The sequence below is a fragment of the Mytilus galloprovincialis genome, chromosome 5 (genome assembly GCF_965363235.1).
Source record: "Mytilus galloprovincialis chromosome 5, xbMytGall1.hap1.1, whole genome shotgun sequence".
NCBI lineage: Eukaryota > Metazoa > Mollusca > Bivalvia > Mytilida > Mytilidae > Mytilus > Mytilus galloprovincialis.
In genome coordinates, this window is record NC_134842.1 from 80244785 (window position 1) to 80305732 (window position 60948).

At 32.0% G+C, this 60948-nt stretch overlaps 1 protein-coding gene across 1 annotated transcript; it reads right to left on the reverse strand.

Moving 5' to 3' along the window:
• Positions 1 to 43631: 43631 nt before the first annotated feature.
• LOC143074160 (uncharacterized) lies at positions 43632 to 49505 on the reverse strand. Its single transcript, XM_076249709.1, has 2 exons — positions 48290 to 49505; positions 43632 to 43636 (listed from the first exon to the last, which is right to left on the reverse strand). Exons 1-2 carry the CDS (start codon positions 49503 to 49505, stop codon positions 43632 to 43634), a joined length of 1221 nt encoding a protein of 406 aa, XP_076105824.1.
• Between the last annotated feature and the right edge of the window lie 11443 nt (positions 49506 to 60948).

The following is a 60948-nucleotide window of genomic DNA, read 5'->3' on the forward strand; positions in this document are numbered from 1 at the left end:
ACATACCGAGATGCCTTTTTATTTTTCTCTATTTGAAAACATTTAGACAATAGATATACATGTACCTCAAGATTAGCTCTTATATCATTATTAAGATAAAACATTCATATGCGGTGTTATAGAATATAATTAACTGTTGAAAGGAAAAATGGGAGAACCATCTTAATATGACTGGTATTAACTGGAAAAAAATACACACTTCGTGTACAAAATATAATTAAAGCACTAAGCTTTGCTGGTTCCAATATAGAATTATCCATAGAATTTTGGGAACTAATTCACTACTTTGCAAGATGAAAATAAATAGTAACAACATATGTACATTTTGTAAAGAAGGACCAGAGACCATAGAACATTTATTTTGGAGCTGTCCGAGTGTTGCCAGTTTCTAGCATGCACTAAACATTTGGATTTTTTGAAATGAACTGCCTTTGAATATTATGATTATTTTATTTGGTATCTACGAAAATGTTAAATTGATTTTTGTTAAAAATAAAATTATTCTACTTACAAAATATTATATTTACCGAACAAAACTACAAGACGTTTTGCCAAATTAAAATGCTTTAAAAAACGATTTAAAGGAACACTTGAACTTAGAAAAATATATTTCATTTAAAAACCTCTCTGTAGAGGAATATAAAAAATACTGGAGTCCCTGGGCTCCTATCATAGAATAAACAATGAATGTTGAAACTTGATTGAAACACAACTTATGTATACTGCAAGAACACATAAGATTTCAATGTTATAAGATATTTATTTATTTTTAACCTACTAATGCACCATCATATATATTCAAATGTTGTTTTAATATTTAATACTTCCTTTGTTTGAAAATGCCATTCTGTACACCTTTGTTAATACATGTTGTGCTAGTTTATTTGTTACAATAAAGAAAATTCATTATAAAACAAAAAATGTTTCAAGACATTTATACAGCATCTTAATGTTCAACTTGAACGTTCATAGTACGTGATAACTATTATTTAAGACGGCTGTGACATACCTGAATGAGCACAACGACCAAACATCCAAAGTATTCAAAACATATCGAAAGTCTATTAAAGTGTCAAACAAATTAAACGTTCTGAATAAAAAGATAAATAGCTGAAACCTGTACCACTTTGTCAAGTAACAGGTATATTATAAGTTGACATAAAACAATCAACACCTATTATAGCATGTATAAAACAACCAACGAATGACAAGGTTTTCTATCTTAATTTGGGTGTGTTTATTCACATCATAAGTTAATACAACGAAATACTTCGTTATAAAACTGGTACGTACATTTTGTACAGTTCAAAGGGATTTGTATAGATAAGAATTACTCTTCTTTAAGTACTTCATCTAATTTCTACAACAAAACATTTAATTGAAACATTGGTTTGTTTTATCAAATGTAGGGACTTAACGAACAACAATCTAACCAGTATACCTGCTGATGTTTTCAAGAACAATGTGGCATTGGAACATTTGTAAGTACAAATACTTGTTATCATTTTAGTATGTTAACTGACATGATAGAATTTTCCTTTTCAACATATTTGAAATTTAAAGAAATTAAAAGCCAGATTCTGATTGTTCAAAACGTCACGCTATTCCTGAATTCCTTTGAATTTTAATCAAATGCAATATTTTAGAAAAGTAGTGTGTATGATGTCAAATGATGTGAAGCGCGACAACCGACTGTATTTGTTTCCCTTTTGACTATTATTATGCAGGAATACTCCCTCTCTGTTATAATTGAATTCTTTTATTTTTTTATTCTTTGAATTTTGCATTATTCTTCCAGATATCATTAATTTTATTTTTTCAGATTGGAGGTCAGTGTGTATGTGTGTCCATTCGTTTTTCAATTGAGTCTTTATAACCAAAAAAAAAACAACATATATACATATAAAGTACGTCTAAGCGGGTTACAACTCTGCGACATAAACATCCATTGGACATTCTATGCATAATCTATACAAAATTTGACAATTTTGCACAACCCGTAGCACAAAGAAAGTCCGGGGACTCATAAGTTTTATTATATTTAAAAAAAGGAAGATTTTGACACATATTAAAAAATTCTATGGATTAAAATTTAGGTCCCCACCATCTACCTTAAAAACACTAAATGAAAAGAAAATTTGAACAGGAATGTAAAAATATTCACCATTTTGTTTTTGCACTTACCGCAGATATAGATATATAACAAATTTAATCCACGAGTTGATCTGAAATCGGAAAAAAAAAACATTGTAAGAACAAAAGACATACAATTGTCTAGAAAACACTACATTTGAAAACTGATGACTGAGAAATACAAACCCGAAACTTAGATTGATCATCGTCGCCCCCGACAGGTAGCCAGAGCATGTTCCATATGTGGAACCCGTTGTATTGCTAATCTTAGTGACAATTCAAATTCTTTGATATTCAATTATGTGACAATCGAGACAAGACGACAGGATTGTGACAACTGGAACAATTCGGTAGTCATCAGTGGCACAGAGATCACATAACGATAAACAAACTCATGATCACATCCGTAAAATATCCTAAGAGATAACTTCAACGTTACTTCACCATTTGCTACTTAAGGAAATGTCTGAACCAAGTCAGGAATATGACAGTTGTTTCCATGCATTTGTTGTGTTTGAGCTCTTTTTTTGCCATTTGATAAGGGACTTTCCGTGTTTTGTTATTCTTTTTTTATTATCTTTTTGATACTTAAGTGCCTGAAATAAAAGCTTCATTATTTTGTTGAAATTATTTGACATGAAATCAAAGCTCCATTTCCATTCTCAATTTTATTGTGATACCCTCGGGGAAATAAATCTCCACCAGCAGTAGCATCGACCCAGTGGTTGTAAATAAACTCATCATAGATACAAACACTAAATTTTATATCCAAAATAACTTGATGTTACATTTGGATAGGAATTATTCAAAATTTGAACACAATTTCTATTCTTTTTTATTTTAAATGACATACCGAGATGCCTTTTTATTTTTCTCTATTTGAAAACATTTAGACAATAGATATACATGTACCTCAAGATTAGCTCTTATATCATTATTAAGGATAAAATATTCATATGCGGTGTTATAGAATTTAATTAACTGTTGAAAGGAAAAATGGGAGAACCATCTTAATATGACAGGTATTAACTGGAAAAAAATACACACTTCGTGTACAAAATATAGTTAAAGCACTAAGCTTTGCTGGTTCCAATATAGAATTATCCATAGAATTTTGGGAACTAATTCACTACTTTACAAGATGAAAATAAATAGTAACAACATATGTACATTTAATAAAGAAGGACCAAGGACCATAGAACACTTATTTTGGAGCTGTCCGAGTGTTGCCAGTCTCTAGCATGCACTAAACATTTGGATTTTTGAAATGAACTGCCTTTGAATATTATGATTATTTTATTTGGTATCTACGAAAATGTTAAATTGAATTTTGTTAAAAATATAATTATTCTACTTACAAAATATTATATTTACCGAACAAAACTACAAGACGTTTTGCCAAATTAAAATGCTTTAAAAAACTTTTTAAAGGAACATTTGAACTTAGAAAAATATATTTCATTTAAAAAACTCTCTGTAAAGGAATATAAAAAATACTGGAGTCCCTGGGCTCCTATCATAGAATAGACAATAAATGTTGAAACTTGATTGAAACACCACTTATGTATACTGCAAGAACACATAAGATTTCAATGTTATAAGATATTTATTTATTTTCAACCTACTAATGCACCATCATATATATTCAAATGTTGTTTTAATATTTAATACTTCCTTTGTGTGAAAATGCCATTCTGTACACCTTTGTTAATACATGTTGTGCTAGTCTATTTGTTACAATAAAGAAAATTCATTATAAAAAAAATGTTTCAAGACATTTATACAGCATCTTAGTGTTCAACTTGAACGTTCATAGTACGTGATAACTATTATTTAAGACGGCTGTGACATACCTGAATGAGCACAACGACCAAACATCCAAAGTATTGAAAACATATCGAAAGTCTATTAAAGTGTCAAACAAATTAAACGTTCTGAATAAAAAGATAAATAGCTGAAACCTGTACCACTTTGTAAAGTAACAGGTATATTATAAGTGGACATAAAACAATCAACACCTATTATAGCATGTATAAAACAACCAACGAATGACAAGGTTTTCTATCTTAATTGGGGTGTGTTTATTCACATCATAAGTTAATACAACGAAATACTTCGTTATATAACTGGTACGTACATTTTGTACAGTTCAAAGTGATTTGTATAGATAAGAATTACTCTTCTTTAAGTACTTCATCTAATTTCTACAACAAAACATTTAATTGAAACATTGGTTTGTTTTATCAAATGTAGGGTGTTAACGAACAACAATCTAACAAGTATACCTGCTGATGTTTTTAAGAACAATGTGGCATTGAAACATTTGTAAGTACAAATACTTGTTATCATTTTAGTATGTTAACTGACATGATAGAATTTTCCTAATGAATAATTTGGTATCCTTTGATTTCACTATAGCAATTATGTCATTTTGGTATCCAATACAGTGAAATAAGCTCCTTTTCAACATATTTGAAATTTAAAGAAATTAAAAGCCAGATTCTGATTGTACAAAACGTCACGCTATTCCTGAATTCCTTTGAATTTTAATCAAATGCAATATTTTAGAGAAGTAGTGTGTATGAAGTCAAATGATGTGAAGCGCGACAACCGACTGTATTTGTTTCCCTTTTGGCTATTATTATGCAGAAATACTCTCTCTCTGCTATAATTGAATTCTTTTATTCTTTTATTCTTTGAATTTTGTATTATTCTTCCCGATATCATTAATTTTATCTTTTCAGATTGGAGGTCCGTGTGTATGTGTGTTCATTCGTTTTCATTTTTAGTCTTTATAACCAAAAACCAAAACAACATATATACATATAAAGTACGTCTAAGCGGGTTACAACTCTACGACATACCCATCCATTGGACACACAAGTGAAGGTGAAACACTGCTGAAAACACACATTAAATCCATAATTACTATTAATATCAGTACAAAAATTTTAAATCTGCAAATTTGCGGAAGCACATTTTTTGTTCTTCTGATGCTGAGATTCGAATTCATCCTATTGGGATATCGTGACAACAAGGCCTGCACTGTGTCCACCGATTTAGACCAATCGGCCACCTAGACTGAACTAAATATTGAGCTTTCAGTTATATATAATTACTCTTCTATAAGTTCTTCTTTTTTCTAGTAAGTATTTGAAATCTAAGACATTTATGAATAAACATTGACTTGTCATTTTTGTTCTTATTTAGGTATTTGGAGGATAACAATCTAACTAACGTACCGAATGGTGTTTTCAGGAACAATGTAGCATTATTTTTATTGTAAGTAGCTAGAACATACCACTTTTTACAGGATAGTATTTACCTAATACAAAATCTGCTATGCTCATCTTTAGATTCAACTATGGCAATGCAAACCTTTGTCCTGATCATTGTTTATTTTCAAACATATAGGCTTTTTGAAGACACACTGAGTATACAAATGAGACGTACGTTTTCCTTTTAATTAAACAAATGTTGTTTTTGCAAAAAAAGTATTAAACACAATTTAGGCCAACTTAGATTGTCTAATCCTAAGTTACAATATTGATCAATAGAATTCAAAGCATTTGAATATCCAATTCATGATAACATAGTTCTAATCAGACATCTGTAATTTAAAGGTGTACTTAAAAATATTAAAACAATATAGAAAAGGGAAGATTGAGAGAAAAAGAAGAGAAATGCGCGTGTGTGTGTTTTGATCACTATCATCATAATATGTACCCAATTAAAAAATGAACCTTTTTTATAAAATAGAAAAAAAAGTATATCTTTACTTTGTTGAAGAAAGTCACCTCTGATATAAACCGTTCAAATTGAATTGCCTTATTTATTGCTCAAATTGCTGATAAATTCAGAGTTAAGGTGGCTTGGGTGTCTTGGAATTTAATAAAGCAGACAACAGCCAGTCTACATCTTATGTGAAATGTGTAAATTTTGAGAGTAGTATGTAATTCATGTTAGACATTCGTGTTAATATAGAAAAGTAAGTGTTTTATGGTATTAACGACTGTACTTTACAACAACATATGCATTGATTTTTTTTTGTTTGATTTACTCTGTCTGACTTTGCCTCATAAGGGGAGGTAACTGATATATAAGAGGGGATAACTAAAGGCAACAGTAGTATACCGCTGTTCGAAACTCATAAATCGATAGAAAAAAAAAACCAAATCCAGGTTACAAACTAAAACTGAGGGAAACGCATTAAAAATAAGAGGAGAACAACGACACAACATTAAAATGTAACACACACAGAAACGAACTAAGCATTAGACAAAATCCGATGAAAATAACAGATATAACATCAAAACAAAATACGTGAAATTGGGATAGAAAAGTACCGTGACACTTCTTATAGTAATGTGAATTTACACTCAAATATAACAGGAAACGATCGACACAACAGAAACGCAACGTTAAAATGTAACACACACAGAAACACATTGTTAAAATGTAACACACACAGAAACGAACTATAATATAACAATGGCCATATCCCTGGCTTGGTACAGGACAATTTAAAAAAAAATGTGGTTGAACCTGATTTTGTAGCATGCCAAACCTCCCGCTTTAATGACTATGTTAAATAACTCAGATAAAGTAATTTGATAATAGAAAGTGTTGTACATTTATCTTTTTTTTATTGTGTAGCGAGAAAACGGTGACCGGTGACCCAATTTTCCTTTTTCTTATCTGAAAGCATGTTATTAGAGCTGCTCAGATTTTTTCTTTAAATTATATGGTGTAGATTACTTTTTATCACACAAAATTGGATTTTCCATGCATAATCTATACAAAATCTGACAATTTTGCACAACCCGTAGCACAAAGAAAGTCCGGGGACTCATATGTTTTATTATATTTAAAAAAAGTAAGATTTTGACACATATTAAAAAATTCTATGGCTTTAAATTTAGGTACCCACCATCTGCCTTAAAAACACTAAATGAAAAGAAAATTTGAACAGGAATGTAAAAATATTTACCATTTTGTTTTTGCACTTACGGCAGATATAGATATATAACAAATTTAATCCACGAGTTGATCTGAAATCGGAAAAAAAACATTGTAAGAACAAAAGACATACAATTGTCTAGAAAACACTACATTTGAAAACTGATGACTGAGAAATACAAACCCGAAACTTAGGTTGATCATAGTCGCCCCCGACAGGTAGCCAGAGCATGTTCCATATGTGGAACCCGTTGTATTGCTAATCTTAGTGACAATTCAAATTCTTTGATATTCAATTATGTGACAATCGAGACACGACGACAGGATTGTGGTTATGACAACTGGAACAATTCTGTAGTCATCAGTGGCACAGAGATTCCATAACGATAAACAAACTCATGATCACATCCGTAAAATATCCTAAGAGATAACTTCAACGTTACTTCACCATTTATTACTTAAGGACATGTCTGAACCAAGTCAGGAATATGACAGTTGTTTCCATGCATTTGTTGTGTTTGAGCTCTTTTTTTTTGCCATTTGATAAGGGACTTTCCGTGTTTTGTTATCCTTTTTGTATTATCTTTTTGATACTTAAGTCCCTGAAATAAAAGCTTCATTATTTTGTTGAAATTATTTGACATGAAATCAAAGCTCTTTAGTTGCGTTTCCTCATGGATATTTATGGTATAGATGAAACGGTGCTACAATTCTTCTACATGGAAAGGGTAACATCACAAGAAAATCTGAAATCATCTCACTTAATTTACACCTTTGTAATCAACAATCCTTGGCATACGACAAAACCAGGTTCAACCCTCCATTTTTATCTTAAAATGACCTGCACCAAGTCATGGAAATAGACATTGTTATATTATATTTCGTTTCTGTGTGTGTTACATTTTAATGCTGTGTTTCTGTTGTGTCCTGGTCCATAAGTTGTCCAGAACGTCTTCTAAATGGTTTATTACTGCAATAGGATAAAACCGTTTTTTTTTCATTTGGAAAGAGTATGTTCAAAACATTTGACAGAACAACCAATAAATTCTTTTAAAGTTGTTTGTCATAATAATTATGTCATAATATTATACAATACAAAAGAGGAAGACCCATGCCTTTATCTTTGAAATTCAAAGGAATTACAAACAGATATTGTTTTTATTTTTTGAGATAACATGAAAGGAATTGTTGTGTATTTCGGAGTGAATTTCAATGCACCTTGACCTTCATCAAACATTACATGCAATGTGTAATGAACACTCAACGAATATTTTTTTCTGATATCCTAAACAAACAAAAAAAACGAAGACAATTACGTTATGTCTAAAGACAAAACAATAAAACAAATAACAGTATTTTAAAAATCGCAAACGCCATGTCAACTAGTGCAATAGTAACTATAGTTGTCATTTAAGGTGGTACCCAACACTTCAGCTAAAATTAATTTGGGTCGTTTAATTTTCTTAAAATTTTGACAAAATATTTACTCTGACCCTTTTACAAAAATATAAAAATTTCAAAAAATTTGAACCAACCGTTTTATCAGAAAAATTACACTGGTTTATATAGCAGTTTGAGAAACACTTATTTTGATCATTGAGAAGCTTAATATTCCCTTAACAACACAACGTAATTAAAACGTTTAGCTGATTTTACAGAGTTATCTCCCTGTGGTGTTAGGTACCACCTTAATGTAGTTGCGTGATCTGTTTTCCTTCTCTCAAATTATACAACATGGACAAACCAGGAAAATAGAGATGAGTCATCCAAAATGCCTAATCCGTCTATCGTATACTCCTATAATATGTATGACAAATGGACAAAATATGAGCGGATCTATGATTTGAGGTGTGACTTATGTAATTTAACCGAGCAGAGCTTGATGAGTTGTTTTGACGTATTCTATGAAAACAAATTACATTGCATTGCGATGGTTGGAGTCGACCAAGATAAGTGCAGGTTGTGTCCACGCTAGCATTTTAATGTTGTTTTCGGCAAATATGTGTCTTTCTAAGTTGTGATGTAACTCAAGTATTTCAGTTTAGGTTGAAGGTTGGTGCCTGTTAAAACGTTTAAACCCACTGCATTTGTTTTCAACTGTCCTTAGTCAGGAACCTGTTGTTAAGTGGTTGTTGTTTGTTGATGTGGTTCACAAGTGTTTCTCGTTTTTCGTTTTTATGTAGATTAGACAGTTCGTATTCCTGTTTGAATGGTTTTATACTAGTCATTTCTAGGGCCCTTTATATCTGCTGTTTGGTGTGTGCCAAGGTTCCGTTTTAAAGGCTATACTTTTTCATATAATTGTCTACTTCTACAAATTGTGACTTGGATGGAGAGTTGCCTCAAGGGCACTCAGACCACATCTTCTTATATCTATACACCTGTTATTATTCATTAGTTTCATTTTTATTAAATGAAGCTGTTCAGTCATTATCAATACCCGATTATATTGGGAATTTTCAAGACGCATCTATTTACATTACTTGTTTATTTTAGGTCACTAGTGCCAATAATTTACAATGTTTAAGACTCATACTTTCTAGAAAAAAAACCTACACTTATTAGCAATCGTTAGGTATAAGACATGGGAATCGTTTCATATCACACTATGTCAGTTATAATTGAATCTTTCATATGTCAGTCCTAACACTTCTATCATCCTCTAGTGAAGTTAATACATGATAGATCAAAATTGTGGTAAAAGCTCACTTTTCGCTTTTCCCGATTCATTTTGATAATCTGTAATATTTTAGAAAAGAAGTGTGTTTAGAGTTGACTCTGACATCAATTGTAAAAAGTTGTAAAACAAAACAATCGATTGCATTTTTTTGTTTTTTGATTACTTATATACATAAATAATCCTTCTGTGTTAACGTTACTAACGCGTGGACTTTTTATCCCTTCATTTTTGTATTTACATTTGATTGTGTCTTTAACATTTTTTTCCCTTTTTAAAGATACATTGAAAGGAATAGTTTGACGAATTTGCCACGTGATCTGTTTTCCACTAATGTTGCTTTGAGATTCCTGTAAGTATTGATTATCAATAAAAGAGGGACGAAAGATACAAGAGGGACAGTCACCTGCTACCAAAACTATCAAATGCCAAGTTTGCTTAAAGCTTCAAATTTTTCGAGAAAAATATTTATTAATGATTCATGATATACTGTGTCAACCGACCTTATGATAATATATATGCGTTTACCATAATCACGACATTCTGATTATAAATACTACTGTTAGACAGTGTTGTGCAGATAAGGAAAAAAATGCGCAACGTTAATGAAACAAAATAATATCATACGCACATGATGCTACAACATCGTGTAGACAAATATTTCGGCTGAACAAATTATCGTTGTAGAAAACGATACCACATTTAATTTTACTTTTTAAGATATTGGTCTTAAATGCAACGTGTGTTATGTACAAAACAAGTTAATAGAGATTTCCAATAAAATGACTTTACTCGACATAACAGACATAACTCAACGTACTTCGTCGTATTGCATTCAAGCATGACGGAGGGGAGAATACACTGCATGTATTTTTTGTTCTTTGAACACGCATTTTTTCCTGGTGTATACTATATGTGAAAAATGAACCCCAACTTTTTTTTTAATCTTTGAATATTTTGTCATTAAACTTTGAATGGTTTTATTGGCACGAATATTATAATGGAATAAGTAAGTTAGCATACATTTTGACTGTCCCTCTGGTATCTTATGTCCCTCTTTTAGCAACTTGTAATCAAATACACCCATCATTTCTTGTCATTTCACTTAACCCATATTTTAGTTCTTCTCAAATTATGAATTTCAAAAACTACCAAGACAAAATGTAGCATGAAAATATTAAAATAATGAATTCCGAGAAGGTTGTCTTTTGTTTTTGTTTTTTTTTACAAGTATTAACGTTTAAAGTAGATTCCAACACACCCGAATGTAAAAGGTGTTACATTTTAATGCTGTGTTTCTGTTGTGTCCTGGTCCATGAGTTGTCCAGAATTTCTAAATGGTTTATTACTGCATTAGGATAAAACCTTTTTTTTCATTTGGAGAGAGTTTGTTCGAAACATTTGACAGAACAACCAACAAAATTCTTTTAAAGTTGTTTGTCATAATAATAATGTCATAATATTATACAATACAAAAGAAGAATCCCCATGCCTTTATCTTTGAAATTGAAAGGAATTTCAAACAGAATTTTTTTTTATTCTTTGAGATAACATGAGAGGAATTAATGTGTGTTTCGGAGTGAATTTCAATGTACCTTGACTTCATCAAACATAACATGCAATGTGTAATACACACTCAACGAAGATTTTTTTCTGATATCCTAAAAAAAAAAAAAAAAAAAAAACGAAGACAGCCGGCTATTACGTTATGTTTAAAGACAAAACAATAAAAGAAATAACAGTATTTTAAAAATCACAAACGGCATGTCAACTATTGCAATAGTAAATATAGTTGTCCTTTAATGTAGTTGCGTGATATGTTTTACTCCCCTCAAATTATACAACATTGACAAACCAGGAAAATTGAAATGGATCATCCGAAATGCCTAATCCGTCTATCGTATACCCCTATAATATGTATGTCAAATGGACAAATATGAGCGGATCTATGATTTGTGGTGTGACTTATGCAATTTTATCGAGCAGAGCTTGATGAGTTGTTTTGACGTATTCTATGAAAACAAATTACATTGCATTGCGATGGTTGTAGGCGACCAAGATAAGTGCAGGTTGTGTCCACGCTAGCATTCTAGTGTTGTTTTCGGCAAATATGTGTCTTTCTAAGTTTTGATGTAACTCTAGTATTTCAGTTTAGGTTGAAGGTTGGTGCCTGTTAAAACGTTTAAACCCACTGCATTTGTTTTCAACTGTCCTTAATCAGGAACCTGTTGTTAAGTGGTTGTTGTTTGTTGATGTGGTTCACAAGCGTTTCTCGTTTTTCGTTTTTATATAGATTAGACAGTTCGTATTCCTGTTTGAATGGTTTTATACTAGTCATTTCTAGGGCCCTTTATATCTGCTGTTTGGTGTGAGCCAAGGTTCCGTGTTAAAGGCTATACTTTTACATATAATTGTCTACTTCTACAAATTGTGACTTGGATGGAGAGTTGACTCAAGGGCACTCAGACCACATCTTCTTATATCTATACACCTGTTATTATTCATTAGTTTCATTTTTATTTAATGAACCTGTTCAGACGTCACGGTCACATGACAAAATTATGTCTATGACCTGATAAACAAAACGACATCAGCCAATCAGAAGACACGTTACATCCAAAATTAAATTATCTAGAAATAGATAACTATTTTTCTTTGATGTTTATATGATTAGTAAAATTTGCTTGATAAAGACTACTTTTCGCTGTTGCTGAATCCGTTTTAGTCCACTAGTAGTTAAGGGATGTAGTGACTATGATGTCAAATAAAACTAGAATATAACACCTTGTAAAATAGTTCTTCCTTTGCTATCGACATATTATATGTTCTTGTGAATTGGTCTTATGAATCATTCTCGGTTTTCGTAATGTTAAACATTAAATTGAAAAAAAAAACTGGTTTGTTTTATTTAATGTAGGGATTTATCGAGGAACAATATAACTACCATACTTGATTGAAGTTTTTTAGAACAATGTGAAAGATTAAAAACTAGTCGAGTTCACCATTAAGCAATTGAGTTATATTCCTATTAAAAAAAATTACAGAGAGCTTTTTTATTTCTGTGCATTTTTGGAAAAATATAATAAACCATTCGTAGACTTTCATTCTATTATTTAACATTCTTTTGATTGTTTCAAATATATGTGATTTCCAATTGTATAATCCTCGTCAGCTGCATTTACTATTTTTAATTTGCCATTTGATTTCTGTTTGTTTCAGTAGAAGTTTAAGTCATTTAAATGGAATACAATTTTTTTTTTTAAATTTAATGTAGGGGTTTATCGTACAACAGTCTTACTAGCATACCTGGTGATGTTTTCAGGAACAACGTGGCTTTGACCGATGTGTAAGTAAATGATAACTGTAACTTTTCAATTGTGATATCAGATATTTTTTATGACGACGTCAAAATTTTCGGGTACTTTAATTTTGTGGGAATAGTTTAGTACTTTCTAACAAATGCCATTGATAATTACGAATCATTTTATAGTTCAAGAAACATGGAGTAGTAATGATCATAACACTCTTCCAAATGTTCAATGTTTCAAAATGCCTCTATAGGAAATAGTAACATAAATAAATATGGATTTTTGATTTTAAACAATCGTATTTTATTCATTAAGATATGAAAAGGGTTGAGCAACAGGCACAGCCTATAAAAGCTCTCTCAATATAACATGTTCAAGGTATAATTCAATTATAACAACTGTATTTAAAATAATGCAATATAGTGGAACATGCATTCTACTTATGAGCACACACGATCAAATATATGTTTACAGTGTTACTTACTATATGCAAAGTTTATTTTAGTATATAGGCAATTACTCATCATGTATGCAAGAACCTTGAAACATGCAAATATCCTTTATAAGTCATTAGAAATATATATATATACTAGAACACACCGGCGAAATCGCGGGCATTCAGAGCGTAGTTTAAAGTATGTAAAGTGTTGTTGGAAGAATTTTGTAAAATATTGAACGACTGGAGAATTTCAGCAAATGTATTATAAGTCATAGGTTATTGGGGACAGGAAAATGTTTTTTGTTATCCCTGCTCCTTCATTTCCAAAATTCCCAATTTTTGGCTTTCTATCAATTTCAATATGAACATACATTGAGTATGTTATGAACATTTAAATAAGGAACCTGTAATTCAGTGGTTGTCGTTTGTTTATGTGTTACATATTTGTTTTTCGTTCATTTTTTGTACATAAATATGGCCGCTAGTTTTCTCGTTTGAATTGTTTTACATCGTCATTTCGGGGTCTTTTAAAGCTGAGTATGCGGTATTGGCTTTGCTCGTTGTTGAAGGCCGTACGGTGACCTATAGTTGTTAATTTCTATGTCATTTTGGAGAGTTGTCTCAACATGGCAATCATACCACATCTTTTTTTGTTGTTGTAATAAATGAATTTTGTAAAAGATTTAATGACTGGAGAATTTCAGAAAAGGTATCAAAAGTTCACATGAATAATTTTAGCGCTTATCTGTATATTATGAACATTCATTACTATATAAATAAAGTGTATTTACTTTCAATTCCAAGTTTACTAATCGATCCATGGTGGTCAATTGATATAGTATACAGACCCTCTCCATTTAATAAACTCTGTGACCGCCGTGGATAGTAAACTTGAAAATGATAGCAGATAGAATTAAAATACACTTTATTCGTAGTATATGTATGTTCAAAGTATACAGAAAAACGCAAACCGGAAGTCTAATCTGACTTAAAATTTCGTCCAATGACGGGACAATATCCGGATGCCTTTTTTCTCGTTTTTCTCCCAACATAACTCTATCTGAATGATCATATAAACGGATGACAAATGCGACCATGCACTGTACCTATAGGACACAGTGGCTGATTTATTTATTGTGGAAAGAAGAGAAGCGACACACAAAATGAGGTCTTCTCGTTTAATAGTATAGATATATATGGCTTGAAAGAGACACTAAGCTTGCTTAGTGGATAAAATGAGTTAATGTTTAAGTAGAGGAGAAAAAAATAAAAAATAAAACAAAATGAAACAAAAAATAAGTAAGTTTTAAAGAACAGATTTAAAAATAGCAATACAATATCAAATGAAAATAATCTGTTTCCAAAAAGTAATAATTCAATATTTATATCAACATTATCAGCAATGGAGTGAATGGAATCAAAAAAGGATCTGTCTTACATCATTGTACTTATGGCAAATGAAAAAGAAATGTTTGTTATCCTAAACAGGATGATAACAGTTTGCACAAACAGTGTTCTCGGATAAGAACTGATTAAACAGATGAGAATTTAGGTTGCTAGCATTATTTTTGAGTTGACAATGACTTATATTAAGTTTCATTATCCCATAGTTGAAAAGTTTAAATATAGCATCAGTCCTATAAAACTTTTCCAGTCCACTACTAAATATACCAAAACTTGGGGATTTTTGTAAACTCAAAGGAAGACTATTCCGAAGTCTTATAGTGGAAGGAATGAAACTATTAAAATAAGAACTAGTTCTAGCAAGAGGCGGTTGAAAAGTGTTATTTTCATTCCTCAAGGTATAAGGGGTTTGTCTGGGAAGATATAGCTAGACTAACTCATATAAGTATGCAGGTGTCAGTCAACCCATTTAATATTTTATAGAATGGTATAAGCTTATGTTTATTACGTCTTTTCTCCAGAGTTTCTAAACCTAATTCAATATAAAGTTTTTGTCTGGAGGAATTACGTCGTAAACCTGTAATAATTCCAGCGGTTTATATCTGAATATTTTCAAGAAGCTCAGACTCGTGCTGCGAGCAATTGCCCCATACAACATCACCATACTCTAATATAGGACTAAGACAAGCGTCATAAATACGTATAGGTGAACTTCTATCTAATAAATGTTTAACTTGACAAAGCACAGATAGACGAGAGCATGCTTTTTTTTATAAATAATATCAATATGTGAGTTCAATGAAGCTGATGACTGAAATGTTACCCCAAGATGACAGTGAATATTTATTTTCTCAACCTCTTCCCCATTTATCCCAAAAAATACAGGTGGGTGATCCCTTTCCCTTCTAGTAAATACAATATTTTTAGTTTTCTTAGAGTTAAATTGAACAGCCCATGATTTTGCCAAATTTGAGATAACATCCAAGTCATCAGTCGAAAAAGCAGCTGCTACAGCAGGATCATCATCTACTATAACAAATAAAGAGGTGTCATCTGCAAAAAGTCTAATATCACTAGAAATGTCATTTGCTATATCATTTATATAAATAAGAAACAGAAAGGGTCATAAAACTGATCCCTGGAGGACACCTACATGTATACTTTTTAGAGTTGACGAAAAACTTTCTGAAATGAATTCTTTCCAATGGACGAATAAACATTTGGCCAACATGTTCCAAAAAAGGGATGAATCTCTATTTTTAGTACAATTTGATACAGACTTGGCAATGCGTCACCATTTACCAGGAGGAATATGTTTGTCAATAAGTTGAGATGTCAGTTTGCACTTATAATCTTCTTTTGCCTTTCTAACTAAGCTGATAATTCCATTACGAATTTCTCTAAATTGTTTCCAGTTATCTGGATTATTTGAAGTTTTCGCTTTGTGGTGAATTCTATTACGATGTCTTATCTTGTTTCTTATCAAGTTGTTCATAAAAGGTTTATCAATTGATCTTACTGTAATAGTATTAGTAGGTATATACCTATTTACAGTACTTTCGAATGTTCTGACAAAGTTCATATAAATATCATTTTGTATAATTTGAATTAAAAACAACATCATCCCAGTCAATATCGTTCAACTGGTTTTGAAGACCTTCATAATCTGCACGCTTTAAATCACGAATTTGTCTTTTAAACGAGTGTTGTTTAAAAGTTTTAAATGAAATTTCGACGGAAACAGGAGAATGAGAACTGCATATCGGTGTAAGAACATTTACTGATTTAAGTTCTTGCGAAGTTTAAACGGTTAAGTAACTGTTTAAAAGAGTTACTTGTGTTTGACTTAAATATGGAGTTAGTGATGTTATTGTTTGGCAATTATAGTGTATTTGTTGGATTCGAAATTTAACTTTTATATAAAGGTTTTGGCTGTTTCAGTTATTTTATTTGTTTATTTGCCATACATAAAACAATCTTCGGAAGTATATGCTAAAGAGATTAATACATGGCCTTTTCCAAAATATCTGACGTCACAATGGAAAAGTAATCAACCGATACCGAAATACCGGAAGTTACTTGCTAGAGAGGCACTATTATGGGTTTTGTGCACGAGATGCCCCTGATATGGGTTATCAGCCCAGGTGGGAAATTATGACTTGTGTACTTCCGCTCATTACACATATGCAAAAGCTATAATACCAATGCTAAGTATATGATAAATAAAGTTAACGTATATTACAAGAGAAACTATTCACTGAAAATATATTAATATCGACTTCATGTAACATAAGATTGGTATATTCGGTGTTTTGGGAGATAATGTTTCGTTTTATGTTTCAACGCTATATTGACGCAATCAAAAGTAAATTAAGCAAATCTATTTGGTACAGCTATAAACAGTCAGGGGTATTACTTAAACAAGTAACAATTAAAATTACCTATTCAAGTAATGTTGAAAACGAGGCTATTTTAAATATTACTTACATAGGTAACTTTTCTGAATATTATTTTTATAGGTGTCCAATAATACAGATTTTACTAGGTTTAACAATTTTTCACAGTCATCTGGTTATTTTTCCCCTGACATATGAAATCTAATCCTTCTGAAACACTAATTAACTTTCTGACGCACTTATCTTTCATACCGACGCTTCTTGGTCAAAGATTGGTATCTTGGGACAATTAAATTCTCATTTTCCTCCAAAATCTTGAAGGTAGACTGATATAAATAGATATATACTTGTGAATTGATTAAGACTTGAAGTTATTTATAATTTGTAACCCAAACCAAGTACACATGTTCCTTAAATAAGTTTTAATACTAATTTTATTAAAAATGTATCAAATAACTTATTCGAGTAATATTTTTGTCATAATTTTTAAAATAACCCTTCATCTCTATAAACCTCTCAAATATAATAAATTCTTAACTTTATGACATGAAATTATGTAAAAACTCATCAAAACTACATTAAGTCTATGTTTTATTGAAATTTAAAATAACTTAATTAAGTAATTTTTTTTATTTTCATAAACACTTATATAAGTAACTTAAAAAAATTACTTGTTTAAGTAATGCCCCTAACTGATAAAGTAAAACTGTTACAACGAGAAGTACAAAAGTTGAAGACTGAACATAAGCGTTTAATGCCTATGAAAACGAATTAATTTTTAAATTGTAGATACATAACAGGAAATCCAATAGACATTATAGAAATACACGTATTTGATAATAACAACAACATCAGAGATCTTCTCGTGTAAGTATGAATTGACGTTTTTACGAAATTCAACACAATTAACAGTTTGAATCAATATCCGACTGCACTCCAGGATACTGGATATCAGCTAATGTGTTTGGTGTTGGTTCGTGTTGGTCATTCGGTCGTACTTGACTGGATATTATTTAGTGAACTAATCTTATTTTTGTCATCGTTTTTACCTGTTGTGCCTTGATATTATCTGTTCTCCCCAACCCCCAACCTTCAAGTTTTAATTCTCCCTTAGAATATACTGCATATAATAAGATCCAAACTTTCAGAATGATCAACAAAGATATCAACATCTATGGTTTTACAATTAAAGGTATTTCATTAATGAAGTATATTAATCAATGACTGATCGTTAACGCTTTGACCATTGATGCATGGTACAGGACTTAGTTATTGTATTGGTAGATATTTCTTCAATGTCTGCCGTCAACGGGTCATGACATTTACTATGCGTCTCTGGTCGTGATATCAAACTATGTTTAGAAGGCTTCGAACATTGACGCATTTAACAGGATTAAGCAAATATAAAAAAAAATGTCTTGTGGTAAAAAGACAATGCGTGAATAGAGAAGTGCGTACTATCCTATTTTTATGTTTGTGAAACTGACCAACGTTTTGACTGTAGTAGGGTGTATATACATAGAACTCATGACATGAGAAAAATACAAATGAAGAAGTCACACATTTCAAAACAAAAAAAAAATATTTATGCAAGTAGCAAATATGATGTTATCGTTGTTTTACCACAGCTTGTATCACTCAGCTAAGCTCCGTTTTACAAATGCATATCACGACTTCGTGACGTCAAGTAAAAGAGGGGCGAACAGTACCAGACGGACATTTAAACTCCTAAAAATAAACTGACAACGCCACGACTGAAAAAAAAGACAAACAGACAAACAGACAAATATTGTGACTCGCAGTTGATATTTCATTATAGATAATATCAATTCCATACATTTGTGTATCATCAACATCTCTTGTTCCTGATATTTTTACGTGACATGAACTTTACACTGGATCTTCCATTTACCGGACTCTAGTATATCATAGTGAACATATAATTATAAGAGTACCAGCGTGTTTGTATTAAGAGTACAATATTGAACCCATTCAGCTCATATAGCAGAAAAAAAGTTCTGTTTCTTGAAGACATTTTTTATAATTTGCAATTTGCATGTTTTAAATATAGCTGTATATATTTAAATACTCACAAAGAATGCACAGTTTATAATAGCTTGAAAAATTAAAATCTACGGAAACGTCACCATGCGACATCGACAAATAAGACAACCACCCATTTGAAGTGACTCTGTACGTATACATCACAGTTATTGTGTTATTGTTCTATGATAATTTGTGTATGGTTGTCATTCAGTGTTGCTAATGTACGTTTTCTTATGCTTTTTTTTTTGTGGCTTTGAACTATTAATTCATAGTCATGGTGTTATTATTCTATGATAATTTGTGTATGATAGTCATTCATTGTTGCTAATGTACTTTGTCTTAGGCCTTTTTTCTGTTGTTTTTTTTAACATATGACGTGACTTTGAACTATTACATCTTGTCATTGTGTTATTGTTCTATTTTATATTTTTGTATTGTTGTCTTTTAGTTTTGCTAATGTTATTTGTCTATATACCTGTTGGTGCTTCTTTGTTACATATTTCTTTGTTTTTATAGTGATTAAGATTATAATACAATGCTGACTGCTGTACCTCTATTTTTGACATTTAAACCAATTATGTTTGTTTGTTTTGTTCGCACATAGTTGTCAATATAACGAAGTTTGATGCGACGGTCGTACAAGTGAGAAGTGTTGCTAGCTTAAAACCAAGGTTTAATCCTCCATTTTTTTTTATAGAAGACAATGCCTGTACAAAGTCATGAAAAAGGGAAGAAAGATACCAGATACTCATCAATCGAAAATGAACTGACAATCCCATGGCGAAAAGTGAAAACGATAAACAGATAAACAATAGTACACATGACACAACATATAAAACTAATAAATAAGCAACACGATACCCCACCAAAAACTGGGGGTGAGCTCATGTGCGTCGTATGGAAAGCAGATCCTGATCCATATGTGGCACCCGTCGTGTTGCTCATGTTATAAAAAATCCAGTAAAATGTCTAATTCGTTAGGTCATAATCATGAAAGGGAAGGGGATTGTAGTTACGACGTAAGGAACACATCTGATGTCATCTGTGAAATAGTACAGTTGTTATCTATTCTTTTGATGCGTTTGAGTTTCTGATTTTGCCATCTAGTCTTGAACTTTTCGATATGAATTAACCTCGGAGTTCAGTATTTTTGTGTTTAACTTGTTTTTTGTTAAATCAAGCAGCTAGTACATTTCTTTAAAGATGAATATTTAGCAATATATAAAATTGTCAAATTGTTCGAAACATCAAATGAAAAGAACAATACATCAGTTATTCGATTTTTACAGATGTGAATAAAGCATTGATGTAATGTGTGTACTCCACATTTAAGAATAAGGAATTGCTTGAAAATCTCAATAACTCAGTGAGGATTCACAATTATATTAATAAAACCAAAAAAAAAGAAGGAAAATGTACACAATAAATGGACAAAAGAAACTTTTGTCGAATTGATACAGACATTACTGCTTGCCATAAAATTTGAACTTCATGTGTAATTGGGACTGCTCTTTTCTTTTTCCTGAATGCTGATACTTCACGTGTACTTGGGACTGCTCTTTTCTTTGTCCTGGATGCTGGTACTTCACGTGCACTTCGCAGGTGCTTCGTGTGTATTTTGGCATTGCTGATTTTTGTGTAACCATCGCTGGTACTAGTCTGTATGCCTCTGTCATACAAGAAACAAGTGATAGGTAAAGCTAGCTATACAACCAACTATTTATTGCACAATGTCAATCGTCTCAATACGTTTTGATATAATTGTGTGATTAAAATAACTATGTTCATCATGTGTTCATGACAATTTAAAAAAAAATAAACCTTCATTATAATATTAACATATTTTAGCATAAATCTAGAATTGTGTGATTTTTCAATCGTCCAATCCTTGTCACCTTAAATTTACAATTACACTGCAGCAAGAAAAAATCAAATAGAACGCTAATCTAATTATAATTAATTACGATTATTTTTCAGAGATTGCAGCAATTGTTTTGACTGTGACCGTCTTTCTATTTCAACCTGTAAATGGATAACAAAAAGAGTAACAGACCTTCGTAGTTACAGTTTCACATGCCGAAACGGAGTAAATCTACCTAACACCGTCGTTAATTGCTCGGGTCAGTTGTCATCTTTGTAAACAGTTGTGTTCTAATCATTTTAGCTTTTTTGTTATTATTGCTCACTTATTAGACTAATTATGAAATTGGTATTACAAATCTCTACATTATATAACATTCAAGATTTAAAAAATATTATTTTTTTATTTTGATATTCAACTTCTGGTTTTTTTTTTTTTTTTTTGTGGTGGTCATTAAATTTTTGACCTCTAAACCAACAATCTTGTTCTGTAGTTGATATTTAAATACAAAGTTTACACTTCCAGTAAAAAAAAAACAGTATGGCGTAAATGACAAAAGATGAGCGCTCAATCAATATCTTTGATGTAGAGTTTTGGATAGATTGATTAAAACAAAATAATATCACTTAAGTACAAAAACATATTAAAAGTAACAACTATTTGGCCAACAAAACATGTTAATTCCCAGTCACCACCACATGCACACGACGCAGTGCACGGGAGACTTGATTTTCCACATTAACAACAACCGCGGCAACCTTTCTTACATCCAAATGTGTCTGATGCAGTGAAACACAGACTTAACTGAGTCATGACTCGAACAATCGATACTGAGGTTGTTGTCATTGCTGTTTCGTTATTCCGTAGGGGCAGACGAACTGTGGCATGCATTTGGAAGTGGGAAAAGCTATAGATATATATCTATCCATGACCTTTCAAATGCACGTTTACTTGAAAGGGAACTTTGTTGTTGACAATGATGGCATTGGAAGATGTGACTTTATGATTTAGAATGATGATTGATCAGCCAACATCACCAGATATAGATTTGAAGATGTGATTTTATGATTTAGAATGATGATTGATAAGCCATCATCACCAGATATTGATTTGATAATGTCATTGATAAAACGATACGTGGTGTTGTAGTAAGATCGAACAAACTTATCAGATGGGGTTTGCGAAGCAAGACAACATGTTTTGGAAGAGGAAAGACTTACTGATGCTATTTGAACGACTCGGTCTAGTGTTTGTCAGCATGTACAACGTGCAATATACCATGGCGGGTGTGGATGAGTAAAAAGCTTGGAATTTTTTCCTATGCTAACTAGCCAGACGCTTATGAGGCTATTTTAACGACTCGGTCAATTTTTTTTCAGCATGTAAAACGTGCAATATACCATGGCGGGTGTGGATGAGTAACAGGCTTGGAATTGGTTCCTATGCCTACTAGTCCAGACCCTTATGAATAGCGAAGGGGAAAATATGATCCATTGGAACCCTTTTGGACAACTCTTTGTGAGGCCTCTTCACCTTATCAGGAGCTTTTACATTATTGATGTAAGAAATAATAACACGGTCTTTGTAAATGAGGAAAATCAGCTCTCCGATTGTGAATAAACATGTATTGCGGCCATTAATCAGTAATTTTAAAGATGTTTTAATACTTTAGTGATTTTATTTTATTTTAATCAATCCATCCAAAACTCGACATCGAAGATATGGACTGAGGACTCATCTTTGAAATTTACGCCATATTGGTTTTATTTACCGGAAGTGTTAACTTTGTATTTAAACATTAACTACAGAATAGAATAAATGGTTTAAATGATAACTTAAATCCAAAAGTTTAATGACCAGCACACAAAAATATTTTCTTAACATTTTGAAAAAAAATTGAAAATCAAAATAAAAAAAATGATATTTCTAGGTCCGCCATTTTGAATATTACCGGAAGTAAAAGTTTTAAAGAGATATGTCTTATACATTATATCCATAAGCAGCATCAAAGAAAAGTTCCTGCACAATTCAATGATAGTAGCAATACGTCAAAAGACATTTCAATCACCCTCGCTAAAAATAAGCTTATTTTAGTACAATGTCCGCTATGTTAGATTTTACCGGAAGTAGGATTTTTAAAGACATCAAATCTATATAATATATCCAAAAGTAGTACATAACAAATGTTTGTACCAAATATTATTATAGCAGCAAGATAAAAACACCTATTTACACACTATCCTCTGATACTGGGCTATGATGTCCACCATTTTGAATTTTACCGGAAGTGAGACATTTTTTTCAAATGCCTCCATATCTGAAATGAAAGAGTAATAGTTGAGGAAGGTCTATGCCAAATTTCATGCTTGTAACAGGATGTGCACATTTTTTCACAAAGCTACCGTACTATTACGGTAAAGTAATATTTTAAAAAGTAAAATCACAAAAATATTGAACTTCGAGGAAAATTTAAAACGGATGTTTCTAATCAAAGTTTGAAATGCGTCGAGTTCCTCACATTATGAAAGTGGAAAGATAATAAGTATGTGTAGTACTATAAGCAGACATTGCTCCTTTAATTACATAAAAATAGTTCCAGTATAATATTCCGAATCGATCTAACACGAAATCAAATGCAACCATGTAATCAACGTGTCCTTTTTCATAAATGTTTTAAATGTTAAGTATTTTGGAAATGCAAGACAAACAAAAGATAAAAGAAAACGTTTCTCATATCACCCTGATACATCATTGGTTTATTTACATAATTTTTTATGTGTTTTAAATTCTCCTAAAAATAATTAAAAAAAAGATACATTTGTTATAGACGACGAATCAAGTTTGGCAGTTACAAGAATACAAAATGAAACATCGTGTAATTGCAATGAATCTAGTTCAATTAAATCTTCCTCTTTGGAAATGACGACTGACACACACCCGGCTATGGAATCAACCATTGTCAAAGTCCAGCATACGACCAAGACAAAAGGCAAGTCACTTTAACAATATTTAGATTCATACATGTATCAGTGATTAACGCTAGGAAATGATTGATGTATCAGCAAAGCAACAACTAAAAAACAGGAGTATATATATTATTGTTAGGGGATCATTTGTGATTGAAAAATAGTTTGAAAATTTAAAAGCTTGACAAAATATGTTTTAATAACAAGCCGATTCGCGCAGTTCATATCTGGTATCATTATACATGAAAGAACATCCTATGTACAAATCGAAATGACTACTTGCCAAGCAGATTCATGATGCATTGATATATGAATAATAAAACACAATACACATGATACATTTGCATTGCCTTATTCCCATGGATAAGGTTTCTGTTGTAGAACTGATTAACAAAATAGACATTTCTTGTATTTCGTTTTTTAATATAGATTAAATCGTTAGTTTTCCTATTTGAATGGTTATACACTTGTAATTTGTGGGACCCTTTGTAGCTTGTTGTCCGGTGTGAACCAAGGCTCGGTGTAAAAGGCCGTACCTTGATTTACAATTGTTTACTTTTATAAATTGTTATTTGGATGGAGAGTTGTCTCATTGGCACTCATACCTCATCTTCTTATACCTATTTGCTTGATTTTGTTCTTAAACGAAAATATAAGCATAACCATAGAGTTGTCATGAACATGCATGAACAATTTGCCTTTGAATGTTACACACATATCAAGTAATACATGAATACACATTGGAAATTAAGCAATATAAAAAAAATTACAAATTTAACTTAACGTACATAACTGTATAGAGGTCATATCGAAGAAAAATTTGACATAGAAACATTTAAGTGTTAAATCAATCTTTTGAATGGAACTAAAATAAGGTATTATGCTTTCTATCCTACAATTAGACTCATCTTACACATCTATAGCACTTATCATCAGTGGAATAGCTGCATCATTTACGCTTATAACAGCATTCATAGTACTGAGAAAGTTCAAAGATACAACGAGTAGGATTAAACATGTAAATATTTTTTTTTTCTTTATAAGATAAGAAACAGGCATACTCACCCGTATATATACCTTTTTGAATCAACAATTTACGGCAGAAAACGAAAATAAGAATAAGGGTAAAAAATTGCTATAGAGATCATCAGAAGCAAAAGATTCAACAGCACAACCCAAACCAAAGTCAGAGGTAATATCAGGTGTCAAGAAAAGGTTAGAAGTCACATCATAGCACAGGGTAAACTGTATCCAGTTGTCAATCAAATACAATGTGTCGTCAGTCAAAAACAATAAAGATAAGGAGATGTTATATGATTGCCAATGAGAACACTATCCTTATAAGTTCAAAGTACAGTGCAAAGTTATAATTAATATGTTATAATACTTCATAACTATGCATATGATAATTGTCACAAGGAGATGACAGGTCCTTTTATTTTGAAGAATTGCATAATGCAATTCATAGATTAGTAGTCTGCTTAATTAAATGTGTTTGAATAAATGACGACTATGTTTTAACTAGTAGACTTAGGACTAGTGTATTCCAAATCGCATGCAAAATACAATTACAGAATAGGTTAAACAACTTTCAATAATGTTTGATTTGAACCCTTTGGGAGTTTGAGATGATTAAATTTTGACTGTACATTTTCTGCTTTAACTGAATCATTGTGTGTTATGATCAGTTGAATTTTAATTCAAATGCAAACTGTACACTTGAAAGTCAATAAAAAAACATAAGGATCATTTTACATTGTTTAGTCAGATTTGACAGACACTGAACACAACAGCACAATCAACGATGGAATCGATTTTATCAAAACAATAAACTACAATGGACAGATGGACAAGAAATACTACAACATCCCTCCTAAAAGTCACATGAACACACTCTATAATGGTATCGATGTCAGCAAAAAACTTAACTGTAATAAACAGATGGACAAGGAGGGATACAACAATATTCCACCTGAATGTCACATGAACAGAATAAATGATGATATCGATGTAATCAAAACACTAAAACGTAATTAACAGATGGACAAGGAGACCAACAACATTCCACCTAAAAGGCACATAACTCTGTCTTCGTTCAGCAACATTCCTAACTTTCACCATATGATAGTTTCAGAGAGAAACCAAACCAGTGGCAAAAAGTGACATTTTTTTTTTAGAAAAGTTTCAAACTCAAAACGTCTGCACCGAACATGTGTTTAAATATTTTAATGCATGTGTGTATTTGTGTATGCGTATGTTCCAGTGTTTGAATCAATGCGTGATGTTAGAAATATCTTAAAAACATTGTCATGATTGTGTTTGTATTTAACGTATTACAAAAAAGACAATAATAATGTCGGCAACAAATACCAATATTACAAAACCAACTGTAATAATATTGGTTTCAAACATGTGTAAGACCACAAGATTGCTGAATATTGAAATAGTATGTTAAGACAACGACACAACATATTGTGCAACCAATTCGTCATGGTTACCATAAACTGATGTAATGTCGATTTTCAAGAACAAAGCATCTTTCATCCTACAGCAAGTAGTACATTTTACGTATTATATCATTCTAAGAATCACAAAAAAAAATAATAGAAGAACACAGCCCAACGGGAAGCAATGATTATTCAACCCAGTGAGAAAATGTAACACACGGAGGACGGCTGCAACTGGTAAAAAAACACGAAAGGTGTACTAGTTCAGTGAAAATTGACATTACATTTAATTCCGAACCATATAAATGAACTAACAGTTAAAAAAAACATACTAGACTAACAAGGAGCAAAGCTCCTGACTCTGGACAGGTGCACAATTGCAGCGGGGTTAAACAAGTTTAGTGATAGTTCAGTCATCCTCTATTCCTCTAGTTAATGTAGAGTACAAAAACAAACAGAAACGAATAATACGCACAGTAAAACAAAAAATCCGAGTCCTGTGTCAGAATAAGAAACAGAAAACAATAACAACAAAAAAATGTCGATGATATATACATTAACGAAGGACCTCTAGCAGTTACTTTTTTATATCATATATTTTGGTATAAATATTCCTGTTAAATATATAGATATCAAGATCCATGAAAAATGCAGTGTTCCTTGTAAGCATAATCTTTATTCCAAGGCAGTTCATTAGGAAACATCTATTTTGTATATCAACTGCAGTCGTTATCATTGAAAGCCAACATATCATCACAATATCTAAAAGTGTTAATAAATGTTTGGTTATGATGTTGTTTTGATAGTTTCTTTGCTGATTTTTTATCTCCACAACTGTCATCTAGTAAGAAAACAAGTGCAGTTACCGTTTTAAAGCTGATCCGATTGACTTTTGACATTGACATTGACATAGTTGGTAAATATTTATAAATATTTACATCCGAATTTTGATCGTTTGATAGTTGGTTTTTTTTTTTTGTCAATTGGGGAATTTGCTCTATCCGGATCCCCAAATGGAAGTTGTTCACTCTCTATGGTTCGTAGGCGTTGAGTGGTTAACAGTATAACGAATCTATCGCACGTCGGACTTTTTCTGCTGCATAAGTTTGCAAATTAAACAATGAAACACAACCACACCAATAGCTGATGTCACCATTAACGCGTCATAAACCCTAAATGAAATTAACTAGCCCCCTACGGTCTGATAGGGGGTCCCCACTTGACGGCGTCAAACAAATCACAACATGATAACTTACGGTGCGATAAGTATTGGTATTCGTTTAAGTGTTACATGTATATGTTTCACGATTTCGTGATCCTTTTGTGTCAGTTCTTTACTTTATAACATTTATGAATCCTTTGAACTCTAACAAATGGTACAGTGAATTTATTATTACTATTTATATTACATGTATTAATTAATTATAGTTGATATCATGCGATATCGAGTTTTTTAAAAGTTGTCAAATGTATTTTTCCTCTACACAGGCAAAATTTGCTCACATGAATTTCAAATGAATCTCACGTGAAATTCACATGATAAATTTCACGTGAGATTCACCTTAATCGAGCTTATACATGAAACTTACGTGAAATTTTTCATGTGAATTTCACGTGAATTGAAATTCACATGAATCGGATGTGAAATTTACAACAAAAAAAAATTGATATCTTTCATGATTTTAATCAAATTTGAAAATTTATAGATGTTATTTGAAATACTTTATTTTGAAAATTCATGTGAATTTCACATGAAAAAAATTTACTTGATTTTCATGTGAAATTCACAAAAACTGATTTCACGTGAGTTTCACGTATAAGCTGGTTTGAGGTGAAATTCACGTGAGATTTACATAAATTTAAATTCAAGTGAAATTGATGTGAATGAAATTTGCCTGTGTAGTCAATATTCCCGTTGCGTTTAATTAAACATTCCGTGAATTGTTGATCTATCTAGTCTTTTGCAAATTTCAGTGAGACGTCACATGTCCTTTTCTGGCATCGGACATTTTAAGACTTTTTGTTCGCATCAGACTGTAATAAAATTTACGTAAAGAAGATTGACAAGTGGAACTTTTGGATGTTATATATATTATTGAAGAAATATATTGTCCGTGCACTAGACGAAATGTTAATTGTCTAAACCTTAGAAAGTCATCAATGTCCTGACTAAAATACAATGTCGTAGTATTGTATTATGGTGCTGGCTAAGCCAATCAATAAAACACAGATTTTCGAATCACACCATTATCAAATGATACAGGAAATAGATTACAGGCCACAACAATCAGATAATGATTATATTAAACTACCAAAAACGAAATGAAGTCTATCAGTTGTTTTTATGTTGTCTTCTACACAGTTTGATTTTTTTTTTTTTTTTCTAAGCCAAATGCAGTTAACTTGGTATTAATATATAAAAGGAAATTGCAAAAATATAATCTGTTTTGTGCAAATTGTCAATCTAAGTAAATGGTTTTTGTATGAATTTGTGTGATAATAATTCCTTATCCCCGGCTTATTATATTTCTAGAACTTTGATTAGTTAACCCACGTCGTTACAAAACCCAAAATCCCTGAGTGTTGCTAAACCATATCCCTGGACGTTGCTACCCATTACTTTTGGGAAATTCACGAACGTTTTCCTTAGCTGCATTTTTGTTTCTTATGAAATATCGAATTCTGTATATTATCAATGATGTCGTATATCTAGATACTTTATCCACTGACGACTTTATCTTATTATGTCGATTATTTGCACTAATTTTAGTAAATACATCACTATTCTGCCACATTGTCAATGAATGGGACTACTGACCTAGCTATGAAAATAACCCACGTTGACGTCACACCGTCTTTGATGTAACTCTCACAATTTGGAGCGCCAGATTCGACCAATTTTACTTTCTCTAACTTCAAATTAAAAGCGTCTTATATTTGTCTACCTACAACCCGTTAAAACATGTCAAAATCTCAAATTTCAATAAAAGATATTTTAAGAATGAAAAAAACGTTACTTTCACGTTAATTTTTGTGGATCTAAAAATCACCAGAATTAGACTTGAACCGGGGATAAACTCGTTATCTACGTTCATATCCGTAGATATGGATATTTTCAACATCCTTTGGTACCCTGTACACCCGTCTGCTGCGCCTCAGGGTGTTAAAATATCCATATCTATGGATATGAACGTAGATAATTTATATTATACTTCATTACAGACTGATAGATTTAAATGCTTTCATAACAATGTATTGAGCTTATTTGTTGCATGCGTATAGACGACTTTAAAATGAGCCAATTGAAATACATTGATGTAAACAAAAATCTTAATACGACTACTATACTATACTAAGTTGATATCACACAAAGAATAAACAACTAATTTAATTTTAGAACATGTAATACACACATATTGGAAAGAATTACATGTGGTTTACACGCATTGAAGAAAAGGAATATTATGGCTGGATCTAATATTTAAACAAAATAAAATCGTAAGTCACTACACAAATAACAAAATTAAAATATTAGCAATTCATCTTTATAAAAAAATTGAAGTATACATGTACTACTTTGTCAAGCATTGATACGTCATTTTGTAAATTCAAAAATTCAGCGCATTCAATTTCGCAATACAGTTTATTTTTTTTTGCAAGTCCTTTCTATTAAGTATTTCTTGCACCATATGCATTATGAATGTGCCTTTCCCCAGCTTAGAGCTTGTTATGCAGAGGTTGTACGTTTTTCTGCATTTGGGGCCTTTATCATTGTTTGAAACACCAATTGGTAGACTTTGAATGTTATCTGTTTATGATGAGTTGCTGTGTTGTTGATATGATTATACTTTTCAGTCTCAATTGGTTTTCATGCTTGTTTTTCATTTATAATTTGGTACAATATTCGACCGGTTGTTTAAAATTGGGCCCATTTAGTTATTTTACTTTGAACACTGTGGGGACTTTTAAAGCTATGTGGAATAGTTTATTGTATTGTTGAAAACTGTATAATGACCAGCGGTCCTTAACTTTTATATCATTGCGTGTCATGTCTCATTGGCGATAATAGCACCTCTTCCTTTGTTTTCTATATTGGACGCGATCTAGTTTCAGACTATGCATTTGATAATATTTTCGATCCATTTAAAAACTGATCTTTTTACACATGCTGAGACATTTTAATCTTTAAATGCAACATATAATCGAAATGTGACAAAGGTATATACTGGTCTTCTGCTATCGGACAGTAAATAAAGGCATCAGTAGTATCACGCTGTTCAAAAATAATAAATCGATTGAGAGGGAAAAAAATCCGTGCTACATACATGTCTGTCCATAATATAAAAAAGTCGCCTCTCAGTGGCGTTGATTTTCTCTCAACTTTATTTGGTAAATTCTTGGAGATGATTAACATATCTTCTGCTAGACGTACATATTATCGATCATAAAAATACAATGAAATTTGTTTATTTGATGTTACACATTGAAATCGTTGTCAAAGTTGAATTGGAGAATAACAAATGTTATATAACAAAATTTTAAATTTTATAAATTAAAACAGTATAGCAAAACTTCAAAAGCCACAGAAATTGCATACTTATCATATAAACTGCAAATTACTCAATGACTCTTTTGAAATTAAATCATGCTGATTATATAATTGATTTTGAATATAAGTCGAATCAGGGACATAATGTATTGTCTCGCCTTATGAATAATTGTGCGAAAATGGTTAGTGTTGAAAGTGATACGATAACGTTAGTTCTTATCTCCCATAGTCTTGTATTTAGTACATAAGAGTTTACTATACTCACCACTACGTCTGAAGAACAAATTTACCTATCAGTTATAAATCTGGTAATACACTTCCTATTTGATATCCAAAATTATATTACCCCGATTATATAAAAAAATTTGTTCAAACCCTCCTCCGTAAATTGTCTTACACTAAATTTATTTTATCGCCTTATGAATAATTGTGAGAAAATGATTATTGTTGAAAAGTGATACGATTATGTGAATTATAATCCACCATTGTCTGGAATTTACATAATGTACATTTTGGTATACTCATCAATACATTTGAGCAACACATTAACCTACCAGTTATATATCTGGTAATACACTTCCCGTTTAAGTTCCGAAAGTATTTTACCCCGCTTGTATAAAATAGTTTTTACAAAATATGTTTAGTTTTTCCCCTATTCCATTTAATATACTACACTGCATGGCTATTGTTTTTATCCTGTCATTCAACATTGAACTTACACACATATCTTTTACTATTCTATACTACACTGTACACATAGTATTTGTTTATCCTTCAATTTTTTAATGATTTCAAAGCATCTTTTTTTCATATTTCCCCATCACTGTACGAATGTTGTTTTAATCCTTAATTTACTGCTCAACTTACATGTATATTTCAATTTAATTCAATTTAAATTAAGGTCATCACTCAAGAAATTTTAAGGGCGGCATCATGAGCTGAATGGCCATTATGACAAACGTGTGTCAGAAATCATATCTGATATTCTTCCTCGGTCATGATAACCTTCCATCATTACCGAACTGTACAAAGAAATAACCGTATACCGTAATAATGCCGTATACGGTGCAGGAAATGATTACCCTTCCGGAGCACCTGATTTCACTCCCGGTTTTCAGTTGAGTTGGTGTTGTTTCTTATTTATTTTTTATAACTGTTGATGTAAATGTCCTTTGGTTTTTTTTAGTCTTTGTTTAATCCTTGGTTTTGATTGTTATTGTATTAAGGTCGTCGTTAGATATCGCATTGATCAAAATGTGATAATCGAATTGAAATTGTATAATATTCAAACTATCAGAAGGAAATATTAGGGTTTTAAGGGAACGTAAACTTTACCAGACAACAATTCTAGAATTAAACACTGAAGTAAAAGTAATTGACGATTTAGAAGACAGGAAAAAAGTTCCAAAATACTTTTAATTTGAATCTGAATTTCTATTATTACAAATCGGTATTTAAGTGTCCTTTCTTATTTATTATCACAAAACTTCCTTTTCCGAAAAATTACGTTTTTGTTAATTTATTTTACAGCTTCAACAAGACGGTAATTACAAAATAAAAGATATCGTTTTAATAAAAAATAAAACAATTAGAATCATTCATAATCTACATGTTTATTTATCAAAATGATCAAAAAGGAATGTATAATGTCTGGTTGCTAATGACGTTTATTAATTTTTGATATAAAAGAAATATAAAATAAAAATGAAAATTGTATGCAATGCAAACAATATTTTATTATATTTTCATGAAATTCGGCATGCATTATGAAAAAACAACAATCATAATGTGCAAGCTGTACTGCTGTACTTAACATGCTTAAAGCGAAAACGGTTCACAGTGTCTATTATAACATTATTTTATTCAAAATCACAACATAAATTAAAGTTTTTTAGAACTTTTGTTATCAAATCTTTGCCAATACAACTTTTCAATAGAACATTGCATTATTTGAAAGAAAAAAAAATTTCACAATGCAATCATCATTTATTATATTTTTCTCTGCTATTCATTAAAAAACCAACCAATCTTCATATATTATTCAATTTTAAAATCCAATTCCGATAAATAGTTATGTTTTAGGTAAACAAATTCTTTGATTTTTAAACAACCTTACAACAAATCTTTTAACTTAAAAATTACTATTTTCCTCATTTTATATAACTACTATCAGAGTCTAGGACATTCAACTAGCTCATAGCTAACAACAGTAAAATATGTTTGACAAATACATAGAACTGTTGTTATCCGAGGAATCTTATGTTCAGTAGTTGTCGTTTGTTGATGTGGTTCATAAAATATTCTCGTTTTTATATAGACAAAAGCAACAGTAGTATACCGCTGTTCGATTCCTTTGAATGGTTTTACTCTAGTCATTTTTATGAACCTTCATATCTTGCTGTTCGATATGAACTTAGGCTCCGTGTTGAAGACTGTATTTTGACATATTTCTGATTTAAAAGAGGGGGCAATAGGGGTCCGTTAACATGTTAACAACACCTCGATTTTGGCAAAAACAGTTAACAGAAAATGCAGAAATGCTGATAACAGTTAACAAACAGGGTTGAAAACAGTTTACAGCTTAAATTGATCTCACATAACAGTTAACAACACATTAAAAAGGGTCAAAACAGGTTACTACAAAAAGATATTGCCCCCCTCTTTAAAAAAGAAACTTTAAAGGCAATGTAAACAAAATTTTAAGTATCGGTTTCTTAAAATTCAGCACAGTTTAAATAGAACAATCAATCCTGATGTACAAAAGGTATAAACATCAAAACACAGTTAAACATTTAGCAAATGACATTTAATTTTGTTTAAAGTAAGAATTACTGGCATATTTAAACATTACGAACACATGTTAGTCGCTTTACTCTAATATTTATCAATATTTGTAAAAAAAATTAAAATAACCGATCCTTATGAACAAAACGTTAGAAAGGAGAAGTCCCGGTAAGACCGCCTGTTGGCCAAAACATATAGCGTTTTTTAAATTGTTAACTTTTAGTTATCTATCATGTTTATCGTAAAGTAGCATTAATTTGTTACATACATATGGAACGTTTTTGATAATACAATGGACATGAATCATATCTAGCATCATTATTTCATGCAAATATACTGATATCTTCACAATTTAAACATGTGTGCTAATTGTAAGACGTTTCTGTTCTAAAATGAAAGTGGCTAAACTAGTGTTCATTCTTAATATTTAGATATATGTTGTATTTATTGATAATACATTATACATTATGTAAAAAAAAGACAACAGTAGTATACCGCTGTTCGAAAGTCATAAATCGATTGAGAAAAAAACAAATCCGGGTTACAAACTTAAACCGAGGTAAACACATTAACTGTAAAGGAAAACAACGAAACAACAGAAACACTGAAGTGCAACAAAAAACCAAAAACAACAATGCAGAAAATGTTGACATTGAACGCGAATGTGGCCACTATAATTTTAGACAAAAACCATCTGTAAAGTAACAACAAATGGCATATTTGATAGATTTTTCATAGTTTGCTTAAACTTTAGCGTTTTGTAATGACCAATTCAGTCCAAGCCTGTAACAATTTCCAATTAAAACAAATAAAAAAAACCCACTAAAGTGTACAAAAAATGTCAATTTTTTTTCATCATATGTACTGCAAATTTAAGGCCGTAATAACCGCTTACCGGACCTTCTTTTGCCAATGACTGATCATGGTTTCAATTAAAATAAAGAAATAATTGCTTTCCTAATTAACCGAAACAAGATTAAAGTGTTTCGTATCTTTTGTTATTTTTATTTTGGTTATCTATTGATATTATAATTCATTATTTCTTTGTAGAGTACTTATTTCAAATGATTACATCTAAACAAATTTAGCGATACAGAAATATTCTGATCATGACATTATTCTGTTCTTTTCTGAACTTATGTAATTCATTTTAAATAAGAGAACCGATAATCTAGTTTAGCATATCATGTGTTTAAAATGTAATTCATATATATCTTTTTATGTGGTATTGTGACTAAGTTGATTGCAAACTAACGATTACCGATGTGGTTCGCGTTTATCACATGTATATACAAAGGAGTTCGTTTTACCTTATCTTATAATTATATCCATCTGATCAGTGCATATGATCAATTTTTACATTTATTAATAATAAACTCATCATAGATACCAGGACTAAATTTAATGTATACGCCAGACGCGCGTTTCGTCTACAAAAGACTCATCAGTGACGCTCGAATCCAAAAAAATTGAAAAGGCCAAATAAAGTACGAAGTTGAAGAGCATTGAGGACCAAAATTCCTAAAAGTTTTGCCAAATACAGCTAAGGTAATCTATGCCTGAGTTAGAAAAGCCTTAATGTATATGCACCTAACTGTAAAACATCTAGAAAATCTTTCTTTAAAAAGGTCAACGATTATTTAAAGGAACATGGTCTAGGAATACCAATACTTGGGGGCGATTTTAACGAGACAATAAAACCAATTGATAGAAAATCTATACGTCCATGTAAATTTAGGGTTTAAAAAACTTGATTAAATCTAACAAACTGACAGATGTTTAGACAAATTTAAATGAAAATAAACATTAATTCACATGGAAAAGAAGAGATAGGTCACAAGCTAGTAGAATTGACATGATTTTTATGGGGACAGATTTTTTACCACTTGTAGAATTTTGTAAATTCAAACCGGCAGTTATTCGAACCACTGATCATCAAAGTGTATTTCTAAAATATAAGCCTGGGGTATCAGAAAGGGGCAATGGGTATTGGAAAATAAATAATTCAGTTTTGCAAGATAAAGATTACCAAGAACTGATTAATACTTTGATAGATAAATATGTTTTCGAAAAGGAAACATTAGATTGTAGATTATTATTGGATGGTTTTAAAATCGCGGTAAGGGAGGTAACAACAAATTATTGTAAAAATAAAACAAAGTTAACCAAGGGGAGAAGATATACTTCGGGAAAAGACTTTGAAGAAAAAATAAAAAAAAAGGGACGAGACAAATATAGATGACAGTGAAATAGAAAAAGAAATAATTGGTATTGAAGAAGAACTAAATAAGATATATGAAGAAAAAGCAAAAGGAGCTCAAGTGAGATATAGAGAAAAATGGGTAGAATTTGGTGAAAACAATAATTCTTATTTCCTTAGGTTAGAATAAAATCTATAATTAAGCTAATGGGAGATAATGGGAAAATAATTTCGGACCAAGAGAAACTTTTAAACAAAATAAAAGAGTATTATGAAAACTCGTATAATTAAAAAAGTTTAAATAAAGATTTAACAGAAGAATTTATCAGCGATATACAATTAGAAAATAGAGTTGATGAAAATGATTAACTAATATGCAATGGGAAAATTACAGTAGAGTAATGCACATATAGTATCTTTAAAACGAAGTTAGATAAATATCAAGGTCTTGATGGACTGACGGTAGAATTTTATAGATTTTTTTGGGAATAAGCTTCAATTACTACTAGTAAATGTTTTAAATACAGGATACAATAGAAAAAGTCTTATATATTCACAACGTACCAGTATATTAACTTTGATATTCAAAAAGATGGATCCTTTACTTTTGGAAAACTATTGTCCAATATCCCTTCTTAATATAGATTTTTAAATTATGTCATATGTTCTTGCGCAACGCTTAAAAAAGGTACTTCCAAAAATTATAAATGAGGACCAAACCGGTTATGTTAAAAATAGATGCATTGGGTTAATCTGAGATAAATCCAAGATGTAATAGACTACTCAGATACATACAAAATTGAGGCAATTGTTTTTGTTGATTTTACAAAAGCATTTCATTCGTTAGGATGGGATTTTATGCTTGGAACTGTGAAACATTTTGGGTTTAATGAATCATTTTTTAAGTGGGTTACAACTACTTATACAGATGTTCAAACATGTGTTATGAACAATTGGTGGGTATCAGAAAATTTCAAAAATTCAAGGGAAATCCGACAAGGCTGTCCTTTATCAGCGTTATTGTTTGTTTTGACTGTTGAAATTATGGCTCTTAACTTGAGGAATAACAATATTAAATTAGATGAGAAAAGTCACAGCATTAAAATTTCACAACTAGCAGATAACACAACATTATTTTGTAAAGATAAAAACGATGTAATATCTGAAATGAATATAATAGAAATATTTGGCTCGTTTTCAGGTTTACTGGTAAATAGAAATAAAACAGAAGGATTATGGATTGAGAAATTTAAATATTGTAAAGATAAAATTGTGTGGATTAATTGGGAAGTTAAACCTATTAAAGCATTAGGGTGTTTTTGGACATGATAAAGAGGAATGCAAAAAAATAAATTGGGATTGTAAAATAGAGAAAATGCAAGAAGAAGACTATGCTAATTATTTTTTCAATTGTTCTTATTTGACAAGATTTTGTCAACAAATATATGACCTTTTAAAAAAAAGTAATTTAGATTTTTCAATAAAATTAAAACACCTGATATTTGGATACAAAATTACAGACAACAAGTATAACTCAATAATTTTTTTGATTACAATTATTAGTTTTTCAATATATAAGTCGTACTACAAATGTATGTATCTGAGCAGAAAACAAAAAACATAGACGTCTACAGAATTTTTTTTAATAAATACACTTAGAGAGTAGATACCAATATTAATGGACATAAGACAATAAGTCCAATGTTACTTACAATTAAAATAAACCTAATCAATGAATATTTTTCTAGTATTGTTGATATCATGTTTTGTAAACAAAATGTATGTCAAATAATTTAATCAGCTGATTATTCCCTGGGTAGTCAGTGGCTTGTAACATGGTGCGTCAAGAGAAGCTTGGAATCTTGATGGTTTATGTAACAAGCAATATTTGATGTATACAATTATTATGTAGTTAAAAAAAAATATGATAAATTTAAGGATCGATCGGTGACCATTGTCATGTTAACTCTTGCAGAGCTTATGTTGCGGTCAACAATCACTCAGAGATCAGCCAAACATCCGTCCACACTCATATATCGATCAGTCGAATTATAGTCAAACAATAACGCCTAAGGTTTCAGGTACTGTAATAAAAACAGAATGGTTTCATTGAAAATGTGTTTGCATCTTTACGGGTTTTTTTTTATTACCTTTACATGCATCTGTTCAAACCAGAAAACATCATGAACACCTAATTTACATTTATATTGCATATAATTTGTTTATATTCAAGTTGTAATTTCGAAAAAAAATATTTTTCCAGCAGGTATTCAGCAGAATATTCTTTCTTACTGACATCGACTGTTAACTATGGATATTAAATGTAAGTTTGTTTTTAGGATTGATCTTTTAGTGTTTGCCATACATGTATGAAAGTACGTAAGTTTATAATATTATCATCATATTCAAAATACGTAACTTCTTAAAATGTTCACAATAGAATTCAATTCATATTATAATTATTTTATGAACACTTAACCATCACCAAACCTACATTGACTGCTTGTAGACATATCCAGTTATAATCTACATGTAATCATTGATCGTTGTCAATAGATATGTTTAAAAGAGGAGCGAAAGTTTCCAGAGCGACAATCGAACTCATAGATTTAAAATTAACTGAAAACGCCATGGCTGAAAAATAAAAAGACAAACAGACAAATAATAGAACACAGGACACAACATAAAAAAAAACTAAGTAACCTAGTCAAATGCTCATCTTTATTTAATCATTCTTTCTTTTCACTAAATGGAGATAATGATATGAATAATGCGCTCTAAAACTAATTTATGAAGATATAGGAAAATGTTTTATGAATGCAAATGAGACAACTCTCCATCCAAGTCACAATTTATAAAAGTAAACCATTGTAGGTCAAGATACGGCCTTCCACACGGAGTCTTTGATCACACCGAACAATTTGCTTTAAACATATTTACAATAACACACTATGAAACAGCTATTTATAATTTTGTCATAAATACCGTTTACAGGAAAATATAAGAACAGCAATGTCCTTATTACTTTGGTCCAAGGAAATAACACTTGTATTATTAGTTGGAGTGAGTTGCGGTGCAAACAAAGATTGTAAGACAATACCTAGCTGTGAAATGGATTGTGATACCAGACCTAAGTATCGCTGCAACAGAAGAGGAATAATAGAAGTACCAAGTTTCCCTGAGGCAACAGAAGAGATGCATGTAACTTTTATATTTATAGAAACTGTTATACATCATAATTTCTCACGCATTTTATACAACATGCCATATTACAATACCATTATAAATCGAAATCACTAAACATATATAATGACTGGTTGAGACTTTCAGATTGAACTTTGTTCATAATTCAAAGTTCGAACGGCTGTAAAATCTGTCATTGTCAAGTGAAATAACAAGGAGCGTATCCTTTGACTTTTTGTCTTTTGACATGGTCCTATATAGTCCCTTTTGAAGGAAGTTAACTTTAAAATGTATCTACCTCTAACATATTTTTAAGACAAATTCAATTAGGATGCTACAATAAATAAATGTCACTGCTCAAGCATGGGATTTGATTGATATAACCGAAAACAAAATGCAGAACGATGAAATTAGTATAAAATTCAATCACAGTAAACATGGTAAATTAAAATGGATAAGATAATTACCAACAAAGGATTGAAGTTGTCGAGTAGAACTGTGTGAATTTTTTATTTTAGAGATGTGTCTGACAACACAATTAGGAGATTAGTCAGTGACACGTTTGCAGATTACTCAATTGTATATGGCATGTAAGTATTAGAATATATTATTATATTTCATGAAAATGCCAGATTGTGATTGGGTAATACGAGGAAAATAATTTATTGTAGCAACTCTCTGAGAGGGAGATATTTTTCATTTATTTTGAATGTCGCCATCTCGTGCAGATCAATAACAAATCAATAATATTAAGGAAAATGGATTTAGAAAGTAAAATCTCACAAAATGACGAACTCCAAGAAAAAATTCAATTCAAAAAGGACATGAACCTATTTAAATGGCAACTTCTAAAGCTCTAACAAATCTAAGTTAATAAATGTAAATGCAAGAGAAATACGTTATTGTATCCCATGTCTCAGAGTGGGATTTATTTAACATTGTCTTAAATTTGTTGATGTACATTTGTTAATTTACACAATTAAAGTTTTAAAAATGTGAAGTTGTGTCTAAGGTGTAATAGTTACAAGTTTACATCAGTAAATGAAAGAAAATGTTGATTGTTTCTGCGTTCAGCAGATCATTTTCGTAGACAGTCAAAATAAAACAAACTTATCTTGCTATTATTCTTATGTTTTTTTCTAATAACTGCTACGATACTAAGTGCCTGACGTCATGGTTAAGTTGAAATTTAACAGATTTTTTTTTAATCTTGTATTCACTGCATGATAAGAGATCTAAAAGCACCAGTGGCCTTTGATTTTTAAAGATAGCAAAAAAGTAATTGGTTATAATACATATTCAAATTGGTTTCTGAATAGTATCATGAAAGTTCTTCAGTCAACTGTGTATTTAGAATTTTTGGCAGTGTTAGAGAGTAGCGAAAATTCTAAAAAAGAATATCGTTATCCCTTATTGGCCAGGAAATACTACCTTGCCCCATATAACATTTTCATAACACATAGCTGAGAGGGCGATTGAGCAAATATGTACCTCTTGTAAAATAACCAGTGTGTAACAATATGTCCTATCACCCTCATGCAATTAATATACTAAAAAATATATCGGTATGTAACAAGGGCATATTAATGTATAAATAAATCATTGAAGACATATATGAATAGTTAATTATCTAAAGTTTATTGAAAAAAAACTTTCTTAAAGATACAGTTTGTTCCTATAATGCTTAGAAGACAAACATGTACGAAGGTATATCGTTTTCCTTGTTCTTTAACTGCAGTTTTGTGAGCAGGTGGGTCAATTGAATATCATCGTTGAAAACGAGTTACTCCCCATGGTTAATTGAGAACGCGTTTTCCCTCATAATGAGCTGCTGTTTCCCTTTTTTCATTTTTATCAAAATACTTTCATGTTTCATTTATTTGTTTTGCATTTTCAGCACTATCATGTAAACGTATCGTGATTTTATATAATTATGTGGCACAAAAAATAGTAGGAGTTTGATGCGGATGACAAAATAGTTCGTCAGCAGATTTTAAAATCCTCATTTTTATATCTAGCATTGTAAGGCACTGTTATATTATGATATTAACAGTGTGGATTTCAAATCTGATTCTATTATTTCTATGTTGCAGGCTCAACTTAAATGTGTAAAAAACTATTATTTTTTTTCTCTAGACACTAAAACTCGATTGAAAGAAGCTTATGTCCAAGTTTTGTAAACATCAAGGATGGTTTATGAATCTTACATATTTTTTAAAAAACATTAACTACATACTGTATGTAATGTTAAATGGAAGAAAAGCTAAGTCAATTTATAAGTTATATGCGAAAATTCAGGAAATTAGTGTTTATAAAATACTAGTTTTTGTTCACAAATACGCCTTCTTGACTATGGACATACTATTTGTATTTGCAGAATTGTGAATACTGTTCTATTAGTTATCTCTTCTGTTACCTGTAAGATTTTGAAAATTGAATAACAATATGGTTTGCTTTTTTTAATGTAGCGATTTATCTAACAACACTCTTACTAGCATACCCGATGCTGTTTTCAAGAACAATGTGGTGCTTTACTTTTTGTAAGTAAACAATAAATGTTATCATGTCAGTATGTTTACTTATTATCTTAGGAAGGACACAAAGATGCTAGCAGTATTGTTTCACTTTACGGTACATTTTTAGTTGTTGATTTTTTTTCTCTGTCTCTCTCTATTATATATATATATATATATATAAATATATAGTTCGTCTAAATGACAGCCTAATATACAGTGATCTACAGTTGTCTATTACGTTGGCATTTTGGTTTCTTGTGGAGAGTTGACTCATTGGCAATTATATAACTTCATCTTTTGCTTATTAACAATGTTGAATCTGTTAATTTGCGTTAGCAAATATTTTGTTCTTCCATGGCCAGGATTCGAATTCATACTACTGAAATATCGTGGCGCATATCGCGTTGCACTGTGCTCGACGCGCTAGACCACTCGACTACCTATGCTTTACTTTGATAAAGCATTCGGTGGCTTGGTTTTACCTTTCCTCGTCAATTTTAGTCTATCGTTGTAACACAGTACATAATATATAAGCCATGCAGATGGCTTTGTTACAGAACAGCCGAATTATATATTGTAAAGGATGCTACGAATTAATGTAAGATGCAGTCACAAAAACAATTACATTATAAGTACATCTAAACAAGCAATGACTCTACAATAACGTTTATCCACCAGGAGTGTTGGTGAAAAAAGGCTGAAACACATTTTGGATAAATTATTCGCTTAAATAAGAGAGATATATAAGTACACATAAACAAATGACAACTCTACGACAATTCCATCCATCGGATCACCAGTAAAGGTGATACTCGCCCGATTTTCTAGATTCTACTATTGAGAAAAGATTATACTAGGAAACCGAAAGCAAAATAGTTAGTTCAGCACGAGTGGTTTAGAGCGCGAATACACCTCAGGCGCGGTGGTCCCGATGACCCAACAGCATAAGTTCGAACCAAAATTTTCTTTCGCAAATATGCAGATTGACATTGTTGTGCTAAAACTTGGACTACTTATGAATATAGAGTAGTCTATAATAATTATCTACCAGGTGATTACATATGTTATGGTTCGCCTAGAATAAATAATAAAAAAGACATAAAATAAGTTAAACATATTTGTGCAGCGGAACTGATATAAACAGTAAAATAATAAAATTACAAAACTCCGAGGAAAATAGAAAAATGAGAGGTCTCTTATCAAATGGCAAAATCAAAAGGCAAAATCAAAAACTCAAACACATCAAACAAATGGACAACAACAATCGTATTCCTAACGCATTTATAAGATGGTAATATCTAAACAATTTTTTAAAAACACATATAGAAAAAAAAAACATATGCGTTTCAAAATGTTCATGACATAATTACGCAGTGCAAAGTTGTTTTATGATAGGCATATTAAACAACATGATATAAAATATTTGTAAAACAGAGCGCGACCAACAACAAATCTTCTCAATTACGATTATGTTTTTTTTTTATTATTTTAATGTAGGAATTTATCGAACAACTTTCTAGCCAGCTTACCTGTAGCTGTTTTCATGTATAATACGGCATTGGAAATTCTGTAAGTAGAACATAACTGTAATCATATTAGTATTTATTTCGACAGGGTATTATTTACGTAATAAACATATGGTAAGTAAGGTAAACTTAAATAGGTGGTATGGCTTCTGAGCATTAACGTGGTTTAAAAGATATGGCTTAAGTTTACTTCAGTGGAGTAACGGCTTCTGGAGCAGAGACGCCAATCATTGTCTGTTAGCCTAAAATCAAATCATATATTTGGTTTATGAGTCAATTTAAATGAATTGATACAGATGACAGGTTAAACATTTAAATAAAGTATACAGACCGGTTTGACAAAATAATGATTATGTGTCCTGCAATTGCCTATGTTTACCAACTCTTTGTATCAGTGACACATATTAACACTTTAACCTATCGGTTTTACTCATTGTTTAAGGCTTATACTGGGACCTGTTGTTTTGAATGTCTATGCACAGTGTATAGTTTCTCGTTTGAAGTCATACCGCATCTTCGAAGTCCGTATTAAGACTTATAATTGTTTACCTTTTACACAATATGACATATTATTTGCACTTGTATTCTTGAGAATTACTCTCGTATCAGTACTCTCTTCTTTTTACTGTAAGTTTTCGAAATTAAGTTAATGTTTGTTTTATGTAATGTAGCGATTTATCGAACAACACTATAACTACAAAACCTTACCTTCTTGTTTTCCCTCTCCCAATTGAACCGCAGACTAAACATTAATATGCCGGTGTTATACCATATCATTTACGTTTTTTTAAAGCCTTGTTCAGCATATTAACGTTATAAATTAACCTAAATAGTTCGTATTAACTATGATTTATAAAAAATCATAACTCGTGAATTAACTCAGCGACACAACACTAAGTATATTTGAACTTATTGAAATGAGAATAATTAGCCAACTGAGAATTACTCTTCTATTAGTACACACTTCTGTTTACTGTAAGTCTTTCAAATTTTTTATCATTAAATTGAATAAAAATACAGGATTGTTTTATTTTATGTAGCGATTGATCGAACAACACTATAACTAGCTTACCTGTTGGTGTTTTCAAGAACAATGTGGCGTTGGCATTTTTGTAAGTAAACAATACATGATATCATATCAGTATGTTTTTTTAATATCTTAGGAAGGATATTACGAAGCCAGCAGTATTACTAAATTGACTTTTATCTTTATAAATGACGTTCTACCACTAAATAATTTCAAATAAAGTATATATATATATATATATATATATATATTATATATAGGTTTTTTTTTCAGGTACTGATACATTAATGATTTCCCATCTTTAACCACTTATACATGTTTGAAATTAAAATATTGTTAATATGACTTGCCATTGGTCTTGAACTTATACTTGACTTTGTCAAAGGTTGGTTCCATTGCCAGGGTTGTTTCAATAGTTAAATCCAGAAAAGATGATTCAGTTGTAATAGAGTCTGCAATTACACGATGATTCATTGTGTAAAACTCGTAACTGCCAAATGTAATCCGTCATCTAAAAAAATATGTTATGTGTATTTTTTTTGTTAAATTAATGTATATATAGGACAACAACATTAGAACAATGATGCAGATATCTTATTATCTACGTCTATGAATTGATTTATGAGTACACTACAAACATTAGTTTCAAATATCTGGCGTGTAATTGGCGTGCTCTTAAAATAAATGTATTATTTACGGATGCACGTCTTTATTTTCCCTCTGTAAGTTTCTGACATTTTTAAGTGTTCTGTATTGATAAAGAAAACAGTATTATAATGGTGTTCAAAGATTTAAAAACGACATGTGCTAACAGGTGTTATGATGACGTTGTTGATGTTCCAATTGGAGTCAACACGTCGTAAATTACCCGGTAGCTTCCCGGATATATTTTGTCATCCAATCACAAACCTCGATTCATTTTTAATCCATAATACATGTATGTATATTTACATAAAATTGAGAATGGAAATGGGGAATGTGCCAAAGAGACAACAACCCGACCATAGAAAAAAAAACAACAGCAGAAGGTCACCAACAGGTCTTCAATGTAGCGAGAAATTCCCGCACCCGGAGGCGTCCTTCAGCTGGCCCCTAAACAAATATATACCAGTTCAGTGATAATGAATATGTCTATAAACCAATGCATAAGAATGATATTAAAGTTATCAAAGGTACCAGGATTATAATTTAGTACGCCAGACGCCATTGTATATGGATCGCCATCACTGCCTCATTAGAAGAAGCAATTACTTAACATGATGTAGATGGTGCTTACATCATGTCAAACCACTATAGCTTGATGTTGATACTGTAAACCAACTTATTTTCGCGAGCGATTAATTTTCGCGACTTTCGCGAGTAGAAAAATAACGCCAATTTAAATCGTGGTGAATATGTAAAACTTGGATCTTTTCTTATTGAACTTAATCAGAAAATCGCGATATTTATTAGCTGCGAGGTGGTCAAGAGAGGGTAAAACGCGAAATGAAGTATCCGCGAAAATAAGTTGGTTTACAGTACTTCTTTTCATGATGTGATAACTTCATTTCGTGATAAGATAAGAAGACTGTACAAATCCTTGGTATAGAATTGTAGGAAATATGCGGACATTTGATACTAAATTAACCTAACGATATTGTCGTACCAGCACGATTTTTGTGTTCTTTTTTATGTGTTCTTCTATTTTTGTGTGTTTAATTTTGGCACTTTCATTGAAGGCATCAAAGAAACCAAAATAAAACTACCACCTTAAAAACACAATTAACGGTATGTGATATGTTAAAACCAAAGTAGTTTGTTGAAACCGTTTGCCTGCTTCCACTGACATAAACAGAAAAACTACTTGGTAATGTGCATTTTCATCTTAGATGGTTCTTCTCATTTTTGGATAGTGTCGGGCGATAACAGATTTGATAAAATTTATCAAAAGTACCAGGCTTATAATTAAGTGTTAGATAAAATCGCCGAACACAGTTATTTAGTAATCACTATTTCAATTGTTTCTACATGTGTATGAACTTCAGCTCTATCGTAAGAAATACACTCCATGCAAATACATCAGTTATTCGCGCCAAGTAATATCGAAGTCACAATATAGGGACTTAATATGTCCTGTGATTTTTGCGAGACGTAATTTTAATTAGTTTTGTCTTATAACTAATCTTCTCTTCAAGTAATCGTCCACATAGAGTTCTAGAATGCACATTACTCATTTGCGTAGGTGAAATCGTATCAAAATAACTTCGACCATACAACGACAAAATAAAAATGACAAATATGAATCTATGTATCAACAGGTTTTATAGAGACCGATGTCGTCGCCATTTTTCGGATTCATGCATGTGAAAGTACGAATGTACTATACTTAATGAATGTTAAAAAGGAAGAGAACACAAATATCAAGTTCATAGTGACACAAAATATTCTTACCTGCCGCATTTTTTCGCCTGTCCCAAGTCAGGAACCTCTGGCCTTTGTTAGTCTTATATTGTTTTTAATTTTAGTTTCTTGTGTATATCTCGGAGTTTAGTAGTATGTCCGTTATCACTGAACTGTGATTAATCCTCTTCATGTTCTTGAACACATAAGGCATCAACAAGGGACCTCCAACTCATTCTATCTTTCGCGATTTTTTCTATTTGATTCCAGGTGTAACCATGCCTTTTTATTTCTGCTGCTATATCTCTTCTCCATGTGCCTTTCGGTCTTCCAGGTTTTCTTGTCCCTTGTGGTGTCCATGTCAATACCTTTTTCACATGCCGGTTGTTATCCATTCGCAATATATGTCCAATATATTTCCACCTCCTTCTGATGATCTCGTTCACTATATTCTTCACACCTGTTCTTTCTGATAGTTCACTGTTTGAAATAACATTTGGCCATCTGATGTTAATTATTCGTCTCAAACAGCGTCCTTTGAATCCTCTAATTCGACTTTCTACTTTTTTGGTTGTTCTCCATGTTTCTGAACCGCACAACAGAACAGATCTAACATTGCTCACATACAATCTGATCTTTGTCTTCCTGGATATTTTGTTGTTTTTCCATATGTTATTCAGGTTTTTGAATGCAGAAGCTGCTTTGCCAATACGGATGTTAACTTCTTCTTCAATATTTCCTTCTGCATTTACTCTACTACCAAGATAATTGAATGAGTTTACTTGTTCCAGTTCTTTTCCGTTCACTGTTATTGCTTTATTGTTCTTTGTACCTATCTTCATCACCTTAGTTTTCTTTGCATTTATCTTCAGTCCTACTTTCGCTGCCTCTGATGTAACTTTATCTGTCTTTTTCTGCATGTGTTCATGTGTATGAGAAAAGAGGCTGATATCATCAGCAAAGTCCATGTCCTCTAAAAATGTTGTTAGTCCCCACTGTATACCATGATTTTCAGTTGTTGTCGTCTTCATTACCCAGTCAACCACCAATATAAAGAGAAAAGAAGATATTATGCATCCCTGTCTTACTCCAGATGTTATTAAAAACCAATCTGATAGTTTTCCATCATGTCTGACTGCACATCTAAAACCATCATACATTTCCATAATGATGTTAATTATTTTCTGTGGAATTCCATACATACTCATGATGTACCAAAGTGACTCTCTATGGACGCTATCAAAGGCTTTTTCAAAATCCACATAATTTATATATATGGGTGACCTCCATTCTAGTGCCTGTTCTATAATATTTCTCAGTATGAGGATGTTATCTATACATGCACGGTTTGTTCTAAATCCACTTTGTTCTTCCCGTAGAATGGAATCGATTTTGTCTTTGATTCGTTCTAAAATTATTCTACAAAGTATCTTACCAGGCACTGATAGTAAAGTAATTCCACGCCAGTTGTTACAATCTGTAAGGTTACCTTTCTTTGGTAGTTTTATGATGATACCATCTTTCCACTGAGTAGGTAGTATTTCTTTTTCCCATATTTCATTCAGCAAATCACGTAGGATGTTCACGTTGAGATTTATGTCTGATTTTAGTACTTCTGCTGGTATGCCATCTACCCCAGGAGCTTTGTTGTTTTTAAGTTTTTTAATGGCTGCTTTGATCTCATCATCTGTTATGGGTCCCATTTCTATTTCTATTGGTGGTGGAGCTTCCTCTGTCCTGTCAACTGAGATTTCTGGTTCAGGTCTATTCAACACCTCTTCAAAATGCTCTTTCCATCTTTTCAGTTGTTTCTCAAATTTGCATATTGTCTGACCATCTTTATCTTTGATGTTAGTACTGTTGGTATTTACTCTGCCACTAAGCTGTTTTGTAATGTTATATAGCTTTCTCATATCTCCAACTTTAGATGCATTTTCAGCCTCTTCTGCAATCTTATCTATGTATGCCTTTTTGTCTGCTTTTGCATTCTTTTTCACTTCTTTTTCCTTACTATTATATAGATCTTTCATTCCCTCTTGTTGTTCTGCTGTTGCTTGGTTGGTTTTTGATTTTAACACTTTTCTTTCCATAATTAGAGCCCAGGTTTTATCAGATATCCATTCCTTTCTTTCTTTATTTTTGTAACCTAAGATGTCTTCACTTGTTTTTAAATAAATTTCACTCATATGTTGCCATTTAGAGTTTATGTCAATCTCATTTTCTTCAAGTTGTAAGACCTCAAATCTGTTCTTCAGTTCTATATTGAAGTTTTGTTGTATTTCAGGTTGTTTAAGTTTTCCAAAGTCTATGATCTTGCTTGGTGTTTTGTATCTATTTTTTCTTAATTTTAGTCTGATCTTTCCAATGACTAGGTGATGATCGCTGTATACATCTGCACCTCTTTTCACTTTCACATCTATTAATGATGACCTCCATTTCTTATTAATCAGTATGTGATCGATCTGGTTTTTCACTTTCCCATTTGGAGACACCCATGTGGCTTTATGTATGTTTTTATGTTCAAAGATTGTTCCCCCAATTACCAGATTGTTCATAGTACACATCTCTACTAATCTTTCACCATTGTTGTTAATTTCTCCAAGCCCATGTTTTCCCATCACTTCTTCTGAACCTATGTTAGTTGAACCTACTTTTGCATTAAAATCTCCAAAGATGGTAAGTACATCATGCTTTGGTGTATCCATTATGATCTGATTTAATTTATCATAAAAATTCTCTTTCTCATTATCTGTATAATCATTTGTTGGGGCATAGCATTGGATAACGGTCATGTGCCCATAACTGGTCTTCATTCGTATTTTTATTATTCTTTCATTTATTGCTATCCATTCTACAACAGACTTGCTTGCTCTCTTACTCAATAGAATAGCTACTCCTTCCTGGTGTCTACCATCTGTACGTCCTGAATAATAAATGTCTGTACCTGAATTGTGTTTATATTTTCCTGAATCAGTCCATCTGCATTCACTAACACCCAATATATCAAGCTTGAATCTCTTCATTTCCTTAATTGTTTGAGCAGTTCTGCTTGTTTCGTTCATAGTTCTAACATTCCAACAACCAAATTTTAACGTTTGTTTAGGATACAGAGGTCTGCTCTTTGATCGAGTTGTTGTCTGGCACATTCCCCATTTTCATTCTCAATTCTATTAAAAAGTAAGCAATAATAAACAAAAAGCTAACATGATTAAAGAATATATGTTTACAAAGGGGATAATTTACCAACGCATTTAACGATAGGGTTAGGGAGTGCTACTCCGTTACGGCATGTGATTTCGTACGCGCCAATGTCTGTTACCCATTCCGTTATCCGTGTATAGGTTGAAACAGACAAGCAGTCACAGTCAAAACAATATTTGCATTCTCTAAAGAATAAGAAGCATAATTTGTTTATATATATATATATATTGCTAAAGTTTTATTGTAAACGTAAGACTAACGAAAATAGGACACTCAAGATGGACGTCAAGTTGGTTACTTATTCCCTATTCCCTATTCGTTACCTATTCCCTATTCCCTATTCGTTACCTTTTCGTTACCTATTCCCTATTCCCTATTCGTTACCTATTCCCTATTCCCTATTCGTTACCTATTCGTTACCTATTCCCTATTCCCTATTCGTTACCTATTTGTTACCTATTCCTTATTACCTATTCGTTACTTATTCCCTATTCCCTATTCGTTACCTATTCGTTACTTATTCCTTATTACCTATTCGTTACTTATTCCTTATTACCTATTCGTTACTTATTACTTATTCCTTATTCGTTACTTATTCGATTTTTGATATCCTTCCCCCTTTTTAATTGTTTATATTCTTATGTCTGGTTATAGTTCTAAATTTGTTGAGGTAATATGACCTTTTTATGACCTATTTATATGTGTTTATGCTTAACTGATCCTGTTGCTCTATGTTAGATACTTATTTGTTTCTTATTTGATTTTTATACGTTCTACCTTTTAAATGTTTTATATTCGTATGTTTGAAGATCTGGTTCTTGGTTCGAAGAGGTGAAATCACCTTTTAGCGCTTGTATAAAAATGAAGATGTGGTATGATCGCCAATGAGACAACTCCCCACAATAGACCAAAATGACACAGACATTAACAACTATAGTTCACGATACGGCCTTCAACAATAAGCAAAGTCCATACCGCATGGTCAGCTATAAAACATGTTATCGGAGTGTACATCGTTTCGGAGCCTGACTAATACCTTGTTTATAACACGCGTATTATACGTTGCACCTTTTAGAAAATGATTTTCAATTGTGTTCTTGTCTCTGGCGGTAACTATGTGTTCTTAGAGATGAAATAACACTATTAGCGCGTATGTACCCGTTCAAGCGCTCGGTTTATACCCTGTTACTTATTCGTTTCTTAATCGCTTTTAATATGCGTGGTATACGTTCCACCTTTTAAAAAAGGATTTAAATTGTTTTCTTGTTTCTAGTGGTAGATTTCGTTTCTAAGAGATGATATACTCCTATCAGCACGTATGTAGCAGTTTCAGCGCTCGACTGATACCCTGTTACTTATTCGTTCCTTATTCGCGTATAATACGCATGTTATACGTTGCACATTTAAAAAAAATGATTTTCAATTGTTTTCTTGTCACTGTTGGTAAATTTGGGTTCTAAGGGGTGATTTAACCCTATAAGCGCGTATGTACCCGTTTCAGCGCTCGACTGTTACCCTGTTACTTATTCGTTTCTTATTCGCGTCTCATACGTTTGTTATACGTTGCACCTTTTAGAAAATGATTTTCAATTGTTTTCTTGTCTCTTGTGGTACCTATGTGTTCTAAGAGGGGAAAAACCCTATTAGCGCCTATGTACCCTTTTCAGCGTTACACTGTTATCCTGTTACTTATTCGTTCCTGATTCGCTTATAAAACGTGTGTTATACGTTCCAATTTTAAAAAGAAATATTTTCGTGTCTCTGGTGGCTACTGCCGGTTCTTAGAGGTGAAATAACCCTAATAGAACATATGTAACCGTTTCAACGCTCGACTGATACCCTGTTACTTATTCGTTCCTTATTCGCTTTTAATACGCGTGGTATACGTTGCACCTTGAAATAAATCGATTATCGAATGCTTTCATGTTTCTGGCGGTAATTATGTGTTCTCTGAGGTGAAAAAAAACCCATTAGTGCATATGTACCCGTTTCAGCGCTACACTGATACCCTGTTACTTATTCGTTACTTATTCGCTTATAATACTTTTGTTATACGTTGCACCTTTTATAAAAGGATTTTCAATTGTGTTCATGTCTCTGGTGGGAACAAAGTGTTCTTAGAGATGAAATGACCATATTAGCGCGTATGTACTCGTTCCAGCGCTCGGATAATACCCTGTTACTTATTCGTTCCTTATTCGATTTAATACGCGTGGTATACGTTGCACTTTGAAATAAATCGTTTTTCAATTGTGTTCATGTCTCTGGTGGTAACAATGTGTTCTTAGAGATGAAATAACCCTATTAGCGCGTATGTACCCGTTCCAGCGTTCGGATAATACCTTGTCACTTATTCGTTACTTATTCGCTTATAATACGTTTGTTATACGTTGCACCTTTTTGAAAAGGATTTTCAATTGTGTTCATGTCTGTGGTGGTAGCAATGTGTACTCAGAGATGAAATAACCCTATTAGCGCGTATGTACCCGTTCCAGCGCTCGACTGATACCCTGTTACTTATTCGTTCCTTATTCGCTTTTAATACGCGTGGTATACGTTGCACCTTGAAATAAATCGTTTTTCAATTGTGTTCATGTCTCTGGTGGTAACAATGTGTTTTTAGAGATGAAATAACCCTATTAGCGCGTATGTACCCGTTCTAGCGTTCGGATAATACCTTGTTACTTATTCGTTACTTATTCGCTCATAATACGTTTGTTATACGTTGCACCTTTTTGAAAAGGATTTTCAATTGTGTTCATGTCTCTGGTGGTAACAAAGTGTTCTTAGAGATGACATAACCCTATTAGCGCGTATGTTCCCATTCCAGCGCTCGGATAATACCCTGTTACTTATTCGTTCCTTATTCGCTTTTAATACGCGTGGTATACGTTGCACTTGAAACAAATCGTTTTTCAATTGTGTTCATGTCTCTGGTGGTAACAATGTGTTCTTAGAGATGAAATAACCCTATTAGCGCGTATGTACCCGTTCCACGCTGGGATAATACCCTGTTACTTATTCGTTACTTATTCGCTTATAATACGTTTGTTATACGTTGCACCTTTTAGAAAGGGATTTTCAAATGTGTTCATGTCTCTGGTGGGAACAATGTGTTCTTAGAGATCAAATGACCATATTAGCGCGTATGTACCCGTTCAGCGCTCGGATAATACCCTGTTACTTATTCTTCCTTATTCGATTTAATACGTGTGGTATACGTTGCACCTTGAAATAAATCGTTTTTCAATTGTGTTCATGTCTCTGGTGGTAACAATGTGTTCTTAGAGATGAAATAACCCTATTAGCGCGTATGTACCCGTTCCAGCGTTCGGATAATACCTTGTCACTTATTCGTTACTTATTCGCTTATAATACGTTTGTTATACGTTGCACCTTTTTGAAAAGGATTTTCAATTGTGTTCATGTCGCTGGTGGTAACAATGTGTTCTCAGAGATGAAATCATCCTATTAGCGCGTATGTACCCGTTCCAGCGCTCGGATAATACCCTGTTACTTATTCGTTAATTATTCGCTGATAATACGTTTGTTATACGTTGCACCTTTTAGAAATGGATTTTCAATTGTGTTCATGTCTCTGGTGGTAACAATGTGTTCTTAAAGATAAAATAACTCAATTAGCGCGTATATACCTATTCCAGCGCTCGGATAATACCCTGTTACTTATTCCTTTATAATACGTTGCACCTTGAAATAAATCGGTTTTCAATTTTTGTTCATGTCTCTGGTGGTAATAATGTGTTCTTAGAGATGAAATAACCCTATTAGCGCGTATGTTCCCGTTCTAGCGCTCGGTTAATACCCTGTTACTTATTCGTTACATATTCGCTTATAATACGTTTGTTATACATTGCAACTTTTAGAAAACGATTTTCAATTGTGTTTTCATGTCTCTGGTGGTAATAATGTGCTCTTAGAGATGAAATAACCCTATTAGCGCGTATGTACCCGTTCCAGCGCTCGGTTAATTCCCTGTTACTTAATCGTTACTTATTCGCTTATAATACGTTTGTTATACGTTGCACCTTTTAGAAAAGGATTTTCAATTGTGTTCATGTCTCTGGTGGTAATAATGTGTTCTTAGAGATGAAATAACCCTATTAGCGCTCGGATAATAACTTGTTACTTATTCGAACTTAGGAACGAATAAGTAACAGGGTATCAACCGAGCGCTGAAACGGGTAAAAAGTAGGAATTTTTCCCCTTCTTAGAATACATAGGTACTACAAGAGACAAGAAAACAATTGAAAATTCTTTTCTAAAAGATGCAACGTATAACAAACGTATTATAAGCGAATAAGTAGCGAAGAAGAAACAGGGTATTAACCGAGCGCTGGAACGGGTATATACGCGCTAATAGGGTTATTTCATCTCTAAGAACACATTGTTACCACCAGAGACATGAACATGATTGAAAAAAGATTTATTTCAAGGTACAACGTATACCACGCGTATTAAAAGCGAATAAGGAACGAATATGTAACAGAGTATTAACCGAGCGCTGAACGGGTACATACGCGCTAATAGGGTTATTTCATCTCTTAGAACACATTATCACCACAAAAAACATGAACACAATTGAAAATTCTTTTCTGAAAGGTGCAATGTATAACAAACGTATTATAATTGAATAAGTAACGAATAAGTAAAGGGAATTAACCGAGCGCTGGAACGGGTACATACGCGCTAATAGGTTTATGTTATCTCTAAGAACACATTATTTCCACAAGAAACATGAACACAATTGAAAATCCTTTTCTAAAAGGTGCAATGTATAACAAACGTAGTATAATTGAATAAGTAACGAATAAGTAACAGGGAATTAACCGAGCGCTGGAACGGGTATATACGCGCTAATAGGGTTATTTCATCTCTAAGAACACATAGTTACCACCAGAGACACAAAAATATTTCTTTTTAAAGTGCAACGAATAACACACGTTTTATAAGCGAATAAGGAACGAATAAGTAACAGGAAATCAGTGTAGCGGTGAAACGGGTACATATGCGCTAATAGGGTTTTTTCAACTCAGAGAACACTTAATTACCGCCAGAGACATGAAAGCAATCGATAATCGATTTATTTCAAGGTGCAACGTATACCACGCGTATTAAAAGCGAATAAGGAACGAATAAGAAACAGGGTATCAGTCGAGCGCTGAAACGGGTACATATGTTCTATTAGGGTTATTTCACCTCTAAGAACCGACAGTTACCACCAGACACAAAAATATTTCTTTTGTAAAGTGCAACGCATAACACACGTTTTATAAGCGAATAAGGAACGAATAAGTAACAGGGTATCAGTGTAGGGCTGAAAGGGGTACATATGCGCTAATAGGGTTTTTTCACCTCAGAGAACACATAATTACCGCCAGAGACATGAAAGCAATCGGTAATCGATTTATTTCAAGGTGCAACGTATACCACGCGTATTAGAAGCGAATAAGGAACGAATAAGTAACAGGGTATCAGTCGAGCGTTGAAACGGGAACATATGTTCTATTAGGGTTATTTCACCTCTAAGAACCGGCAGTAACCACCAGAGACACGAAAATATTTCTTTTTTAAAATTGGAACGTATAACACACGTTTTATAAGCGAATAAGGAACGAATAAGTAACATGATACCAGTGTAGCGCTGGAACGGGTACATAGGCGCTAATAGTTTTTGTCCCCTCTTAGAACACATAGGTACCACCAGAGACAAGAAAGCAATTGAAAATCATTTTCTTAAAGGTGCAACGTATAACAAACGTATGAGACGCAAAAAAGAAACGAATAAGTAACAGGGTAACAGTCGAGCGCTGAAACGGGTTCATACGCGTTTATAGGGTTAAATCACCCCTTAGAACCCAAATTTACCACCAGTGACAAGAAAACATATGAAAATATTTTTTTTAAATCTGAAACGTATAACACACGTATTATACGCGAATAAGGAACGAATAAGTAACAGGGTATCAGTCGAGCGCTGAAACTGCTACATACGCGCTGATAGGGTTATATCACCTCTTAGAAACGAAATCTACCACTAGAAACAGGAAAACAATTTAAATTTTTAAAAGGTGCAACGTGTACCACGCGTATTAAAAGCGATTAAGGAACGAATAAGTAACAGGGTATAAACCGAGCGCTTGAACGGGTACATACGCGCTAATAGTGTTATTTCATCTCTAAGAAAAAATAGTTACCACCAGAGACAAGAACACAATTGAAAATCATTTTCTAAAAGGTGCAACGTATAATACGCGTGTTATAAATAAGGTATTAGTCAGGCTCCGAAACGATGTACACCCCGCTAACATGTTTTATAGCTTACCATGCGGTATGGACTTTGCTTATTGTTGAAGGCCGTATCGTGAACTATAGTTGTTAATGTCTGTGTCATTTTGGTCTATTGTGGGGAGCTGTCTCATTTGCGATCATACCACATCTTCATTTTTATACAAGCGCTAAAAGATGATTTCACCTCTTCGAACCAAGAACCAGATCTTCAAACATACGAATATAAAACATTTAAAAGGTAGAACGTATAAAAATTAAATAAGAAACAAATAAGTATCTAACATAGAGCAACAGGATCGGTTAAGCACAAACACATATAAATAGGTCATAACAAGGTCATTTTACCTCAACAAATTTAAAACTATAACCAGACATAAGAATATTAACAATTAAAAAGGGGGAAGGATATCAAAAATCGAATAAGTAACGAATAAGGAATAAGTAACGAATAGGTCACGAACAAGGAATAAGGAATAAGTAACGAATAGGTAACGAATAGGTAACGAATAGGGAATAAGGAATAAGTAACGAGTAGGTAACGAATAGGGAATAGGGAATAAGTAACGAATAGGGAATAGGGAATAGGTAACGAATAGGGATCCGGGAATAAGTAACGAATAGGTAACGAATAGGGAATAGGGAATAAGTAACGAATAGGTAACGAATAGGGAATAGGGAATAGGTAACGAATAGGTAACGAATAGGTAACGAATACGGAATAGGGAATAGGTAACGAATAGGTAACGAATAGGGAAAAGGTAACGAATAGGGAATAGGGAATAGGTAACGAATAGGTAACGAATAGGTAACGAATACGGAATAGGGAATAGGTAACGAATAGGTAACGAATAGGGAAAAGGTAACGAATAGGGAATAGGGAATAGGTAACGAATAGGGAATAGGGAATAGGTAACGAATAGGTAACAAATAGGGAAAAGGTAACGAATAGGGAATAGGGAAAAGGTAACGAATAGGGAATAGGGAATAGGGAATAGGTGACGAATAGGGAATAGGGAATAGGTAACGAATAGGGAATAGGGAATAGGGAAAAGGTAACGAATAGGGAATAGGGAATAGGGAAAAGGTAACGAATAGGGAATAGGGAATAGGTAACGAATAGGGAATAGGGAATAGGGAAAAGGTAACGAATAGGTAACGAATACGGAATAGGGAATAGGTAACGAATAGGGAATAGGGAATAGGTAACGAATAGGGAATAGGGAATAGGTAACGAATACGGAATAGGGAATAGGTAACGAATAGGGAATAGGGAATAGGTAACGAATAGGGAATAGGGAATAGGTAACGAATACGGAATAGGGAATAGGTAACGAATAGGGAATAGGGAATAGGTAACGAATAGGGAATAGGTAATAGGTAACGAATAGGGAATATGGAATAGGTAACGAATAGGGAAAAGGTAACGAATAGGGAATAGGGAATATGTAACGAATAGGGAATAGGGAATAGGTAACGAATACGGAATAGGGAATAGGTAACGAATAGGGAATAGGGAATAGGTAACGAATAGGGAATAGGGAATAGGTAACGAATACGGAATAGGGAATAGGTAACGAATAGGGAATAGGGAATAGGTAACGAATACGGAATATGGAATAGGTAACGAATAGGGAAAAGGTAACGAATAGGGAATAGGGAATAGGTAACGAATAGGGAACAGGGAATAAGTCAGGATTATCCAAGAAAAATGCTGACATAATCTAATATCTTCTCATTATAAAACTAGTATATAAACTTTTTAAATGAAAGTTTTGCAAATTTTCTAATTTGTTGACATAAATCTTGGAAGTACGTTTTTGTAAAGTTTTGGAATATGTGTTCTTATTTGTTTTAGTTTACTCAATATAAATAAAACGATGCAGTATGAGTGCCAATGAGACAACTCTCCATTCAAGTCACAATGTATAAAAAGTTAACATTAATAGATGAAAGCACTGCCCTCAACATGGAGCCTCGAATCACATCATACAGCAAGTCATAAACGGCCCCAAAATTACTAGTTTTAGAAAATAAGATAAAAAGGGGACGAGAAAAAATCTAACATCGAAGACAAATAATGCATCATTACGGTCAAAGTAAAATGACGATACAAATTAACACTTGTTCATCAAACATACAATGCAAAATGTTAGATAAAAATATACTACTATCTACAAGATCAGTACAACAAAAACAAGACATAATATGTTGTAAATGAAAAAAGTGATGAAAAAATATATCAAAAACAAGACATGATAGGTTGTAAATGAAACAAATTGACAAAAACAAAAACAAAAAACTTTCATTATAATGTTGATTCTGATGTCTACTGATGTCTACATTTGTAGAACTACTAACCAGTACATGTATTGTCCCTGTTATTTTCACGTTATCATTTCATTTACAGTTGTATATTCACACCACACTAAATGTTGTGAATCAACCAGTTGGTGCCCTTAATTTATATAGTAATGCACAATAGACCATACACAACATCATTTATAAAGGGAGAATCATGAAAATAGTAGGCAAAAGAAATGGCCATACACTGAATAGTACTGAAGCTGTTTAATGTGTACATGCAACCTCTGTAGCTTGTGTGTTATATTGAGGCCATTTGGTTTCATAATTCATAAGGTTTTGACTTTCCAAACATTTGGTTATTAGCGTAAAACGATACAGTATGAGTGCCAATGAGACAACTCTCCATTCAAGTCACAATTTACAAAAAGTTAGCATTAATAGTTGAAAGCGCTGCCCTCAACATGGAGCCTCGGATCACATCATACAGCAAGTCATAAAGGGCCCCAAAATTACTAGTTTTAGAAAATAAGATAAAAAGGGGACGAGAAAAAATCTAACATCGAAGACAAATAATGCATCATTAACATGATAGGTTGTAAATGAAACATATTGACAAAAACAAAAAAACAAAAACTTTCATTATAATGTTGATTCTGATGTCTACTGATGTCTACATTTGTAGAACTACTAACCAGTACATGTATTGTCCCTGTTGTTTTCACGTTATCATTTCATTTACAGTTGTATATTCACACCACACTAAATGTTGTGTATCAACCAGTTGGTGCCCTTAATTTATATAGTAATGCACAATAGACCATACACAACATCATTTATAAAGGGAGAATCATGAAAATAGTAGGCAAAAGAAATGGCCATACACTGAATAGTACTGAAGCTGTTTAATGTGTACATGTGATCTTTTTAGTTTTTATGTTATATTGAGACCATTTGGTTTCATAATTCATAAGGTTTTGACTTTCCAAACATTTGGTTACTAGCGTACCATATAAGGATCAATCTGGGAACATGTTTGTTTTGTTGATGTGTTTAAAAAGTATCATTTGATATGTATAGTATGCCAAAGTGTCAGTCGAAAGAGCTCATTAGAAATAGTTAAGTCTTTTTTCTTTCAATATATACAACAATTCTATTTGGCTTTACAATTCAATGTCTGCCAAAACATCATGATCAATGTTTTGCAAATATTTTTTTATTTAACTCCATTCAATTTTGTTTTAGTTCATAATTGCATATAGCTTACAGATCCTTTAAAACAATCATTTAGCGATTTACGTCTACGTGAATAAAACTGTTAAACAGATAAAAATATAACACCGAAGTTACATAAAAGAGCATTATACAGCAAACCACAATGTTACACCAAAGAGCAACGAAAGAGTATCAGGTCAGTTGAACAGTGTGGTTTCAATAACTCTTACATCTTTTCCAATACTTTTGTATGCATGGGCAATCATCCGCATGGTAGGTCTTACATTGTTTGCTCTACAAAAATTAACCCTCCATTCCTCTAAAATATCCTTGTTCAGTTTTACCAAATCTCGTTTCATCTGGCTATAGTTGATTTTATCCCAAATCTTTAGGTCCATAACAAGTTCTACCAGGAAAAATGAGGATTTGTTTCCAATCAAAGTTGCCATTCTATCAATGTCTTCATCAGTAGGAACCATATCACATTTCTCTGGATCAGTATCTGAAATACCACGAAATATCAAAGAATGAAATAATGAAATGACCGAACTCCAAGGTTAATTCAAATCGGATCGTCCCTTATCAAATAACAAAATCAAAAGGTAACACACATCAAATAAATGGAAAACAATTGTCATATTCCTGAATTGGTACAGGCATTTCCCTATAAAGAAAATGGTTGATTAAATATGGTGATAAATCGACTCTGTCTTTATATTCTTTGCTTTTAAACTTATTGTAACTTGGCTTCCTTTCTCAATTTTTTTGAAAAAGGTAGATATGAGCGTACAGAATGTACTTCATGAAAATCAATGAAAAGCCGTTTGAACGCTCTTAGCAAAACGAGACACACTCATGAACCAACAACGTCAACCACAAAACATCCGCTTCGTGACTTCGGACGGGTTATCATGTTAGCATAATTAGTATGCCAGTTTGTCACTCCAATAATCAAATACTCGCATGAAAGATAATCTGAACAAAATCCATTCAGCTCTAATTCGAGAGACAATGGTGTGTTTTGCTAGCAAGGTGAAAGATATGGTTTTAAAAATACTTTTAGTCATGTTTGAATATGAATGCTTTCGTATCCTTAATGTGTATTAGTTTTATTATTTAACA

Excerpts from the sequence above, each read along its gene's own strand:
- LOC143074160 (XM_076249709.1), bottom strand. The coding sequence starts at position 49,505 with ATGGATACACCAAAGCATGATGTACTTACCATCTTTGGAGATTTTAAT.